The sequence below is a fragment of the Mobula birostris genome, chromosome 7 (genome assembly GCF_030028105.1).
Source record: "Mobula birostris isolate sMobBir1 chromosome 7, sMobBir1.hap1, whole genome shotgun sequence".
NCBI lineage: Eukaryota > Metazoa > Chordata > Chondrichthyes > Myliobatiformes > Myliobatidae > Mobula > Mobula birostris.
Window position 1 is genome coordinate 178,792,969 of NC_092376.1, and position 72,089 is coordinate 178,865,057.

At 43.6% G+C, this 72,089-nt stretch overlaps 2 protein-coding genes across 5 annotated transcripts in view; both read left to right on the forward strand.

Annotated features, from left to right (window-relative positions):
• Positions 1-30,007: 30,007 nt before the first annotated feature.
• On the forward strand, positions 30,008-45,100 carry LOC140200907 (protocadherin gamma-B1-like). The gene is made up of 2 exons (XM_072264556.1): positions 30,008-32,538; positions 42,721-45,100. The coding sequence occupies exon 1, from the start codon at positions 30,143-30,145 to the stop codon at positions 32,525-32,527; it is 2,385 nt and encodes a 794-aa protein (XP_072120657.1). The 5' UTR covers positions 30,008-30,142; the 3' UTR covers positions 32,528-32,538; positions 42,721-45,100.
• A 20,636-nt stretch (positions 45,101-65,736) lies between these two features.
• LOC140200908 (protocadherin gamma-C5-like) overlaps positions 65,737-72,089 on the forward strand; it is an 18,174-nt gene continuing 11,821 nt past the window's right edge. For 3 of the 4 annotated variants that reach the window (XR_011886754.1, XR_011886755.1, XM_072264557.1), the window contains exon 1: positions 65,737-68,265. Coding sequence is in view for 1 of the 4 variants with exons in the window: in XM_072264557.1 (XP_072120658.1) it covers positions 65,870-68,254 (2,385 nt within the window). In the remaining 3 variants the exon portion in view is untranslated. The remainder of the gene's footprint in view (positions 68,266-72,089) is intronic. The other variant, XR_011886756.1, reaches the window with a different exon arrangement.

The window sequence follows — 72,089 nt, forward strand, 5'->3', positions numbered from 1 at the left end:
GAGGTCCCGGAACAGATCCTTGTGGGACACCACTAGTCACAATCCTCCAATCTGAATTTACTCCCTCCACCACCACCCTCTGCCTTCTGCAGGCAAGCCAATTCTGAATACACCTGGCCAAACTTCCCTGGATCCCATGTCTTCTAACTTTCTGAATAAGCCTACCGTGTGGAACCTTGTCAAATGCCTTACTAAAACCCATATAGGTCACATCCACTGCACTACCCTCATCGATATGCCTGGTCACCTCCTCAAAGAACTCCATCAGGCTTGTTAGACACCATCTGCCCTTCACAAAGCCATGCTGACTGTCCCTGATCAGACCATGATTCTCTAAATGGCTATAGATCCTATCTCTAAAAATCTTTTCCAACGGCTTTCCCACCACAGACGTAAGGCTCACTGGTCGATAATTACCCGGACTATCCCTACTACCTTTTTTGAATAAGGGAACAACATTCGCCTCCCTCCAATCCTCCGGTACCATTCCCGTGGACAACGAGGACATAAAGATCCTAGTCAGAGACTCAGCAATCTCTGCTCTTGCTTCATAGAGCAGCCTGGGGAATATTCCATCAGGCCCTGGGGACTTATCTGTCCTAATGTATTTTAACAACTCCAACACCTCCTCTCCCTTAATATCAACATGCTCCAGAACATCAACCTCACTCATATTGTCCTCACCATCATTAAGTTCCCTCTCATTGGTGAATACCGAAAAGAAGTATTCATTGAGGACCTCGCTCACTTCCACAGCCTCCAGGCACATCTTCCCACCTTTATCTGTAATCGGTCCTCCCTTCACTCCTGTCATGTGTTTTTTCTTCACATAACTGAAGAATGCCTTGGGGTTTTCCTTTACTCTACTCGCCAAGGCCTTCTCATGCCACCTTCTTGCTCTCCTCAGCCCCTTCTTAAGCTCCTTTCTTGCTTCTTTATATTCCTCAATAGACCCATCTGATCCTTGCTTCCTAAACCTCATGTATGCTGCCTTCTTCCACCTGCTAGATTTTCCACCTCACTTGTCACCCATTGTTCCTTCACTCTACTATTCTTTATCTTCCTCAACGGGACAAATTTATCCCTTACATCCCGCAAGAGATCTCTAAACATCGACCACATGTCCATAGTACATTTCCCTGCAAAAACATCATCCCAATTCACACCCGCAAGTTCTAGACTTATAGCCTCTTAATTTGCCCTTCCCCAATTAAAAATTTTCCTGTGCTCTTTGATGCTATCCTTTTCCATGATAATTATAAAGGCCAGGGAGTGGTGGTCACTGCCCCTCAGATGCTCACCCACTGAGAGATCTGTGACCTGACCCGGTTCGTTACCTAGTACTAGATCTAGTATGGCATTCCCCCTAGTCGACCTGTCCATACACTGTGACAGGAATCCATCCAGGACACACTTAACAAATTCTGCCCCATCCAAACCCTTGGAACTAATCAGGTGTCAATCAATACTAGGGAAGTTAAAGTCACCCATGATAACAGCCCTGTTATTTTTGCACCTTTCCAAAATCTGCCTCCCAATCTGCTCCTCTGTATCTCTGCTACTACCAGGGGGCCTATAGAATACCCCCAGTAGAGTAACTGCTCCCTTCCTGTTCCTGACTTCCACCCATATTGACTCAAAAGAGGATCCTGCTGCATTACTCACCCTTTCTCTAGCGGTAATAGTATCACTGACCAGTAATGCCACCCCTCCTCCCCTTTTTCCGCCCTCTTTATCCCCTTTAAAGCACTGAATTCCAGGAATATCGAGAATCCATTCCTGCCCTGGTGCCGGCCAAGTCTCTGTAATGGCCACTACATCATAATTCCATGTATGTATCCAAGCTCTCAGTTCAACACCTTTATTTCTGTTGCTTCTTGCATTGAGGTACACACATTTCAGTCTTTCTCCCTTACTGTCTTTACACCGTTTATTCTGCTTCTCTTTCCTCAAAGCCTCTCTGTATGTTGGATCTGGCTTTATTCCATGCACTTCCTTCACTGCTCTATCGCTCTGGGTCCCATTCCCCTCGCAAATTAGTTTAAACCCTCCCGAACCATGCTAGCAAATCTCCTGGACTAACTTCACAAAGAGTTCATGGTGTATTCAATTTGGTCCCAGGTACTGCGGAGATTCTCGTCGAAAGGCCGTTAGATTTGGAAGAAAGAAACAGCTATTCACTCGATATTGAAGCTGTTGATCACGGGTCACCTACGATTACAGGATACTCGAAAGCGCTGATCCAGGTCATTGACGAGAAAGACAACGCACAAAAATTCATAAGTGACGTCAGCCACCAACCAAGTCCCGTAAAGTTCTCCGCCGGGATGTTAAATCCTTTGATTGATGTTATTGATCGTGATTCTGTACAGAAAAGTCAGGTGCGCTGTGAGATAACAAAGAATGTCCCATGTATGCTGCAAACATCATCCAAACATTATAAATTAATTACAAGTGAAATGTTGGACCGTGAAACGGTGTCTGGCTATAAACTACCAGTTTCAGCCTGGAATCTTGGATCACTTTCACGGTCAACAAATGAAACTATCGTATTGTAGTTGCTGAAATAAACAATAACGCTGCACCCTTTGTTGAAACCGCCATTCAACATAGATCGGATTGAAAATAACACTGCTAGCGTATCTATCTTCGCAGTAACTTCAACCGATTCTGAACCGGGTCAGAATCCCCCTGTTTGGTATTTCGTTCTGGACAATCTTATCCAAAACATGCCAGTGCACACTTACCTCAGCATTAACTCCATAAAGAGCAGTATTTATGCAATGGGATATTTTGACCATGAGGAACTCAAGAACTACCAGATCTATGTTTAAACTCATCATGCTGGAATGCCCCCGATTTGCAGCAAGGCGGCTGTGGATCAAATATACTGGATCAAAGTGACAACGCTCAGGGAATTGTTTCACTTTCAGCTCAGAGTGGATCATCAGCATTTGAGATCCTTCAGCAGTCCGCGGGTCCAAGGTAATTAGTCACCAAAATCATGTCAACAGATGCAGAGTTTGGTCTGACGCGCGACTACTTTAACAAATATTGAAAGCTACTGAAACAAGCTTGTTTATCATCCGGCAAACTACAGGTGAAATCTAAACAACACTAAAACTCTTGTAGGCAAATCTATTGACACAGGCTTTGGTCATTTTGGTGCCAATCCAGTACGGTTACAACTCACATTACGGTTTTGTGGAGAATATCCCGGAAACAAGGTTCCACATGATAGGCTTATTCACAAAGTCAGAAGACATGTGATCCAAGGAAGTTTGGCCAGGTGGATTCACAATTGGCTTGCCTGCAGAAAGCAGAGGGTCGTGCTGGAGGGAGTACATTCAGATTGGAGGATTGTGACTAGTGGTGTCCCACAAGGATCCGGTCTGGGTCCTCTACTTCTCGTGATTTTTTTTAACGACCTAGATGTGGGGGTAGAAGGGTGGGTTGTCAAGTTTGAAACGACACAAAGGTTAGTGGTTTTGTTGATGGTGTAGAGGATTGTCAAAGATTGCAGAGAGACATTGATAGGATGCAGAAGTGGGCTGAGAAGTGGCAGATGGAGTTCAACCTGGAGAAGTGTGAGGTGGTACACTTTGGAAGGACAAACTCCAAGGCAGAGTACAAAGTAAATGGTAGGATACATGGTAGTGTGGAGGAGCAGAGGGATCTGGGGGTACATGTCCACAGATCCCTGAAAGTTGCCTCACAGGTGGATACGGTAGTTAAGAAAGCTTATGGGGTGTTAGCTTTCATAAGTCGAGGGATAGAGTTTAAGAGTCACGATGAAATGATGCAGCTCTATAGAACTCTGGTTAAGCCACACTTGGAGTACTGTGTCCAGTTCTGGTCGCCTCACTATAGGAAGGATGTGGAAGCATTGGAAAGGGTAGAGAGGAGATTTACCACAATGCTGCCTGGTTTAGAGAGTATGCATTACGATCAGAGATTAAGGGAGCTAGGGTTTTACTCTTTGGAAAGAAAGAGGAGGAGAAGAGACATGACAGAGGTGTACAAGATAATAAGAGGAATAGTTAGAGTGGATAGCGAGCGCCTCTTCCCCCTGGGCACCGCTGCTCAATACAAGAGGGTATGACTTTAAGGTAAGGGGTGGGAAGTTCATGGGGGATATTAGAGGAAGGTTTTGTACTCAGAGAGTGGCTTGTGCGTGGAAAGCATTGCCTGAGTCAGTGGTGGAGGCAGATACACTAATGAAGTTTAAGAGACTATTAGACAGGTATATGGAGGAATTTAAGATGGGGGCTTATATGGGAGGCAGGGTTTGAGGGTCGGCACAACATTGTGGGCCGACGAGCCTGTACTGTGCTGGACTTTTCTATTTTCTATGCTCTATCGGGTACTCGTAGTCGATCGACTCGGGACTTTGAGAACTTTTTTTTACTGTACCTAAGGTCTGTTCTTTACCAAATCATGGTATTGCTTTGCACTGCTGTAGCTATATGTTATAATTATGTGGTTCTGTCAGTGTTGGTCTTTGGTCTGTCTTCTTATCTGTGATTTCACTCTGGAGAACATTATATCATTTCTTAATGCATGTGTGCATTTATAAATGACAATAAATGATGACTGAGTGTTCTCATAATCTAAAAAATGTTCCCTTTGAATGTTTATGTTTAGAAGTTATCTGACTGTTGTATAGATCTTTAATGTCTGTTCTTCTTCCCCATTCTGTCCTAAGTAGTGTCATTTCTGTTCTTATTTTCCTTTGCAAATTTTCCAGATCGGTTTCAAACCAAGAGATTATGCCAAAAGAATATGTGAATACAGATTTAGTGAAAGTTTTGATTGCCTTTGCTATATTTTCACTTTTGAGCTCTCTTTGGTAGATTTTCATAAGCCTTGAAGTAAATTCTCCCAAAGGTTTTGCTTTGTCGCATATGATCTATTTTCTTTCCATTTTCATATCCTAGATACATACATGCTTCAGATTTATACATCGGATGTATGGGATACTGGAGCTCTGTATGTATTCTACTAATTCTATTCTTCCTTTCCGTATGTTTAATTTTCTGCTTTTATCCACTGCGTAATTCATGTTTATATCTTTCGAAAATAATTCTATTATTTGAATTAATTGTTTTGCTTCACTAATGATGTTGTATAAGACCATAAGACCGAAAGATATAGGAGCACAAGTAGGCCATTCGGCCCATCGAGCCTGCTCCCCCATTCAATCATGGGCTGATCCAATTCTTCCAGTCATCCCACTCTCCTGCCTTCTCCCATACCCTCTGAGGCCCTGGCTAATCGAGAGCTCTCTGCCTTAAATGCACCCAATGACTTGGCCTCCACAGCCTGTCAGGTCAACAAATTCAACAGATTTACCACCTTCCGACTAAAGTAATTTCTCCACATCTCTCCTCTAAATTTACGTCTTTCAATCCTGAAGACGTGCCTTCTTGTTCTAGAGTCCCCTGCAATGGGAAATAACGTTACCATATCTAATCTGGCCATGCCTTTTAACATTCTCTAAAACTCGAGGGTATGCAGACCAAAAGCTGCCAGACGTTCCTCATATGGTAACCCTTTCATTCCTTGAATCATTCTCGTAAATCTTCTCTGAACCCTCTCCAATGTCAGTATGTCCCTTCTAAAATAGGGAGCCCAAAACTGCACACGATACTCCAAGTGTGGTCTCATGAGTGTTTTATAGAACCTCAACATCACATGCTTTTCTTACATTATATACCTCTTGAAATGAATGCCAACATTGCATTCGCCATCTGCACCAGCAATTCCCAAAATGTCTTTTGGGTATTCTGCACAAGGACTCCTAACGCAAACACTACGACATCTGCAGATGCTGGAATTTCAGGCAACACACATAAAAGTTGCTGGTGAACGCAGCAGGCCCGGCAGCATCTCTAGGAAGAGGTACAGTCGACGTTTCGGGCCGAGACCCTTCGTCACGACTAACTAAAGGAAGAGCTAATAAGAGATTTGAAAGTGGGAGGGGGAGGGGGAGATCCAAAATGATAGGAGAAGACAGGAGGGGGAGGGATGGAGCCAAGAGCTGGACAGTTGATTGGCAAAAGGGATATGAGAGGATTATGGGACAGGAGGCCTAGCGAGAAAGAAAGGGGGAGGGGGAAACCCAGTGGGTGAGCAAGGAGTATAGTGAGAGGGACAGAGGGAGAAAAAGGAGAGAGAGAAGAAGAATATATATATAATAAAGAAATAAATAACGGATGGGATACGAGGTGGAGGTGGGGTATTAACGGAAGTCAGAGAAGTCAATGTTCATGCCATCAGGTTGGAGGCTACCCAGACGGAATATAAGGTGTTGTTCCTCCAACCTGAGTGTGGCTTCATCTTGACAGTAGAGGAGGGCGTGGATAGACATATCAGAGTGGGAATGGGACGTGAGATTAAAATGTGCGGCGACTTGGAGATCCTGCTTTCTCTGGCGGACAGAGCGTAGGTGTTCAGCGAAACGGTCTCCCAGTCTGCGTCGGGTCTCGACAATATATAGACGGCCGTATCGGGAGCACCAGACGCAGTATATCACCCTAGCCGACTCACACGTGACTACCTTGTCCATTCGTTCCCGCGCCCCATCCCTCCCCACCGATCTCCTTCCCGGCACTTATCCTTGTAAGCGGAACAAGTGCTACACGTGCCCTGACACTTCATCCCTCACTACCATTCAGGGTCCCAGACAGTCCTTCCAGCTGAGGCAACACTTCACCTGTGAGTCGGCTACTGCATGGAAGGTCAGGTTTTAGTAATAATTATTGGGTTCAGGACTGTAAAATGGAATTTGCTATCACCAGGCACAAAAATTTCTATAAAGGATTTTGGTATTTGAGACAGATGCTTCCCAGAATAACTGATGCCAAGATTAAGAAAAACATTTTTGTTGATCCACAAATCAAACAGGTCATAAATGACAGGCAATTTGAAGAATTTCTCGTGGGATCAGCGAAAATCACATGGAAGGCATTCAAGGAAGTTGTTGAAATTTTTCTAGGCTTTCGCAGGGCACCAAACTACATGCAGCTGGTTGAAAGCATGCTTCAAGCATATAAAACCATGAAATGTAACATGTCGGTAAGATTCATTTTCTGCATTCAAATTTAGACTTTTTTCCCGCAAATCTTGATGCTGTTAGTGACGAGCGTGGTGAAAGGTTTCACCAGGATATTGCAATCATGGAGAAAAGATACCAGGACAACTGGAATCTATCAATGCTGGCGAATTATTGTTGGACACTTAAGAGAGAAGCCTCAGACACTGAATACAAATGAAATTCATTAACAAAATATTTTTAACTTAGCTGAACTATTGCAAAGCATCAGCACCATTATAAATTAAACACATAATATTCAATAAAAGTTAATCTGTTGTTTCTACAAATTCCTACGTGATACAAGTATTCTGAAATTATATTTGTGTTCATCTTCAAGCAGTCATAAACAAAATAAACATTCTGCGGAAGCAAACTTCTGCAAAAATTTGTTGTCCAGTGTAATCTAACCATCAAAGAGTGGCATCTGTTGAGTCAGAGGAGAATTACGCCAATTGTCACTGATTCACGCACAAAAATGTGTTGCTATAGCGTCATTTACATAAAGAGGTTTATTTCTCAATCTAGTCACGGGATTTAATTATCTTTACTTGAAAATTGTGAGAAAAATATTCGTCAACGGATTGAAATGCATGCTGACAGTTCATAAGTAATAAAAAATGAATTCAACCACCTAGATGCCGGATCTAAACTAAGAAAAATCTATATATTATATATTTTTGTTAATGTACAGTATGTGTATATGCACTATATATACATTATATATGCACAGTATAGATACTATATATGGTGCTATATTTCTGTCAGTTATTTATAACACCAACACGATTATTTCACCAAACGCAGGAATTTCCCTTGCATCTGTTTCCGCAACATTAGTTCAAATGGATAGAAGAGAAGGCAATTAAGTGTTGAAATGGCAGAGCAGGTGAAAGGGGATTTCATAGAACAAAGGGAATATCTCGGATATGATCAGTACAATTGGGTGAATATAGCAGGTATCAGAAAGGACAGGGCGAAATGCAGATTTATTTTTGTTTTTGATTGTGTGTAATGAACGGCTACGTGCGAGGGTTTGGGATATTCGCAAGTCATGGTGAAAGAATTTGCCTTCATTTTCGTTTTTACCAAATAGAAAACTATTAGTCTCCAAGCGTATTACCTGCCACTCCACCAGATTTGATATACAAAGCAATGTAAACCTGTTCCAACAAGATATCGTCCCTAGTCAACTTAGTTGCCTGCATTCAGATCCTAGCACGTGGAAGCTTTTATCTTGCGGAGTATTGACTCAGATAAAGTACTTTGACAAGCAGTTTGAATACAAGCCAGCACAAGGCTTCCTTCATTCAGTAGCAACTTTATTATATACCTCTTGTACATACTAAAGTGGCCACTGAGTATAGGGAAACATAGAAACAGAGAAAACCTACAGCCCACAAAGTTGTGCTGAACATGTACTGATTTTAGAAATTACCTAGGGTTGCCCATAGCTCTCTATTTTCCTAAGCTCCATGTACCTATGCAGGAGACCCTATCCTACACGCTTCCACCACCGTCGCCGGCAGCCCATTCAACGCACTCACCACTCTGTGCGTAAAAACCGCACTCCTCACATCTCCTCTGTACCTACTTCCAAGCACCTTAAAACTGTGCCCTCTCGTGCAAGCCATTTCAGCCCGGGAAAAAGCCTCTGACTATCCAGATGATCAATGCCTCTCGTCATCTTATAAACTTCCATCAAGTCACCTTTCATCCTCCATCGCTCCAGGGAGAAAAGGCCGAGTTCAGTCAACCTATTCTCATAAGGCATTGCTCCTCAATCCAGGCAAGATCATTATAAATCTCCTCTGCACGCTTTCTATGGTTTCCACATACTTCCTGTGGTGAGGCGAGAAGAAATGAGCACAGTACTCCAAATGAGGTCTGACTAGTGTCCTACAAACCTGCACATTACCTCTCCGCTCCTAAACTCAATCCCACGATTGATGAAGGCCGAAGCACCATTTGCCTTGTTAACTACTGAGTCAAACTTCGCAGCAGCTTTGAGTGTCCTATAAACTCAGACCCCGAAATCCTTCTGATCTACCACACTGCCAAGAGTGTTAGCATTAATACTGTATTCTACCATCATATCTGAACTACAAAAATGAACCATATCATTCTTATCTGGGTTGAACTCCATCTGCTAATTCCCAACCCAGTTTTGCATTCTCTCTATGTCCTACCGTAAATTCCGACAGTCCTCCACGCTATACACAACACCCCCAATCTTTGTGCCAACAGCAATTTTACTAACCTATCCCTCCACTTCCTCATCCAGGTCATTTATAGAAATCACGAAGAGCTGGTGCCCCAGCTCAGATCTCAGAAACACACCGCCGGGCACTGACCTCTATGCAGAATATGATCCGTCTACAACCACTCTTTGCCTTCTGTGGGCAAGCCAATTCTGAATCCACAAAGCAACATCCCCTTGGAGCCCATGCATCATTAATTTCTCAATAAGCCTTGCAAATGCCTTGCTGAAATCCATATACACCACATCTACGGCTCTACCTTCATTAACGTGTTTAGTCACATCCTCAGAAAATTCAATCATGCTCGTAGGGCACGACCTGCCTTTGACAAAGTCATGCTGACAATTCCTAATCATCATGTGCCTCTGCAAATGTTCATAAATCCTGCCTCTCAAGATCTTCTCCATCAAATTACCAACCACTGAAGTAAGGCTCACTCGTCTGTAAATTCCTGGGCTATCTGTACTCTGCAACCCTCTAATCCTGCGGAATCTCTCCCGTCCCCATTGATGATGCAAAGATAATCTCCAGGGTCTCAAGAATGTCCCCCCCCCCCTTGCCTCCCACAGTACCCCGGGGTACTTCTCGTCCGGTCCCAGTGACTTATCCAACTTGTTGTTCTCCAAAAGCTCCAGCATATCCTCTTGAGCATATCTATATGCACAAGTCTTTAAGTCCGCTGGTAGACATCCCTACAATCCGCAAGATGCTTTTCCATAGTGAATATTGAAGAAAAGTACTCATTAAGTACCTCTGCAGTCTCCTCCGGTTCCATACACACTTTTCCACTGTCACACTTGATTGGTCCTATTCTCTCACGTCCTATCCTCTTGTTCTTCACATACTTTTAGAAAGCTTTGAGGTTTTCTTTAATCTTGTCCGGCAAGGCCTTGTAATGGCCCCTTCTGGCTCTCCTAGTTTCATTCTTAAGCTCGTTCATGCTAGCCTCATAATCTTCTAGATCTCTATTTATTACCTGTTATGTTTCAATCTTTCGTAAGCTCTTCTTTTCTTCTTGACTACATTTACAACAGCCTTTGTACACCACGGTTCCTGTACCCTACTGTCCTTTCCCTATCTCATTGGAACATACCTATGCAGAACGCCAGGCAAAGATCCTCTGCACATTTCTTCCGTTTCCCTGACAACCTCTGTTTCCAATTTATGCTTCCAAGTTCCTGCCTGATAGCCTCATATTTCTTCTGACTCCAAATAAACGCTTACCTAACCTGCCTGTTCCTATCGGTCTCCAAGGGCTATGGTAAAGGAGATAGAATTGTGATAACTGCCTCCAAAATGCTCTCCCACTGAGAGATCTAATACCTAACCAGGTTCATTTCCTAATACGAGATCAAGTACAGTCTCTTCTCTTGTAGGATTCTTTACATATTGTGTCAAGGAACGTTCCTGAACACAACTAACAAACTCTACCCCATCCATAGCCCTCGCTCTGCTCCGATATGCCAATCGATGTTTGGGAAATTAAAATCTCCCACCACAACAACCTTGTTGTTATTACACCTTTCCAGAATCTGTCTCCCTGTCTGCTCCTCGACGTCCCTGTTACTATTGGGTGGTCTATAAAAACACGCAGTAGAGTTATTGACACCTTTCTATTCCTAGCTTCCACGCATAGAGACTCCGTAGACAAACCCTCCATGACTCCCTTTCTATAGCCCTGACACTATCTCGGATCAACAGTGCTACACCCCAAACTCTTTTGTTTCCTTCCCTGCCCTTTCTGAAACATCGAATGCCTGGAACTCGAAGTAACTAATTCTGCCCCTGAGCCAGCCAAGTCTCTGTGATGGACACAACATCATAGCACCAAGTACTGATCCACGCTCTAAGCTCATCCGCTTTTTTCATAATACTCCTTGCATTAAAATAGACATATGTCAAACCATTGTTCTGAGGGCGTCCATTCTCTATTAGCTGCCTCTCCTCTCTCTCGCACTGTCTCCAAGCTTTCTCCATTTGCGAGCCAACCGCCTCGTCAGTTCGATTCCCACCCATCCCCAGCAACTCAAGTTTAGACTCTCCCCAATAGCCTTAGCAAACCTCCCCGCCAGGATATTCGTCACCCTAGGATTCAAGTGCAACCCCTTCTTTTTGTACAGGTCACCCCTGCCCCAAAAGAGGTCCCAGTGATCTGGAAATCTGAATCCCTGCCCCCTTTGTTTGAGCTCTCCTGCTGCCGTAGCTCATTCACTACAAGAATCGATGTGATGCCATTTGTAGGTGTCACTTTTGAACCATTCTGACATTCTCATTTGACCTCTTCCATTAACAAGAACTGCCGCTCACTGGATTTTATTTTGCGTATTTTCACTCTCTCCTCTGTAAACTCTACAGCCAGATGAGCCGAACCTACATGTGTGTCATGGTCCGGATCGGGGCCCCTTTAAATTTACCTTGTTTATATTACAATCCTGATCGTTGATTCGCTGTTCTCCCGTGTCCCTCGACTTTGGTGTTTAGAGGCAATTAACGCTCAGCTGAACCGATAGTTTATAGTCTCCGGCTTTCAGCCGTTCGACGTGGGAGCGTCTGCAAAGTCACGGCGTGCCAATGTCATCTGGCCGGAGCAAGCCTAGTCTCTGCCGAAGCGAGTGCCGGTAATTCGCCCTTTCTCACCGGAGCAACCCAGTCCAGTTACCTCGCCGAAGCGAGCATACAAAACTTCCTCATCAAGGCGGGTCTGTCAGTTAACCCGCCGGAGGGAATCAAGAACCGCTGTCTACTGTTCCCGGGTCGAGTCGAGAGCTCGCCACTACCCGAAGGCTCCAAGTCAAGTCCTGGCTCCGGGGGCATTCAAGTTCTAAGTCAAGTCCTGTCCCTGGCGGCATGGAAGCACCAAGTCAAGTCCTGGTCCTGGCGGCATTGAAGCACCAACTCAAGTCCTTACCCTGGCGGCATTGAAGCACCAAGTCAAGTCCTTACCCTGGCGGCATTGAAGCACCAAGTCAAGTCCTGGTCCTGGCGGCATTGAAGCACCCAGTCAAGTCCATCCCTACCGCCATTCAAGCACCAAGTCAAGTCCTGACCCTGGCGGCTTCCCAGCTATGAGTCAAGTCCTGGCCCAGGCGGTCTGTGATACCTGTCCTACCCCCTTGTCTCAATCCCTTCTCTGCCCGTCTCGCCTCCAGCCCTCGTCTGCAGCACCCGCCTGCACTTTGGTCTAGTTCCATCGCTGGAGCTAGATAGGTACTGTCTGGTGTTCATTCGTGTTGGTCTTGTCTTGCCTTGTCCTCGCCTCCGTGGGGTAAGTCAGGCTGTCTTGCCTTGTCCTAGCCTCCGTGGGGTAAGTCAGGCTGTCTTGCCTTGTCCTCGCCTCCGTGGGGTAAGTCAGGCTGTCTTGCCGTTGCCCCACGGGGGGTCATGTGTTCGGCCCTATGTCCTGTACTCAAGGAGGGGTCCCGGCTCTCTGTTCTGTGTGCGAGTCCCGGCCCTATGTCCTGTACCCAAGAAGGGGTCCCGGCTCTCTGTTCTGTGTGTGTGTCCCGGTCCTATACCCTGTACCGAAGGAGGGGTCCTGACTCTGTGTTCTATGTATGTGCTGCTCTCCCGACACCGAAGCTCTGTGTTCCCATGTTCCTCCTCTCCCTGGCCCATGTCATTTCCATGCCTGGTTCTGGGGTCCGAGCCCGAGGCAAGACCCAGGTACTGGGTCCGAGCCCGAGGCAAGACCCAGGTACTGGGTCCTTGCCCAGTCTTGGGCTCGGAGTCCATACCCCAGCCTCTTCATGTCTCCTCTAGTTCTGGGAGCCGATTCCGAGTCCTAGCCCAGACCCTTGGTCCCAGCCTAGTCTTAGTTCTGAGTCCTTGTCCAGTTCGCTACTCCTGCTCATGCCTAGCTCTCCTGATATTCAACAATAAACTAAATTTAATTAATCTGACAAGATGTGTCTTGCATTTGGGTCCATCCTTGCTCCCTATGCCCCCGCAATTGTGACAATGTGCCTCTCAATAACATTTAAACATCTTTCAAATAGCATCTTAGTTTCTGCTGCTCTGGGTGAAAATAAGAGAAGATTTTTCCAACCTTTCTTTATTGAATGCGCCATCTAATCCAGGGCAGCATCCTCTACTGCACCCTTTCCAAAACATCTGCATCCTTCCAATCGGGGGCCGAACTCAAATTAGTGCTATACTCTAGATGGGTCTAAACAGACTTCTAAAACAGCACCATATCTTCCTGAATTTCGAGCTCGATAACTTCTCTGAAAAAGCCAAGGACATCCTCCTTACCGCCTTGCAGCTATGACTTTGACCACAGGATTTTTAATCGTACTACATTAAGGACCCCGTTATCATTATGGATTCTTCTCATCCAAGACATGTCCACTTCTCATTGTTACCATCAGGGAGAAGGTGTAAGAGAATGAAGACACACAATGTTCTCGGAATGTCTTCTGCACCGCCTCCAGATTTCTGAATGGTCCACGGTCTCATCAACACTACCTCTCTGTTTTGTTCCCTTTATGCACTAATTTATTCTTTCATATTTTTATTGTAATTTACAGTAGCGTTTTCATGTTTCATTACAGGACAGATCAGTATGCATAATCTTACATCTGATTCAGTTTCTTACCATCAGGCAAGTCCACAACTGCTATAGGTCGAGCGGCTTCCACTTAGTTTCATAAACCATTATGGATATTCATTTAGCATTATAGATTGTCATTTAGCATGGTGGCAAGCTTGTCTGCGTCTAATGTACAAGGCCTTGGACAAGGTCCCGCATGTTGACTCGTATGGAACGGTACGTCATATGAGATCCAAGGTGAGCTAATCAGACGCACACTAAATTCACCAGGTGAAGGTTTCAGATGGTGGTGTGGGAGGCTCAGTATTCAGATGTTGCCAATGGTCTGTCATAAGCTAAAGTGCTGGGTTCATTGTTGTTTATTATTTCTATTAACGTTTACAGAAGGGTGTTGCTGCGCAGTTTTAAGTTTGCGAAAAACATAAAGAGTTGTTAATTCAGAGGAGGGTGAAGATATTTATCTAAGAATAGCTTAGTAGGTTATAAACATAATGTACCGAGTAGGGCAAGGAAATGCAGATTCTACTTAAGTTATACTTGCGAGGTACTTAAAAACGCAATCACGAGGAAATCTGCAGATGCTGAAAATTCAAGCAACACACATAAACGTTGCTGGTGAACGCAGCAGGCCAGCTAGCATCTGCAGGAAGGGGTACAGTCGACGTTTCGGGCCGAGATCCTTCGTCAGGACTAACTGAAAGAAGAGCTGGTAAGAGATTCGAAAGTAGGAGGTGGAGGGGGAGATCCAAAATGATAGGAGAAGACAGGAGGGGGAGGGATGAACCCAAGAGCTGACAGGTGATTGGCAAAAGGAATATGAGAGTATCATGGGACAGGAGGCCCAGGCAGAAAGGAAAGTGGGAGGAGGGGGGAACCCAGAGGATGGCAAGAGGTATAGTGAGAGGGAAAGAGGGAGAAAAAGGAAAGAGAAAAAGAATGTGTGTATATAAATAAATAACAGATGGGGTACGAGGGGGAGGTGGCATGAACATTGACTTCTCAAACTTCCGCTAATGCCCCATCCGTGAACCGGAACGTGGACTTCACGGACCGGACCATAACACTTTTGCAAATATAGTTGCTGAAAAGGAGATCAAGCCAGATTCCGTCAATCAGTATGGGCAGTCTGAATTCTCTGTTTGGTGTATTTTTTGCTTTTGTCCACAATTTTGAATACGTTTCTTTGTCCGGTAAGTTTTTTATTCAGATTGTTTAGAGTAGAGAGAATGCCAGGCAGGATGTTGGAATGCTCCTCTTGCAGGATGTGGGAAGTCAGGGAGACCTCCGGTGTCCCTGACAACGACACCTGCAAGAAGTGCATCCAGCTGCAGCTCCTAACAAACCGCGTTAGGGAACTGGAGCAGGAGCTGGATGACCTGCGGATGATTCGGGAGAATGAGGAGATTATAGATAGTAGCTACAGGGAGGTAGTTGCACCAAAGGAGCAGAGCACAGGAAATTGGGTCACTGTCAGGCGAGGGAAGAGGAAAGGGCAGGCAGAGCAGGGTTCCCATGTGGCCATTCCCCTCAACAACAAGTATACCACATTGGATACTGTTGGGGGGTGGGGGTGGAATGACTTACCTGGGACAAGCTGCAGTAGCCGGATCTCTCACTGAGTCTGGCTCTGCAGTGCAGAAGGGGGGTGGGGGGGGGGTGGAAAAAGAGGAGAGCGGTAGTGATAGGGGACTCGATAGTTAGAGGTACAGATAGGAAGTTCTGTGGTCATGACAGAGAATCCAGGATGGTTTGTTGCCTCCCGGGTGCCAGGGTCAAGGATGTCTCTGATCGATTGCATGAGAGTCTGAAGTGGGAGGGTGATCAGCCAGATGTCGTGGTGCACAACGGTACCAATGACATAGCAAGGAAGAGTGAGGAGGTCCTGGAGAGTGAGTATAGAGAGCTTTGTAGGAACTTGAAAAGCAGGCCCTCAAGGATGGTAATCTCAGAATTGCTACCTGAGCTACGTGCCAGTGAAGGTAAGAATAGGATGCTCTGGACGATGAACAAATGGCTGAGGAACTGGTGTAGGGGGCAGGGTTTCCGATTTCAGGATCATTTGGACCTCTTCAGGGGCAGGTGGGACCTGTACAAGAGAGACGGGTTACCCTTGAACTACAGGGGGACCAATATCCTTTCAGGGAGTTTTGTTAGTGCTATTGGGGAGGCTTTAAACTAGATTTGCAGGGGGATGGGAACCAGAGTGCCAGAGCTGACAGTGTGGCTGGGGTGAATATAAATGATGTTAAAAGTTCAAGCAAATCCGCTAATAGAAAGGTTGAGTGGTGGTAAAAATATTCTGATGTGTTTATATTTCAATGCTAGGAGTATTGCGGGGAAGGCGGATGAGTTGAAGGCGTGGATTGACACGTGAAATTATGATGTTGTAGCAATTAGTGAAAGTTGGCTACAGGAGGGGCAGGACTGGCAGCTTAATATTCCAGAGTTCCGATGTTTCAGACGTGATCGAGGCAGAGGAATGAAAGGTGGGGGAGTAGCATTGCTTATTAGAGAAAATATTACAGCAGTGCTCAGGCAGGACAGATTAGAGGGCTTGTCTACTGAGTCCTTGTGGGTGGAGATGAGAAACAGGAAAGATATGGCCACATTAGCGGGATTGTATTACAGACGACCCAATAGTCAACGAGAATTGGAAGAGCAAATCTGCAGAGAGACAGCAGGGAACTGCAGGAAACATAAAGTTGTGGTGGTAGGGGATTTTAATTTTCCATATATTGATTGGGACTCCCATACTGTTAGGGGTCTAGATGGTTTAGAGTTTGTAAAATGTGTTCAGGAAAGTTTTTTAAATCAATATATAGAGGGACCAACTAGAGGGGATGCAATATTGGATCTCCTGCTGGAATCGAGTTAGGACAAGTGACAGAAGTCTGCGTAGGGGAGCACTCTGTTTCCAGTGATCGTAACACCATCAGTTGCAACTTGATCATGGACAAGGATAGATCTGGTCATAGGGTTGAGGTTCTGAACCGGCAGAAGCCCAAATTTGAAGAAATGAGAAAGGATCAAAAAAGCGTGGATTCGGACAGATTGTTCTCTGGCAAAGATGTGATCGGTAGGTGGGAAGCCTTCAAAGTAGAAATTTTGAGAGTGCAGAGTTTGTATGTTCCTGTCAGGTTTAAAGGCAAAGTGAATAGGAATAAGGAACATTGGTTCTCAAGGGATATTGCAACTCTGATAAAGAAGAAGTGGGAGTTGTATGACATGTATAGGAAGCAGGGAGTAAATAAGGTGCTTGGGGAGTATACGAAGTGCAAGAAAATACTTAAGAAAGAAATCAGGAGGGCTAAAAGAAGACATGAGGTTGCCTTGGCAGTCAAAGTGAAGGATAATCCAAAGAGCTTTTACAGGTATATGAAGAGCAAAAGGATTGTAAGGGATAAAATTGGTCCTCTTGATGATCAGAGTGGTCGGCTATGTGCGGAACCAAAGGAAATGGGGGAGATCTGAAATAGGTTTTTTGCGTCTGTATTTACTAAGGAAACTGGCATGAAGTCTATGGAATTAAGGGAAACAAGTAGTGAGATCATGGAAACTGTACAGATCGAGAAGGAGGAGGTGCTTACTGTCTTGAGGAAAATTAAAGTGGATAAATCCCCGGGACCTGACAGGGTGTTCTCTCGGACCTTGAAGGAGACTAGTGTTGAAATTGCAGGGGCCCTGGCAGAAATATTTAAAATGTCGTTGTCTACAGATGAGTTTCCGGAGGATTGGAGAGTGGCTCATGTTGTTCCCTTGTTTAAAGAAGGATCGAAAAGTAATCCGGGAAATTATAGGCCGGTGAGTTTAATGTCGGTAGTAGGTAAGGTATTGGAGGAAGTACTAAGAGACACAATCTACAAGCATTTGGATAGACAGGGACTTATTAGGGAGAGTCAACGTGGCTTTGTGCGTGGTAGGATATATTTGACTAATCTACTGCAGTTTTTCGAGGATGTTACCAGGAAAGTGGATGAAGGGAAGGCAGTGGATATTGTCTACATGGACTTCAGTAAGGCCTTTAACAAGGTCCCGTATGGGAGGTTCGTTAGGAAATTTCAGTCGCTAGGTATACATGGAGAGGTGGTAAATTGGATTAGACATTGGCTCAATGAAAGAAGCCAAAGAGTGGTAGTAGAGAATTGCTTCTCCTAGTGGAGGCCTGTGACTAGTGGTGTGCCACATGGATTAGTGCTGGGTCCATTGTTATTTGTCATCTATATCAATGATCTGGATGATAATGTGGTAAATTGGATCAGCAAACTTGCTGATGATACAAAGATTGGAAGTGTAGTAGACAATGAGGAAGGTTTTCAGAGCCTGCACAGGGACTTGAACCAGCTGGAAAAATGAGCTGAAAAATGGCAGATGGAGTTTAATACAGACGAGTGTGAGGTATTGCACGTTGGAAGGACAAACGAAGGTAGGACATACAGGGTCAATGGTAAAGCACAGAGGAGTGCAGTGGAACAGAGGGATCTGGGAATACATATACAAAATTCCCTAAAAGTGGTGTCACAGGTAGATAGGGTCGTAAAGAGAGCGTTTGGTACATTGGCCTTTATTAATCAAAGTATTGAGTATAAGAGCTGGAATGTTATGATGAGGTTGTATAAGGCATTGGTGAGGCCGAATCTGGAGTACTGTGTTCAGTTTTGGTCAGCAAATTACAGGAAGCATATAAATAAGGTTGAAAGAGTGCAGAGAAGATTTATAAGGATGTTGCCAGGACTTGACAAACTCAGTTACTGAGAAAGGTTGAATAGGTTAGGACTTTATTCCCTGGAGCGCAGAAGAATGAGGGGAGATTTGATAGAGGTATATAAAATTCTGATGGGTATAGATAGAGTGAATGCAAGCAGGCTTTTTCCACTGAGGCAAGGGCATAAAAAAAAACAGAGGACATGGGTTAACGGTGAGGGGGGAAAAGTTTACAGGGAATATTAAGGGGGGCTTCTTCACACAAAGAGTGGTGGGAGTATGGAATGAGCTGCCAGACGAGGTGGTAAATACTGGTTCTTTTTTAACATGTAAGAATAAACTGGACAGATACATGGATGGGAGGTGTATGGAGGGATATGGTCCGTGTGCAGGTCAGTGGGACTGGGCAGAAAATGGTTCGGCACAGCCAAGAAGGGCCAAAAGGCCTGTTTCTGTGCTGTAGTTTTCTATGGTTCTATGGTTCTAACTCAGTTCAAACCATTTTCACCATTTTCAATTCACTCTACGAGTTTATTTTACATAACTGAATAATTCGTCATCCATTCTTAGAATACCTTCATTTAATATAAACATTACATGCAAATATCATTGATTTTGAAAGTGGATTTTGAAAGTGTTGTCCCAGTGCAATAGGACTTGAATAATCATTTAGCTCACGTTACAAATGTGCAACAAAGAAGTTGAATTCCTTTGCTGAGCTGATTTGGAAGGCTTGTGATCTCCAGCAGTTATTTGACCTGGTTAGATGCCGTGGAAATTATCAGTTTGCGTGAAGGCCGCGTGAGATCTTCGTATGAACGCAAGCACACATTGGGGTCGTGTGTGAACAAATAATTGTGGATAGAAACTTAGCCTTAGCACCGTTGCCACCGCGCAAACAGTATGCAGAAAAGCATGCGCAGAATTAGTTATATATGTAAGCAAGGCATTTACACTTTAATATTTTTGGAAAATAATTTCATGCCAGTTCATGTCCCAGTGCCAAGAGGTATCGTCTCCTGAAGGAAGAAGAGAGACCAAACTTGCTTTAAGTTCCTGTGAAATAATTAGCACTCTTTTCAGTGTCCAGATCACATTTTTGAAGACACTGCATTCAGAAACATTTAAGTAGAAGGGGAAGAAGATCAACTTTCAATGTTCAAAATAATTTTTTATCGATAGTATGTATACCATATACAACCTTGAGATTCATTTTCCTGCCGGCATCCACGAAAATCCAATAGAGCGATGATCGACAAGCATCCAATATACAAAAGAGGACAAACCGTACATAAAATAATATGAGTAATTATATAATACTGAGTATATGGGCTGAAGGTTAACATAAATCCTCAAAGGGTGCATTTGCTATCATTTGAATTTCTGGATGTGCCTGTAATATTCGGTCCCTCTGCAAACACAGAGAAGATGGCAAATGCAAAAGGAATTGAACTTCCGATATGGTGAAAATTTTACAATCAGCATAAAGAGAAAACATTCTGCCCACGTTCCTAACGACACAGCAGCACATATTCTCTTTGCGGCATGCCCTGTTTGATAAAACTAAATTGAATACTATACTGATATGATAGCGAAGCGTTCCGACATAAACGCCATGGGTATGCTATACGCACATAAGTTTAAGGAACCCTTTGACAAATTACCATTCAGAGGGCCAATTGACAAAATTCTAATGCAGTAGATCACTATATTGGACGCTTTGTTAAATGATTATCATCTTCTATATTTCTTATATCGCCCAAAGAGCGTCCTCTTACAGTTCATCCTGTAGGACAATATAGAGACTATGTCAATGTATCCATCAAAATAATTTTGATATAGAACGGGCAATAATAATGTCTGTTTCTGTTATAGACTGGAGGTCCGGAGACGCTAATGTCACCGGCACTGAGGTCTGTTTGTGTGTGTGTATGTGTGTGTGTTTTTGTGTCTCTTTCCGGGTGTACATGAGGAAGGGTGACAGTGCGGGGTACAATTTCTGATATCTAAGAATGACTTAGGAATGGTCGCACAGGATAAAATTCCTGTTTTCATTCTGGTTGACACGAAGTTCAACACGGGTAGCATCTTTGACAACCAGGATATTCGGCTATTCGGGCCGAGACCATTGATCAGGACTGGAGTAAAAAGCATGAGGAATCAGTGTTGGAAGGTGGAGCGGGGTGGATGTAGAAACCCAAGATGATAGGTGAAACCGGGAGGAGCGGAAGGGGTGAAGTAAAGAGCTGGGAAGTTGATTGGTGAAAGAGATACAGAGCTGGACAAGGGAGAAATTAATTGGATAGGGCAGTAAGCCATACTCTTTGGTATCTGGCTTTATATAGGATAACAACTTATATAAGCTAGAACAACTTACTTACTAGATATAGCCATTTTAAACACATAGCGAACAGGAATTACAAAGTGAAGAACCCAACATTTATTCTAAATTAAAAGAAGAAATTGAAACATTATGGAACATGAATAGTGTACACATTGTCCCAATAAGTGATCTCCCAATACTGCTCTCCTCCCAAAGTCACTACACAATAGTATTAAACAGTTAGACCTACACAGCATTATTTATATAAACACCGCTATGGTCGTCCGAAAGTTTCTAGCAATTGAGAAATGATTGTGTTTGGCTATGGTTGTACATAGGTTTTACGAGCTTGAGCTGAGACAAATATATATTAATACAAATTCTGAAAAAGTCTCCGAATTTTTGACAGACAGTAAATATATACCTCTTAGCTAAAGGAGAAATCAGAAACGGCCGATCAAAATATCTTCCTATCACTTGTACATATGGAATTATACCATCATGCATCTCGCAGCTATTCAGCACAATATACTGATAGGAGAGCAGAAAAATATGCCCTAACGGTATGAACGGATGTAGAAAAAACTGAAAATGCGCTGTGTAATTCTAAATCTACCCTACAGGAAAAGCAGACGTCTTCCATGTTGCTACATTGACTACCAATTTGCATTCGAACCTGTCCCACACATGGTTAATAGAAGCTCCTAATAAATATAAACTACACCAACTACACCCAATACTTGAAAAATTCCTACAACATGTGATGAAGTATTGGCGTACTATTGTCACGCTATCGAGGAACTACCGAAAAAAAAGAACCACCACCGCTATCAAAATAAAACAAAGCGTTTTCTTCAGGTCGACAGCTAAGATTTTGTCTAGCCTTAAACTCACTTCCAAATTTATAGAATCGGGAGAAAATAGTTCAGGATCAGATCAGGTAACAACGAAAGGAATTATGCCTTGAAGTACCTTCTATACTTGGGCAATTAATATACACCTTTCATCAGTAGAAAAATAAAGCAATTAATTCAAATATTAGAACTCTACTACTTAGATATAAACATGAACTTTGGACTTTACACATAAGGAAAAGTGTAACAGAGCTTGTATATTGTAAAGCGAACCAGCAGGATACTATAGAACTAATGGATGAAAAAAAAACATGTAAGTATTTGGGATATCAATTTTCAAAGGAAAATATATCATACTGCGAAAAAGGGGAAAAAAACTTTCGACAGAATTTACTTTAGGGTTAAGAGAAGATTACCAAAGAGAGCTGAATAGCAAAAGTGACAATGAAAAATAAACAACTTCGCTATTCCCATAATAAGTTATCCTTTTGTCGTAATATCTTGGTCCGAAACCGATCTGAGAATTTTACAAAGAAAAGTAACCCAATGACAAAAACACTAAGTACACTCGATTGCACTTAGATTAATGATACCTAGGAGAAAAGGAGGAAGAGGAATAACAGCCGTGATGCCCTGGTTAAGATTTTTTTTGTGCTATGCTGTAGCTATTTCATTTTAGCAGTTTTGTAAGAGTAGTCTGCACTGCCTTCAGCTTGTTTGCGTTCGAGCTGAGATAAGAAGCTTTGTTATTCAACTTGATGTGCTATCAGCCTTGAGAGGAGGTTTCAGAAAACGCGGGCGGAGAGCTCTGTTAGCGGGAACTGGAAAATTACTGGTGAAAAGATAGCTGAGAATGCCGTCCCTGTTGCACAAGCTGCTTTGTGCAGATGAATGGCATCAAGGTGTAGGAAACTAATACTCTATTGAGAGACCCGTTATTTCGAGATGGATTTCGAGCGACTTTCGGAAGTTTGCTTGTCGTTTCACGCAGACAGAAGGTCCAGCGCGTAAGTGACGACAAGTTCAAGATGAGCTCCAACTTAAATGCACAGTTGACTGTTTTAAGAGTATTGGGCATTTATTTTTCATTTAATAACTGTTGGCTTAAATTAACATTCTTAAATACACTTCTTTATAATTGTATGCAGTGTACCATCTGTTATTGTTTGCATGGGGCAGTAATTCACACAACTCTCACACAAACCGGTGTTTGGCTGGGCGAAGCATCACACACTCACGGATTTGGCGGGAACAAATTCGTGTACACCCTAGACTAACGAAGCCGGAGAAAGGTGGGTTCATTGCCGTGGAATCTAATGTCTGATAGCGAGGGTTAAACGAGCCGATTTTCCAGAGACGCTAAGAGAACAAAGGGTTTCACACACATCAGCATTGACACAACAGTTAGATAAAAAACAACTAAGGATATATTTTCATGAAACAAATGAATATTCAGCACCCACACGAGCATATGACAAGAAGTAAACACCACTAAATTTAAATGAAGAAACTTTCACAATAAAAGAGAAACAAAAAATAACCAGTGTATGAGCATGACCCTCCATGGAAGATATCCCCAAGATCAAAGCAGACTAGGTACAGAGAAGATGGCGTCGAATGCCTGCTTCAGAATAGGAGACTTCTTCCCAGAAACAGAGGTTCCTCGTGGCAATACAGGACCAGATGATTAACGCATTTTTTGGGGGAAAAAAAAATAGAAAATTAATTAGCAAGAAATTAAAGACAATAAATCCAGTAAACTATTCTTGAACCTAGTGCTGCGAGTCCTGAGGTTCTTGCTGTTCCTTTCTGATAGCAGCTGAGAGAAGCGACCATTGTCATGGTCCGGTCCGTGAAGTCGGCATTCCGGTTCAGGGTCCGGTCTGTGAAGTACACATTCCGGTTCACAGTCTAGTCCGTGGACTCAGGACTCCGGGTCTTCCAGCTGTCCTTTGTTTGAGTTAATCATAGGCACCTGATTCCCATCTTTAGGCTTGCAATATAAGTAGCCTTGGAATTGGGTGTGGGCTGCTGCTTTGTCATGTCAGTCCCCCTTGGATCAACCTGCTGACGTAAGGCTAGTGAAACCATTTGTGATCTCTAGGCCTGGTTGGAGGACCACTGCTTCATGGAGCCTTGTTGCCACTTGTTGGAGTAGCCTTTGTGGTATGGATTCGGCTGTTTCCTGCGCCAGCTGAGTGGCTGCCAGCCACTCTGAGAGGGCTAGGTATCCGGCTGTTTCTGTAGCCAGCTGAGGTTGCTGGCTGAACTGAGACTTTTTGTTCGGTCTACGACAGCGGTGTCTTCAAATATTTGAATACGGTATTGGATCTATGTGGATCCACACAGTCAAAAATATATGTGTAGAGCAGGGGGATAAGCATACAGTCTTGTGATCCACCTGTGTTGATGGAGATCGTGGAGATGATGTTGTTGCTAATTCGAACTCTCTGGGGTCTGCAAGTGAGGAAGTCGATGAACAAGAAGGTATTGAGGCTAAGGTCTTGGAACTCATTGCTCAGTTCTGAAAGGATAACGGTAATGAATACTGATCTGTATTCGATAAAGAGCATCCTGATATATGCATCTTTTCTGTTCTGATGTTGCAAGTTTGAGTGAAGAGCCAATGAGATGGATTTAAGTAGTCTCTCAGGCAGAAGTTGATACGATTTATCTTCAACATCTCAAAGCACTTCACTGTGGTTGTAAGTGCTATACCATAGTCATCGAGGCACGTTGTCACGCTCTTCTTTGCCACAGGTTTAGTTAAAGCCTTCTGGAAGCAGATGGGTACGTCATGTTACCGAGGAACTAGTTAGAGATCTCAGTCAACACTCCAGCCAGTTACCCCGTCTGTGCTGGATGTTTTTTGAGGGTTTGACTTCGAAATAAACTATTAGGCCTATACAGCAGTAGTTATGTAAAGCTCCAGAAAGCCACAATACTGAACACCAACCGAATATTCTGAAGCTTCAAAGCATTTGAGAAATGAATGTGCTTGGCTATGCTCGTACTTTAAGTTTAACCATTTTGAACTAGAGAAAAAATAAAAAAAATATATTAATTAGACAAACTCCAGTTTCACATTTGTAGAATTTATTGTGTTACTACCTTTAACTGTGGTTGTTAATCCAACATAAATGCCATTGTCACCAAGTAGTCTTTTTCTATATAACACTGGACAGCAGATTTTTCGATAGTGTTGCTTCTTCAGCATTTTTTGTTCATGTTAGACGGCTTGAAGCTGAACACAAATATGATTTTATACTCCTTGCATCACGTAAGCATTTATAGAAATAGGAAATTAACTTTTATGGAATGGACCGTCTTTAATTGCAGAACGGTGCTGACGCTTTGCCATAGTTCATCTGAGCTAAATTTCATAAGGTACACCCCAAAATATTAGAAGCAAAATTTTGTTAACCAGTGCAATATATTGAAAGATATTATTAGGTCAGGAGAATGGAATGACCCAAATGCAATGGGATTCCGCTTTAAAATAAAACCCTCTTCTGCATAGTTTTTTTTCTGCACAACTGCACAAATCTAACTATTATGGTCGGATACAAGGGTCAATATAACCGTTGATCTCATTGGATCACAGAAATGCTGGTGCATCTTATCTCTTTTCCGTTGCATTCTGTGTGGATTCATGCATTTTGCTAAGTTTAAGTCCAAAATGTCATCTTAAAAATGATGCCGTGACTTACGGAGACTCAAACAGCATCGTGAGCAGAGCACTTCGAAGAGGTTACTCACAAGTCGACGAAGCTTGTATAACAGTAAAGCTTCGCGGGCGTTCGGACATTCCGGAGGCCCCATAAGCGTCAGGAGCAGAGCACTGCGAAATAAAGAAGCTGCAGGCGAGGAGGCCATTATTGGGAGTAGGCTAGCGGTGAGAGTAGAAGCGTTAGGCTTTGACGAAAGAGGCTTCGTCAAGAAGAGGCTCAGGCCAAAGACACAGGATTGAAGATTTAGTCTAGGAGGCCCATTGCATAGTGCAGGCAGGATGGCTAATATGGCAGTGGAAATGTAGGATGTGGTAATTCATGGAACATGATAGTCTCCCTGATGACTACACCTGCGGGAAGTGCAGCCAACCCCAGCTCATAAAAGCCGGCTTTAAGGAGCTAGAGCTGGAGTTGGAGGAATTTAGGATCATGGGGGAGGCAGAGCAATTGATAGATACGACTTTTAAGCAGGTGGTAATATCCAATGTGCAGAATTCGGGGAGTGGATGGGTGAACACCGAGAGAGGTAAAGGCAGAAGGGAGAAGGAAGTCAGTGCGAGGTTCCCATGTGGCCATTCCCTTCAGCAACTGCTATACCTCTTTAGATACTGCTGAGGGTTTCGACCTATCTGGGCAAGGCAGCAGTAGCCGGACCAATAGCACTGTGGTCGGCTCTGAGCCTCAGAAGGATAGGGTTAAATTAGGCAGAGAAGTAGTCATAGGGGACTCGATAGTTAGGGGGGAAAGAAAGGAGATTCTGCGGCAGCAAAAGAGACACCAGGATAGCGTGTTGCCCCCCAGGTGCTTTGTTCCAGGATGTCTCTGAGCGGTTGCAGAATACTCTTGAAGGGGTGGGTCAGCGCCGCATTTCGTGGTGCATGCTAGTACAAGTGACATAGGTAGAACAGCGGTACATGCCCTGCACAGTAAGTTTAGGGAGCTAGGAAGGAGGCTGAACAGAAGGTCCTCCAAGGGGCTAATCTCCGGATTATGCTCGGTGCCATGATCTCGTGAAGTTCAGAACAGGAAGATAGCGTAGATGCAGGAGTGGCTGAGGAGATGGTACAGGGGCAGGGTTTCAAATTATTACATCATTGGAAATGATTGTGGGGCAGTCGTGACCTGTAGAAGTGGGACTGGTTACACCTGAACTGGAGGGGAACCAATAATCTGTGAGGGAGGTTTGCTGATGCTGTTGGGGAAGGTTTAAACTAGATTATCAGGGTATGGTAACCGAAGTGAAACAGCAGAGGATAGGGCGGTTGGCACCAAGTAGAGACAGCTTGTAGGGAGTTTGTGAGAAAGAATAGGCAGATGATAGAGCAAAGAGACACTCAGCCAGATGGTTTGAGTTGTGTCTATTTTAATGCAAGGAACATCATAAGAAAGGCAGGTGACCGTGGAGCGTGGGTCAATACGTGGAACTACGATGTTGTGGCCATTACAGAAACTTGGATGTCTCAGGGGTAGGAATGGCTGCTGACTGTGCCGTTCTTTAGATATTTCAAAAAGAACAGGGAAGGAGGCAAACGAGGTGGGGGAGTAGCATTGCTAATCAGGGATTGTATCACGGCTGCAGAAAGGGAGGAAGTCATGGAAGGATTGTCTTATGAGTAATGGGGTGTGGAAGTCAGAAACAGGAAGGGGGCAATAGCTCTACAGTTTTTTATAGATCCCCCAGTAGTTACAGAGATATCGAGAGGCATGTTCTGGAACGGTGCCATAATAATTATAGGGTTGTTGTGATGGGTGATGTGAACTTTCGTAATATTGACTGGCATCTCCTTAGAGCAAGGGGTTTAGATGGGGTAGAGTTTGTTGAGTGTATTCAGGAAAGGTTCCTGGCGCAATATGTAGAAAGTCCAACTGGAGGAGAGGCTGTACTTAATGAACCTGATCAGGAGTCAGAACTCTTGGTGGGAGAGCAATAAGATAGTGAACAGAACTCTAACACTTTTACCATAGCGCTGGACAGGGATGGGAGCAGACAATTCGGGAAAACATTTAATTGAGGTAGTGAGCAATATGATGCTACTTTGCAGGAAGTTGGGATCATAAATTCGGAGCAGATATTTTCAGGGAAATGCACGGCAGAAATATGGCAAACGTTCAGTGAAAATTTGCATGGAGCTCTCTATTGCGGCACGGAAAGGATGGTGGGGTAAAAGAATCATTATGTACAAACGATGTAGAACATCTAGTTAAGAAAAAAAGAAAAGCTTATGAAATATTCAGGAAACTAGGCAACGTTAGAGCTCTAGAAAATTACGAGGATGCCAGGAAAGAGCTCAAGAATGAAATTAGAGGAGGAAAAAGGGACCATGAGAAGGCCTGGCCGAGCAGGATTAAGGAAAACCACAAGTCATTCTTCAAGTATGTCAAGAGCAAGAGGATGAGCCGTGTGTGAATATGACCAATCAGCAGCATTAGTGGAAACATGTCCATGCAGCCGGTGGAGGACGCAAAGGTACCTAATGAACGTTTTGCTTCAGCATTCACCAGTGAAAAGGACCTTGGCAATTTTGGGGTTTTTACATCGGACTGAAACGCTTGGGTGTATAGACACTAAGAAAGAGGTTGCTCGGAAGTCGGCGAAGCTTGTATAACAGTAAAGCTTCGTGGGTGTTCGAACATTCCGGAGGTCCCATAACCGTCGGCAGCAGAGCACTGCGCATTAAATAAAAGTACAGTAGCGGCAAGCCAGAGCTTTTGAAAGGTATTGAGTTAGGTAAGTCGCCGGGACCGAACAAGATATACCCCAGGTTACTGCAGGAATCGAGGGAGGAGATTGCTGAGCCTCTGGCAATGATTTTTGATTCGTTAATCGCGCCGGGATCAGTACCGGAGGGTTAGAAGGTTGCAAACGTTGTTCCCCTTTTCAAGGAATGGAGTAAAGATAACCCAAGAAATTATAGACCAGTGACTTACTTCAGTGGTGGGCAAGTTGTTGAAGATCCTGAGAGGCAGGATTTATGAGCATTTGGAGAGACGTAATCTGATTAGGGATACTCAGCATGGCTTTGTCAAGGGCAGATCATGCCATATGGACCTGATTGAATTATATGAAGATTTTACAAAGCACACTAAAGAAGGCAGAGCAGTGGATGTAGTGTACATGGATATAGGTAAGGCATTTGATAAGGTTTTCCCTGAGAAATTCTTTCAGAAAGTAATGACGTATGGGATCAAGACGACCTTGCTTTGAGTATCCAGAATTGGCACTGAAGTTGGTTGTAGATGGTTCATATTCTTTACTGGAAGGTAATGGTTTTCTGCGGGGATCTGTTCTGGGATCCCTCCATTTTGTGACTTTTATAAATGACCTGAGTAAGGATGTTGAAGAATGAGTTAGCAAGTTTGCTAATGACACAAACGTTCGGGTGATGTTGACAGTTTGGAGGGTTGTCAGAGGTTACAGCGCAACATCGATTGGACACAGAACTAGGCTGAGGAGTGGCAGATGAAGCTCAACGCAGATAAGTGTAAGTGGTTCATTTCTGTAGGTCAAATTTGAAGACAAGGTAAAATATTAATGACAAGACCCTTGGTAGTGTGGAGGAACAACGAGATCTTGGGTTCCGTGTCCATAGGACAGTCAGAGCTGCTGAGCAGGTTGATAGTGTTGTTAAGAAGGCACATGGTTTGTTGGCCTTGAACATCCATGGGATTGAGTTCAAGAGCCACGAGATAATATTGCACCTATGTAAGGCCTTGGTTAGACCCTACTTGGGGTACTGTGCTCAGTTCTTGTCACTGCACTATAGGAACGATATGGTTAACATAGAGAGAGTGCAGAGGAGATTTAGAAGGATACTGCCTGTATTGGAGAGCATGATTTATGAGAATAGGTTCAGTGAACGTGGTATTTTCTTCTTGTAACAAGGGAAAGAGAGAGTTGACCTGATAGAGGTGTATAAGATGACGAGAAGCATTGATCGTGTATCTAGCCAGAAGCTTTTTCCCAGGACTGAAATGGCTAACACAAGGGGTAGTTTTGAAGGTGCTTGGGAGAGGGATGTCAGAGGTACGTATTCAACACATAGCTTGGTGGGTGCGTAGAATACATTGTTAATGACGGATACAATAGAGTCTTTTAAGATACTATTCGAAGGTACATGGAGCAACGAAAAAGAGAGATCTCTGCAGTAGGGAGATTCTTGGCAACTTCTGGAGTAGTTTACATGGCCAGCACACCGTTGCGGGCCGAAAGGCCTGTAATGTGCTGTAGATTTCTATGTTCTATGTCCCATGTAATTGCTGAAAATAATACTGAAAGGATTTTTTTAACAACTACATTTTATGGTTGCACACCCTTAAATATTTCGGATATTACGGCTTTAAGAACTGCAGTTGTAATTGTCAAAAAGAACTGGCTGTGTCGCTGTCTACCAATGAGAAGCTCAAGTACACTGATAGATCCATTGCCCCTCCTTCAGTCGAAATAAAAGGACAGAGTCGACTAAAAAGACCATCGTTACGTGCGTTTCCACTTTGGAGTCAGGATGATGCCGGAAAATCTCCTGTAGGTGTAGATTCGATCTTTATATCTGCACGTGTCTGTATTTTGTAGTTCGGATGATCGAATGGATGAATCCAGGCCTGGTTTTGCAAATTAACTGCATACGGAACAATGGCGTGTGTATGGAGGTTAAACCTCACTCTAATTGCTTCTATTTTTATCGTGTGTGCCCTGGAGAAAATTTCTGGACAAATTAGTTACCCCATTCCCGAGGAAATGGAAGAAGGGTCGTTTGTAGGGAACATCGCTCAAGATTTGGGAGTGAATGCACGGCAATTAGCAACCCGTAAATGCCGACTGAGCTCTGATGACGGAGGGCGGTATATGAAGGTCAGTTTGGATAATGGGGTTTTGTCCATTCGTGAAAGAATCGACCGGGAACGTCTTTGTGGGCAAACAGATATGTGTACGATGCCCTTTGAAATAATACTGGAAAATCCGTTGGAGGTGCTTCACGGAGAACTGGTGATTCTTGATGTGAATGACAATTCACCCACTTTCCGGGAGAATAGTATTCGGTTGCAGATATCCGAAGCCATTCCTTCTGGGGTACGTTTCCGTCTCGAGAGAGCGGCAGACCCCGATATCGGAATAAATACTGTCGTGGACTACGCAATCAGTTCCAGTGAGTACTTTAGTCTAAAATCACGGAGAACCGAGGCGGGTACTGTAATTGCCGAATTGCTGTTAGAGAAATCTTTAGACCGAGAACTGCAGTCATCTTTTCAGCTTGTGCTTACGGCGATGGACGGTGGGACCCCTCAGAGATCTGGAACAGCTCAGATTTTCATTAATGTGATGGATATCAATGACAATCCACCTGTATTTGAAAATGATGTTTACCGGATTAGCATAAGGGAAAATACACCCCGAGGGACATTAGTGCTGAAAGTTAAAGCAAATGATTTGGATGAGGGGCTGAACGCACAGCTGACATATTCCTTCAGTGGACTTGCTTCACAAATAATGCATGGTGTGTTCAGTTTGATCCCAGAAACTGGAGAGGTTATAATTGAAGGGCCTCTAGATTTTGAAGAAACAAACAGCTATTCACTTGATATCGAAGCTGTTGATCACGGGTCTCCTGCCATTACAGGGCACTCCAATGTGCAGATTAAAGTTATTGACGTGAATGACAACGCACCCGAAATAAAAGTGACGTCACTGACTAACCAAATTCCGGAAAATGCCCCGCCCGGAACTTTCATAACACTGATCAATGTTATCGATCGTGATTCTGGAGAAAACGGTCAAGTGCGCTGCGAGATACAAAAGAACATACCTTTTATGCTGCAAGCATCATCAACTCATTATAAGATGGTTACACAGGAACGATTGGACCGTGAAACGGTGTCTGAGTATAAAATATTTGTTTCAGCCTCGGATTTGGGGTCACCTTCCCTGTCAACGAACACCATCATCCATATTGTAGTTACTGATGTAAATGATAACGCCCCACGCTTTTCTGAACTATCCTACAACGTATATGTGGCTGAAAATAATGCCCCTGGCGCATCCATTTTCACAGTATCTGCGTCCGATCCTGATCTGGGGCAGAATTCATCTGTTTCCTATTCCATTCTGGACGATCATTTCCAAAATCTACCAGTGTCCACATACCTCAGCGTTAACGCCAGAAACGGCACCCTTTACGCCTTGCGCACTTTTGACTATGAGGAATTCAAAACATTTCAGATCCATGTTGAAGCCCGTGACGCTGGGGTTCCCTCGATGAGCAGCAGCGCTACAGTGCATGTGATTATTCTGGATCAAAATGACAACGCTCCGGTAATCATTTCACATTCAGCAGAGAGTGGATCAGCAGCCGCGGAGATCATTCCTCAGTCAGCGGGTCAGGGGTATTTCGTCACCAAAATTACGGCTACAGATGCAGATTCCGGTCAGAACGCCAGGCTCTTTTACCAAATGGTGAAAGCTACTGATCCAAATTTGTTTATGATAGGTCAAACGTCCGGGGAAATCAGAACAACGCGCAAAATCTTGGAGGCGGATCTTACCAGACAGACTTTGCTCATCTTGGTGAAAGACAATGGGCTGCCAGAGCTATCCAGTACGGTTACGGTTCACATCGCAATTTTGCAGAATAGCACCGAAACTCTCGCCGAAAGTATTAATTCAGTGAATACTTCCGAAAATGTATCTGATCTCAATCTTTATTTACTGGTTATTTTTAGTTGCACTACCATTGTCTTTCTTCTAATTATCATTTTATTGATCGGGATCAAGTGTAAACGGGACAGAAATAACACCCAAGATTATACTTCTCCCAGTTATTGTTACAGACGTGGAGATATGCAGGATACGTGTAATCGAAGATCTGCAATGGAAGAAACTTTACGCTATCCCGGTACTGAGCAGTTAGTCCGTATGCCTGGACTGCCACAGTACTCGGTCCGTCTGTCTCCAGAATCAGCGAAAAGCGACTTCCTTTTCTTGAAGCCATGCGGCCTTTCCAGCTCTCAGGCTCAGTCCTAAATTATAAATGGGTAAGATCAACATTCCCAAGCTTAATGTGATTTGTTTTTAATATACTATGTTGGTGTATAGAGGAATATGGAACTTCAGAAAGTATTCCCTTTGTGAAATTACGTTTGCATCCTTTTGAAGAGGAATATATTTGTTATGGTTGTTAAAATTAAAATACCCATCACTTGAGGGTGGCATCTGTTCCCCCGGAAGAGAGTCTTATTATCTGTCTCCGAATGGCGTTCACAAATGGGTTGCTATAGAATATATTGCATATAAAGGATCATAAGTGTTTGTTTTGTATGTGTACCTAAAGTTATTATATTTGAAAAATAAGGTTTTAAAATTCGTTGACGCATTAAAATTAATACCTGATTAGGTTCTATAAAACCGGAAAATAATAACGGAAGCAGAATAGAGATGTGGGCTCTCAGGTGGAAGCAATATACTGTAAGCACTCAGTATGTCAGTCTGCCCCTGTGGAAAATGCAACATTGTTCTTCGTTTCACATCCGGATAGTTTGTCAGAACAGGTAAATAGAATAAAGAATTCCCTGTTGAATTGACAGAGCGGGAGACTGAGGAATGGATGAAACAAAGCACAGCTTTCCCAATTTTTTTTATGCCATAAATCCCTACCGTTAAGCTGCGATCTGTGGATTCCAGGTTAGAAACAAAGGAATTTCACCGCTATGGTCAGTGCATGGTAGGAATCTGAATAGTTAAGTAGATATAGATTGTTTTCTCTTCTGTATAACGTGCTGCTAATAACAACAGGGATTTAGAATATGCCAAGCAATCGCGCATCAATCGGTCCTTAATCTACTCTGATATCTTCTTCTCAAAGAAAGATGAAGAACACTCTCGCTGCTTGTTACTTTCCGATTCATCAGGTTTGAATGAGAATGCCATTATGCCAGTGGCAACAAGATTTCGTTCCCTCCCCCTTATTTTGTTCTTAAAAGCAGCGCTCCCTCAAGACTTCCTGTTTATATCTTTGTCTCCAGCAAAGATTCTGCATCTTTCACATGAATAAAAGAACGGAAAGGGATGCAAAGCAGAACTCCTTTTTTTAACCACCTACCTTGCAACAGTTCAATGATCTGTCCTCACAGGAAGAACTGACATAGATGAACTCTTCTAACGTAATCCGGCGAGCCGAACATCACTGGTGGTAATGTTACTGGAGGGTCTTCTGAGTACCAGGGTATACCAGTATTTTGTAATGGAAAGGATTTAAAGTTCCGTCTGTGGGATTGCATGTCAAAAGTTTGTCATGAGGTTTTTGAACTGACGACGAAGTCAGGAGATTATCTCATGAGGAGTAATAAGGGTTTCGGCAAAGCTCTACTGATTGTCTAGACTAAGTGTTCTCAAACATTTTTAAGCCATGGACCTCTACCATTAGACGAAGCGTTCGTAGACCCCAGGTTGGAAACAACTGGTCTTGACTGAGATTTAAATCACATTAATTAGATAGAGACCAAGAGAAGCCATATTACAAATGATGGACTAAAGGCCGAGACAAACCTTATTTGCAGACAAATGGTCTGCAGGATATATAAGTATAAGGACGAGAATAAGCTCATAATAGAGAGAAGTCGTGTAAATTAAAACAATGAGTTACAGAATGGTACTGTGACGAAAAGTATAAATGAAAGAGAATACTGAATTTTCTGCGGAAGGGAATGAATGGCTTTCTGACAAAGTTTGTAAACGATATGTGGAGGGAAGAGTAGTTTCGGCAAACCAGAGAATCTGCAGAAGGAATTAGGCAGATGGTAAGAATGGGCAAATATGTGGGAAATAGAAAATCGTGTAGGCATGTGCATGGTCATGCATTTTGACAGAAGGAATAAAGACATAGACTATTAATACCATAAGATATAGGAGCAGAATTAAGCCATTTTGGCCAATCGAGTCTGCTCTCCCATTCCATCATGGCTGATCCAATTATCTTCTCAGATCCAATCTCCTGTCTAGTCCCCATATCCCTTCATGCCCTGTCCAAAAAGAAGCTATCAAAATCTGCCTTAATTGTACATAAAGACCTTGTCGCCACAGCTGCATCTGCAAATAAATCCGCAGATTCACCACTCTCTGGCTAAATACATTCCTCTTCATCTCCGATCTGAAATAATGGCCATCTATTCTGAGCTGTGTCCTCTGGTCTTGGACTCTCACACCACAGAAAAATATCCTCTCCACATCCACTCTATCAAGGCCTTTAACTATTCGACAGGTTTTTAATGAGGTCACTCCTCAATCTTCTGAATTCCAGTGAATGCAGTCCCAGGGCCATCAAGCGCTCTTCAAATGGCAAATCATTCAAGCCTGGAATATTTTCCAGAACCGCTTTTGAAAACTCTCCAGTTTCAGCACATCTTTTCTAAGATAAAGGGTACAAACCTGCTCACAGTACTCCAAAAGATGCCTCACCAGTGCTTTATAAAGTTTCAACATTACGTCCTTGCTTTTATACTTTAGTCCTTTAAAATGAATGCTAAAGTTGCATTTGCCTTTCCCACCACAGACACAACGTGCAAGTTAATCTTTAGGGAATCCTGCACATATTCTCTCCAATTAGAAAATCAGCAACCGTGTAAGTTCTTCCAACAACCTGAATTAATATATACTTCTTGATTTTGTATTTTATCTGCAAATTTTTGTTATTCTCCCAATCTGTCTAATTATTTCTGTAGCCCCTCTACTTGCACACAACTACTTGCCCTCCACCTATGTTCATGTTGTCAGCAAACTTTCTCACACCGAAATCAATTCCATTATCCAAATCATTAACATATAACATAAAAGATCGATCCCAACACATACTCCAGTAGAGTACCACTGGTCACCGGAAGCCAGTCAGAAAAGCTTCCCTTTATTGCCACTCTTTGCCTCCTGACAATCAACCGCTACTTTCTCCATGATTGAATCTTTCCTGTAATATCACGAGCTCGTAGTTTGTCAAGCAGACTCGTGTGTGGCAAGTTGTCAAAGGCCTGCTGAAATCCATGTACACTACACATAACCGATTCTCCTTTGTCTATCCTGATTGTTATTTCTTCCAATAATTTCAACACATTTGTCGGGCAAGATTTTCCTTTGAGTAAATCATGCTGACGACGCCCTGTCTTATGATGTGCCTCTAAGTGCGCTAAGACCTCATGCTTCAAAATCGATTCCAACATCTTCCCAACGACTGAGCTCAGACTTAATGACCTATAGTTTCCTTTCTTGAAGAGTGGAATGACCTTTGTAATTTTCCAGTCTTATGGAACAATGTCAGAATCTAATGATTTTTGAAACAACATTATTAATGCCTGCACCATCTCTTCAGCCACCTGTTCCTAAACATTGTGGTGTTCACCATCTGGCCAGGTAACTTACCTACCTTCTGCTCTTTCAGTGGCCCTAGAAACTTACCTCTATTCATGGTAACTTCACACACTGCATGCCCCTGACACCTAGAACATTTACCATATTGCTAGAGTATTCCACAGTGAAGACTGATGCAAAATACCTATTCACTTCTTCCGCTATCTCGTTGGCCCCTATTGCTACCTCTCCAGCATCCTTTTCCAGTCGTCCGATATCCAATCTCACTTCTCTTTTACCTGCTGCATATTCTCTTTAAAATTATTGGTTTTCTCAGTTTGGTATACCATCTTAATGACAGTTTATGGTGCCTTCTGTTGGTTTTTAAAAGCTTGCCAATCCTGTAACTACCCATTATTTTTTGCTCTATTGAATTCTCTCTCAGGCATTATATTGTCTTTGATTTCTCTTGTTATCCACGGTTGTGTAATTTTCTCTTTAGAATACTTCACCCTCTTTAGGATCTACATATCCTGTGCCTTCCGAATTGTTTCCAGTAATTCCAGCCATTGCTGCTCTGCCGTCATCCCTGGCAATGCTCTTTTCCAGTCCATTTCTGACCAGCTCCTCTCAAGCCTTTGCAATTCCCTTTACTCCACTATAATGCTGATGCATCTGACTTTAGCATTTCCCTCTCAATTATGATCACTTTCCCCAAAAACTTCTTTTCCCTTGAACTCTAAAAAAAATTGCGGTTCATTGCAGAACACCCAATCGAAAATACTTGATCCTGTATTGAGCCCAATCAAGTGCTTCTCTAAAAATCCACTCTGGAAGATTCCCCTTCTGTAATCGTGCTGGACCTAGTTTTCCCTATTCTGCCTGCTTACTGAAGTCCCCCATGACTATTGTATCATTGACATTTTGGTATGCATTTTCTATCTCCCGTTGTAATTCATAGGCCAAATCCTTACTACTCTTTGGGTCTATATATACAGCTCCCATCAGGATCCTTTCACCCTTCTAGTTCCTTAGCACTATCCACAATAATTCAACTCCTTCTGACCCTATGCTATCTCTTTCTAATGATTTCATTTTATTTTTACCAACTGGCCACGGCGCCCCTCTGCCTTTCAGCCTATCCTTTCGACATTAAGCTCCCAGCTATAATGTTTGTGCTATCATTCAGTAATTTCCTAATCTGTAACTGTGTTGCAAGTTCATCTACCCTTTTCAGTGTACAAAACTTTCAATCCTGTATTTATCCTTCTTGATTTTGTTATCCTGTCGACTGCAATTTTGCCATATCAGCAGCTTCTCCTCACTACACATTGCCCATGTGTGTAAACCAGATACCTCATCTTCAGCACGATTATCCGGCCTTTCCTGCATTTTAATATAGGCATCATAGGACACTAATCGCACCATGCTCAACCATTTGATTCCTAATTTTGTCTGAGGTATTTCTAACATCTGACTCCACAACAGCTCAACTGACGGATTTGAAACTCTGCCTCCTACCTTGCAGTATTAACAAGCCATTATGTTTTCATCATGTTAGTACCCCTCCAGTACAGCTGTTTCTCGAAGCCATGCAGCCCGGTTCAATGCGTAACGAGAAGAATTGCCCATTCACCTGCAGTTATTTTGATATACTCAGAAGTGCGGTATATTCCGAGTCGATTATATCAGGAGATATTCCTTTGTGCAACGTTCTTTCTTTCAGTTAAGGAGAAGAATATTGACTGTAATATTTAACATTAAATATCAATATTAAAATTGCCAGCCACTGTAACCAGCTGAGAGTGGCATCTGTGGTGTTAGAGGTGAGTTCTACTATTCCAGGCTGAATGAAGTAAAGAAATAAAATGTTATTATGTCGGTTCCACAAATGAACCTGATAGCGGAACTTGGTGATGCGCTTGGAGTATTAATATTTGAGAATTAATATCAAAATTATTTGTTAACGCATTGAAATATATACCACATGAAGCGCTGAAAATTCATGGAGAAAAAATAAAAAAAAAAGTTTAGTCGACAGTGAAAAGGGTTATCTAATAGGTGAAGTACGGAATTAACAAAGTGGGAAAAGAGGCGAAAGAAATGCATTTTGGATTCAAGTTGTACAAATGTGAGGTATTGCATTTTTCTCAGTTACACTAGGGCAGCAGTTGCACAGTAAGTGCTGGTGCTCTGCAGGGAGCTGCATTCACCTTATCTATTCCCCGCATAATTTTGTTTACCTCTATGAATTTTTCTCTCCATCTTCTTCGTTCGAAGGAATAACGTCCTAACCTATTCAATCGTTCTTTATAACTCAGGATTCCCAGTCCATGCAATATACCTGTAAATTTTCTCTGTACCTTTTCAAACTTATTTAAATCTTTCCTTTGAGTAGGTGAGCAAAGCTGTACACAGTACTCCAAATGATGGCTCACAGATGTCTTACACAACTTCAAAACGTCATGCCGTCTCTGGTACTCAATTGATGAAGGCCAATGTACCAAAAGCTTTCTTAATAACCCTATCTATATGTGACGCCAAATTATTCCCAGATCCCTTTGTTCCACCACACTCCTCACTTCCCTACGTTTACTATGTAAGATCTACACTGACTGGTCCTACAGAACTGCAAAACCTGGCACTTGCCGGTATTAAATTTCATTTGCCATTCTCAGCCCATATTTCCTACTGGTCCAGATCCCGCTGAAAGCCATGGTAGCCTTCCTCGCTGTCCCCTACACCCCAGATTTTGGTGTCATCCGCAAATTTGATGATCCCGTTAACCACATCATTAACCGGATCGTTAATATAGATAACAAACAACAGCGGACGTAGCACCGAGCCTTGCAGCATTCCAGTCCGAGAGGCAACCAGCTACTATCACTCTCTCGCCTCTCCCACCATGCCACTGTCTAAACCTTCGAATAAACTTCCTGCTACTGATGTCAGGCTCACCCGCCGGTAATTTTCTGGTTTATTTTTTCAACCTCTTTTGAACAAAGGAACACCTTTTGGTATCCTCCAATTCTCTGGCACCTCACCTGCCGCTAAGGATCATATAAATATATCTGCTTGGACCACGGCAATCTCTGCACTTGCCTACTGCAGGCTCCGAGAGGACACATTATCAGTCCTTGGGAATTTATCCATCCTAATTTGCCTGCGAACCTTTCCATTGTAATCTGTATGCAATCCATGAACATGACGTCGCCTTGCGTCACTTCTATAGACTCTGTGTCCTGCTGAGTAAATAAAGATGCAAATATAAATATCATTTACAATATCCTCCATCTCTTTCGGCTCCACAGATGGATTGCCATTCTGATCTGCTAGAAGTCTAATCTTGTCCCTTGTAATCCTTTTTCTCTTAACATATCAGCAGAATCCCTTTGGATTCTCCTTCCCTCTGTCTGCTGTGGCATCCTCATGCGTTCTTCTAGTTCTTCTGTTTTATTTATTTCTGTGTTCTCCTGAATTTCTTATACTCTATTAGCCTCACAGGTTGATGAGGTAGTTAAGAAAGTTTATGGAGTGTTAGCTTTCATAAGTCGAGGGATAGATTTTAAGAGTCGCGGGGTAATGATGCAGCTCTATAAAACTCTGATTAGGCCACACTTGGAGTACTGTATCCAGTTCCGGTCATCTCACTATAGGAAGGATGTGGAAGCATTGGAAAGGGTATAGAGGAGATTTACCAGGAAGCTGCCTGGTTTAAAGAGTATGCAGTATGATCAGAGATTAAGGGAGCTAGGGCTTTACTCTCTGGAGTGAAGGAGGATGAGAGGAGACACGATAGAGGTACACAGATATTAAGAGGAATAGATAGAGTGGACAGCCATCGCCTCTTCTCCAGGGCACCACTCCTAATACAAGAGGACATGGCTTTAAGGTAAGCGGTGGGAAGTTCAAGGGGGATATTAGGACAACTTTTTTTACCTAGAGTGGTTGGTACGTATAATGCACTGCCCGAGTCAGTGGCGGAAGCAGATACACTAGCGAAATTTAAGAGACTACTAGACAGGAAAATGGAGGAATTTAAGGTGGGTGGGGGTCATATGGGAGGCAGGGTTTAAGGGTCGGCACAACATTTGTGGGCCGAGAGGCCTGTACTGTGCTGTACTCTTCTATGTTCTATGTTCTGTCACATTTGTGTCTCCCTGACTATACCTGCAATGAACGTCCTTTGTTTTTCAGTAACCAGGGCCTCAATATCTCTTAAAAACCAAGGTTACGCTCATCTGTTATCTTTTTTTTTTCTTTTATTCTGATAGGCAGATAAAAGATTTCTGTTTTCAAAGTTTCACTTATGATGTCCACTCACTTTCCATGTACAATTTTGCCAGGAAGCAGCATGCCAAATTCACAACTGTCAAATCCTTTCTGATACCATTAAACTGGAACATTCTCCAATTTAGAATCTAAACCCGAACGCCAGACCTATCTGTTTGCATATTTTACTTTGAAACTATTGGCATTATGATCACTAGATACACCGTGTTCCCGTACACAAAATTCTGTCACTAGTCCTGTCTCATTCCCTAACAGCAGATCAAGTTCACACTCTCTCTTCTTGGGAGGTCTATGTACTGATTAATCAAACCTTCATTAACACAGTTGACAAGCTCTGTCTCATCTATTCCTTCCTCAACAATGGAGACCAGTCAGTATGAGGAAATTTCAAATCACCAACAGCAACAACTTTATGCTTCTTGCAATAGTTTGCCATCTCTGCAAATTTGTTCCTCTAAATCCCCCGGACTGTTGGGTGGTCTGGAATATAGCTCCATCATGTGGTCATATAATCCTTATTTCTCATTTCCACCTGTAATCCCTAACTAGTTCAGTTCTCCAGTCTGTCCTGACTGAACACTGCCGTGATGTTTCCTTGAATAGTAACGCCAGCTCTTCTCAGTTAATCCCTCCCGCTCTGTCGCGTCTACAACAGAGGAACTCTGGAAGGCTGAGTTGAGAGCCCTGCCCTCCTGCATCATGATTCCAGCTGCTGGTTCATGTCCTCAACTCTTCTGCCCTTCCTACAATACTTCTTGTATTAAAATATATACGTAGCCCAGGACGTCTGTCCACCTTGCTTAACCGTTTTGTTCGTGCCTTTGTATGAGGTCTCAATAGCATCTGTCATCGGAATCTCTCCATTATCTGTTCAGACATTCTGATTCCCGTGTCTGCAACTTTATTTTATACTCCACACTGCAGAACTATCAAACCTTCCCGCTAGGAAATTAGTCTTCTTCCACTTCAGGTGCACACCATCTTTTATGTGCAGGACCCAAATTCACTGGAAGAGAGTCCAATGATCCAAAAATCGTATGTCCTGTCTTCTACGCTAACACCTTAGTCACATGCTAAACTGCATATTCTTCCGATTTTTGTCTCCCTAGCATGTGGCACGGGTAGCAATCCTAAGGTCACAACCATGGAGGTCCTGCCCTTTAACTTATCAGCTAAAACCCTGATCTCACTTTGCAGAACCTTGTCACCCTTCCTACGAATCTCATCTGTATCTACATGGACCATAGCCTCTGGCTGTTCAGTCTCCTACTTAAGAATGTTGAGGACTCTATCTTAGATGTCGCGGACTCTAGTTCTCTTGCGGTATCATACCATCCGCGATCGCTTTCCTGTCCACAGAAGCTCCTTTCTCTTTCCCTAACTAACGAAACTCAAATCACCATAGCTCGCCTCTTCGACCCCGTTGTTAGTTGCAGAGACAGACAGTGACAGAAACCTGACCGCCATATATTTCCTCTGCTAGGTCATCACCCATACAATACACAAAGCAGTATACCTGCTGTTGAGGGGGATGGCCACAGGGGTACAGCTGTTGTTCAACCCCTTCCTCGTCTCCATCGTGACTGTCACGCAGTTTCCTGTATCTTGCACCTTGGGTGTAGCTAACTCTCCAGACCTCCTATCTATCTATCACCCCTTCAGGCTTCGGATTGATTTATAGTTCATCCCACTCCAGCTCCAATTCCTGAACGCGAAGCTGTATAAGCTGCGGGTGAATGCACATTGTAAATGTCGTTAGAGAAAGTGGAGGTGCCCCTGCCTTCCCACACCTCGCAAGAGGAGCATTGCCTGGTATCTCTAGTGTTCTTACTGTGCCAACATGAAGAAGGAAGAACAATAAACTATGGGGAATGGGCGGGAGCAGGGGCAGGATCTCTACCTACATCTTTTTTGTCTTCTCTCGCTCAAGCCTCACCTCGCCGAAGCCTCGAAGAACTAAATCCTTGGAATTACCATTCTGACTCTGTCCCCTAGAAAAATATCCGACAATGGGCCCTTCTCTTGCCCCCGCCTTACTTTAATGTGTTCTTTCCAATCAATCAAACCCGCTAACTGCCCGCTGGTTAAAGCTCCGAACTGCCGCGTATCGCCGCCATTTCTACTCAGTTATAACTCTGAATGAAATGCGTCTGCGCAGGCTCCCGATTTCAGATGTTACGCAAGTTACAAAATGTGCCTTAGAGAAGGTGAATTCCTTTAGGAGGTGGGAATGAACATCGCTGACCCTCAGCTGTTATTTGCCCAGCTGAGACGCCCGGGGACTGTTAGATTTCAGAAACTCCGGGTGTAGACGTGCGCCCGCGTGAGCATTGCGATCGTTCCTGAGCGAATAATAGAATCTGAGGCTTAGCACATGGCCAACGGAATGCTCCGTCCGCGCAAATAAATGCTGGGAATGGGATGTAAGCAAGACAATTAAAGTTTAATATGTATTGGTTTTTGTGAATTAATTTTTCAGCAGATCATGTTCCAGCACAAAGAGAAATATTTTCTTAAAGAAAGAAGGGATAGCATACCTGTTTTCAGTCCTCATGAATTCGGAAATAATCGCCTGTCTTTTATGTTTTCAGATCAGGTTTTCGGAGACACAGCATTCAACAAAATGTTCTGTCGATGGATAATGAGCAAATAGGAAGAAGGCTGTATAGGCCTCCCGCATGGGGGCCGTATTCGAGTACATTTGGAGTTGTAGATGTGGCTGTGATAATCTATTACTCTCCAGTCACCGTGGAGACGAGAGACGCCAAAGAAATTTAATTTGGCATATGGGAAGTTTTACAAAGAACATATCGGAGAAATCATTTCCACCTGGGTTCTCAAAGACAAGAACAGTACAGATTTTCTTCAACAGCATACGATGTTTAACAAAACGAATTGAATGCCTTAGTGCCATGATTGTGAAGTTTTACAAAGAAAGCGTCGTATGTAATATGTGCATAGTATTTCAGAAAACCTTTGAACCTGTAGTCAAAAGGCGGATGAGAAAATGCCAAATGCATTGATTCACTTTACTCGATAAGTTCTTCTTGGAGAATCATTCTGAATCATTCCTTTATCATGCAGAGATTCCCATGTCTGTCTTTACTTCCTCTTACATTCCGTCTCTCAGAAGAATATAGAAATCAGACCGATGCATCATATTGGTTTAAATATAGAATGAGGAACAATTATGACTATTTCACACACTAATGCTCAACAGACATTGACGAAACATAGAACATAGGCTGATGAGGGGTGTGTGTGTGTGTGTGTGTGTGTGTGTGTGTGTGTGTGTGTGTGTGTGTGTACACGTACAAGACACAAGGCCCAGGAAGGCAGTGCAATTAATTATTGCGTCCACTGTTTGATATCTATTATTGTCCTACAGGTCGGTGTTCAGGGAAAGATTTGCTTGGGAGCATGACAAATGGCAAGGGCAAGCATAAGGTCAAAATGGAGAGAAATAGGGCAGGCTGAAACATTGATTTACAGTATATTTCACTGGCATCTGAAATGAAAGGGAATGTAAGGATTCCTGTGGATGGTAACGGATGTATATTTAATGCGTTAGGCTGCTGATTTTATTCAGATTTTGCCAATATTGGTACAAATAAGAAAGTTGAATTAAATGATATTCAGACGGCTGTAACATGACCGCTAAATGGATTTGCTAGAGTAAGACCATAATTTGACTTTAAATGGATCAAAAGGCAAAGTCAGAGAACGTGTATTTGGAGTGGAATAGACAATATAGATGTGAGAGACGGAAATCTGCAAGATTAGGTCACTTTTGTTGACTGTGCAGATATTTTTTTGAAAATATATTAATCCAATCAGCATTTAGTTTCTGCAGTGCAAAAAGTGATTTTATTTAAAACATTGAATTGCACGAGTCTCACTGGGGCTGGAGATGAACACATTATCACAACATATGATAAAGTTAAACAGCGGAAGAGTATGGCCCTCCATAGAATACAAGATGTTACAAAGGAATCATCGAACGGCTGGAGCAGGGCTGCAGGCCTCTTCCCAGAAACAGATGAGTTCTTTGTGCAATGACGGATCATGTAGATAACGCAAAGACCTATTCGAAATTTCATAATAAAAGACCTAGAAATCCAGGACGATAAATTCAGAAAATGCTAAGAGAAAACAGAAACATTCAACATATTACAGGATCCAGCACGGGACAACTCAGTCTGATCACTTACACAGGAAAATTCCTGTGGCAAATTTCATTCAATAAGTACAGACTTACAGAAGACATTATCCCTTAGCACTATCCCTTACTATAAATAGAAGTCTGATCCAGTTTTAGAGTCAGAGACCTACACATTGTATTACACTAATCCATTGTTAGAGACAGGAAAATTCCTAATAGCTATCCATGTATAATATTGCAGAATAAACAAGCAACAACAGAAATAAATACGTGCAAAACACCGGACATATGTAGAATTTAAGTGAATATTGTACGACCACGAAACATGAATAGAGTATATGCTGTCCTAATATTTACAACTGGTATCATCCCAAGGTCACTACACAACAGCTTTAAACAATTAGGCCTACACAGAAGTATTATGTAAACCTTCAGAAATCCACAATACTATACACTCCAGAACTGTTGGAGAATTCCTAGCAATTAAGAAATGAGTGTTCCTGGCTATGCCCATATCTCATGTTTTCCCAACTTGAACTAAGAAAACAAACAAAAAACAAAAGAGTAAATTAAGTACAAAATAGTAATCTCCAGCTGCAAGGAAATATATCTTGAGAAGCAATATAACTTGCTTTGTTACTCCCCTTACAGGCAAGTCTTATTCTCCAAAATTGGTGCCATTGTCAGTAAGTAGTTCTTTCTTGTATAACTGATGTGTCATTGAAATACTAATGCAGCTTATGTATTTGCAGTTACATTCTGAGTGAATGTGTAGTGTGTGCTAAATTCAAGGCCAAAATGCAATTTAAACGCTGGTTTTATGACTTTGGAAAATAAATGCTGAAAATAATCTTGCATGGATCATTTTATCAACACCTATATTGTATGGATGTACACAATTAAACATTTAGGATAGCAGTATTGCTTTAAAACTACAGTTGTAATCGTCGAAAAGAACTTGATCTGCCGATACCTACCAATGAAAAGATGAATTCTACAGATGGATACATCGCTCCTCCCATTTCCAGAATAAAAGGACAGTGTCGACGAAAGATCCGATCACTGCATTGTTTTAGATTATAGTCAGCTTGAGGCTGTAACAGTCTCCTGTGTGTTTAAATTCGGTATTAATCTGCATGAGTTTACATTTTGTGTAAGGACAGTGTTACTGATTAATCGTTGTGTCACAATGGGGGCGCTGGTAACGACCCAAATGCAAGACACAGACACTGAAATACAAGGAACAGGACTTGACTACACTAGAGACGTGACAGGATACAGACAACGAGCAGAGACAAGAACGCAGACTTGGGCTAGGACATGGAGTAGACAGGGAAGCCCGAAAAGGAAATATGAACTAGGAGCCTGGGCTTGGGAAAACGGGACCAGACTGGGAACCATGAACTAGGAGCCTGTGCTTGGACTCCGAGCCAGAGACTAGGCAAGGACCCGGAACCTAGGTCTTGCCTCGTGCTCGGACCCAAGAACTAGGCAAGGACATGACATGGATACAGAAACACAAAATAATCTGCAGATGCTGTGGATCAAAGCAACACTACAGTACCCTGACTTACCCCATGGAGGCGAGTTGACGACAAGATAGATCCCCCTGCAGGGTAACGGCAGAATGGCCCGACTTACCCCACAGAGGCAAGGACAAGACAAAACAGATTCCCCCACAGGGCAACCGCAGAACGGTCTGACTTACCCCACGGAGTCGAGTACAAGAAGAGACAAACACCGAAGAAGGACAGACAGTTCCATCTCCGCATCGGGGCACCCACTCTGCTGGCCCGGGAAACGGCCGAATCTATACCGCAAAGACAGCTCCGACTACTGACAGCAAGGTTCCATGAGACGATGTTTCACCAACGCAGCCTATAGATGGCAAATGGCCACTGTAGCCTTCCACTGGCAGGTTGCTCCCAGGGAATCCTGACAAGACAAACCAGCAACCCAAATTCGACCCCAAGGGCCTTATATTCTAAGCCCCAAGATGGGAATGAGGCGCCTATGATTAACTCAACCAAAACAAGGAACAGTTGGAAGACCCGGAGTTCTGAGTCCACGAACCGGACCGTGAACCGGAATGCAGACTTCACTGACAGGACCATGACGCGTTGATTTTTTTTAAATTTATGGATGCAGGAAAAAGTAGTTCGCACCCAGGACAAACTTCACTGTAATTTCGTTAAATTCTATCATATGTGCCGAGGATCGAATATCGGGTCAGATTAATAACTCTATTCCCAACGAAATGGAAGAAGGGACACTTGCTGGGAATATCCGTGAAGAATTGAAAATGAATGCAGGGAAATTATCAGCTCGGAATTCTCGACGGAAGTCTGCTGACTGAGGATGTTAAATGAAGGCTAGTTCATATAATGTTTTTGCATGTTTATTCGTGAAAGAATCGACCACGAATTTATGTATGGACAAGCAGTTAAGTGTACTATACCCTTCGAAATAGTACTGCAATATCCATTCGAGGTGTTTCGCGAGGAAGTGGATATCCTGGATATGAATGAAATTCGCCCATTTTCCGGGAGAAAATAACTGTTTTGCAAATCTCTAAAGCCATTCCAACTGGCGTACGTTTAAGTCTCAAAAGAGACATTGTTCGACTGAAAAAATGGAGAACAGAGGAGGGTATTATAATTGCCGACCTGCTGTTAGAGAAATCTTTGGACCAAGAGCTGCAGACATTCTTTCAACTAGTGTTTACGGCTACAGATGAAGACAATCCTCGGAAATCACAGCACGGATCTTCATTATAGTACTGAACTTCTACAATCGTCTACACATATTCGAGCATGATGTCCACACGGACAGTGTAAACGAGAACGCACGGAACATCACCGTGATGAAGAAAGTTAAATCAAATGATGTGGATGAAGTGTGGAATGCTGAGCTGACATATTCCTTTTAATGCACTAATTCACAAAAATGTGCATGGCGTGTTCATTTGGGATCCAGAAACTGGAATGTTTGGAGTCGAAGGGTCTCCAGATTTTGAAGAAGTAAACCGCTATTCACTTGATATGCAAGCTGTTGATCACGGGATTACCGGACAATTCAAAGGGCTGATCGAAATCACTGACATCAATGACAAACCGAGTTAAAAGTGACATCAGCCACATTGCCAATCCCAGAAATGTTTCACCGGAAACTTTAATCACCTTGATTGATATTTTCGATCTTGATTTTGGAGAGACGGTCAAGTGATCTGCGAGATACCGAAGAACGTCACCTTTATGTTGCAAACATCATCCAATTACAAGTGACCCGTTGATCAGTGTAATTTTGCTCGCAAATTCAATATCTTTTTCAACCAAAAATTTCGTGTCACCTTCACTGTCAACAATAAAACCATCCATAAAGCAATTACTGATGTAAACGACAGAACCCACGCGTTGCTTAGCCATCCTACGACGCTTATGTGGCAGAAAACAACACTCTTTCCCATTCCAAAATCACAGTATCTGCAACTTAACTTTATAATGTTGCAGAATTCCTATATTTTCACTTAATTCTGGATAAACATATACAAAACTTGCCATTATCCACTTACCTCAGCATTAAATCAATGAACTGCATTATTTACGCATGGGGCTCTGTTGACTATGAGTAAGTCAAAATCTTCCAGATCAATGCTAGTGCCCGTGACTTGGGAGCTCCCCGCTGAAAGGTAGTGCTACAGTGAAAGTGATCATCCTGGATCAAAATAACGACGCTCCGCTGAGTATTACACTTTCAGGATAGGGTGTATCAGATGCAGCGCTCAGTTTGCGGATCAGGGGTAACTGGTAAACAAGACAATAAAATCTGAGGCACTTTCTTTTCAGAGCACGCGCCTTTATACCAAATGGTGAAAGCTACCAATCTTAGTTGTTAAATTATTAGGCAAACGTCTGGAGAAATCGGAAGAGCGCAACTTCTTGGAGTCGGATCCAGCCACACAAACTTTAGTCATCTTGTTGAAAGATAACGAACAGGCAAGGTTATCGAGCACGTTTCCAATTCACATTATAGATTTGCAGAATGGAACTGGTACAGTCACCGGAATCGGTCATTTAGTGACAAATGCTGAATGTGTGTGTGTGTGTGTGTGTGTGTGTGTGTGCGTGTGTGTGTGTGTGTGTGTGTGTGTGTGTGTGTGTGTGTGTGTGTGTGTTTGTTTGTCTGTGTATGTGTTCTATTTAATTTTGAAATGGCAGAGAAGGTGTGAGCGGATTGGGTGGATCAACGGGAATATCTCGGATATCATCAGTTCAGTTACGTGCATATAGCAGGAATCAGAAGAGTTGGGGTTAAAGAGAGATTTATTCTTGCTTTTGATGCTGTGTAATGAACGGCTGTATGGAAGGGTTTGGGATATTCGCAGTTATGGTGAAGGGATCTGCTCTTATCTTTGATTTTACCGCATAGAAAAAAGAACACTCTCCAAGCGGATTACGTCCCACTTGACCGGATTTTACATTCAAGACAATTTAAGCATGTTCCATCAAGATTTCGCCTCCACGTCAATTTAATTGCCTGTATTCAGAACGTGGAACTGCTTACATAGAAACATAGAAACACAGAAAGCCTACAGCACAATACAGGCCATTCGGCCCACAAATTTGTGTCTAACATGTCCCTACCTTAGAAATTGCTAGACTTACCCATAGCCCTCTAGTTTTCTAAACTCCATGTACCTATTAAAAAGTCTCTTAAAAGACCCTATCGTATCCGCCTCCACCATCGTTGCCGGCACCACATCCCACGCACTCACCACTCTCTGAGTAAGAAATTTACCGCTGACATCTCTGTACCTACTCCCCAGCACCTTAAAACTGTGTACTCTTGTGGCAACCATTTCAGCCCTGAGAAAAAGCCACACGATCAATGCATCTCATCAGCTTATACACCTCAGCGGGTCATCTCACATCCTCTGTCGCTCTAAGGAGAAATGGCCGAGTTCACTAAACCAACTCTCATAAGGCATGTTCCCCAATCCAGGCAATATCCTTGCAAATCTCCTCTGCACCCTTTCTATGGTTTCCACATCCTTCCTGTAGTAAGGCCACCAGAACTGAGCACAGTACTCCAAGTGGGGTCTGACCAGGGTCCTATATTGCTGCAACATTACCTCTCGGCTCCTGAATTCAGTTCCACGATTGATGAAGGCCAAAGCATCGTTTGCCGCCTTAACCACAGAGTCAACCTGCGCAGCAGCTTTGTTCGTCCTATGGACTTAGACCCCAAGATCCCTCTGAACCTCCACACTGCCAAGAGTCTTACCATTAATACTATATTCTGCCAACACATTTGACCTACCAAAAAGAACCACTTCACACCTATCCGGGTTGAACAGTATCTGCCACTTCTCAGCCCAGTTTTGCATCCTGCCAATGTCCCGTAAACACAAAATATTCTGCAGATGCTGGGGTCAAAGCAACACGCACAAAATGCTGGAAAACTCAGCATGTCGGGCAGCAGTCAACGTTTCGGGTCGAGACCCTCCGTCACGTCTCAAGCGACCTGCTGAGTTTCTCCAGTGTTTTGTGCGTGTTGCTATCAATGTCCCGCTGTAACCTTTGACAGCCCTCCACACTATTCACAGCACCTCCAATCATTCTGTCATCAGCAAAATTACTAACCCATCCCCCCAGTTCCTCATCTAGGTCGTTTATAAAAATCACGAAGAGTGAGGGTCCCAGAACAGATCCCTGAGGTACACTACTGGTCACCGACCTCCATGCAGAATATGACCCATCTAGAGCCACTCTTTGCCTTGTGTGGGAAAGCTAGTTCGGGATCCACAAAGCAATGTCCCCTTGGATCGCATGCCTCCTTACTTTCGCAATAAGCCTTGCATGGTGTACCTTATCAAATGCCTTGCTGAAGTCCATTGTCACGTGACCGGCAACAATGCATACAGAAATGAGTCAGGTTTTATAAACAAACGAACATTTATTAAACTCTGCTCAATATTTAAAAAAAAATAAAAAAACGAAAACCTTAACTGGAAGTAAACTGCTATTGTGCCATTTAACAAACAGCTGAACTCAGTACAGTACTAGTTCTTAAAGCAGTATCAAAGTGGTAAATTGGAACACAGTTCTTAGGATAGTAAATTTGAAAGTCCAAGAGATTTATACAGTCAATTAGGAGAGGTTTTCCTGAAGTAAAGAATTCCTCGAAGACGCGACGTAACTGTCAATCCCAGCCAGAACCTGCCTTGTCTGCAGGATTGATGACGACGGAACTACAACGGTTTACAGGCACTGACCTTTTTCTCTGTAGAATAGGCTAGATACTGCACAACCTTTTCTGCTTCTTTTAGCAGTGGTTATCTCATGCAGATCACTCCTACTTAAACGAATTCAATAATGGTCGATCCTTCCCAAAACCGCCGAATGACTCCTTCAGGCTCCCGTCTTCAATCTGCAGTACTACTGAAAATGTACATCAACAAACCTGGCAGCGATTGGTGAAACTACCGGCGCAACACTTCTGTACCTTACAATAGGAAGTAAAACTCCGTTTTAAAACGAAACTGCGTCATAAAAAAATACTCAGCAATACGGAGTAACTGAAGAACGAAATATAAAACTCAACTGAGAAAATTAACTGCGTGACCAGGGGTCTACCCTTATATATACCCGTTGAGAACAGGTCGTCACGTGACCTCACATCGGCGGGAAAATTTACATCATGTGACCTCCACAAGACCATACGTCATCCTCGTAAGACAGTCACAAGATATTCATGAAGTATGTAACACCATATACACTGCATCTACTGCTCTTCCCTCATCAATGTGTTTAGTCACATCCTCAAAAAATTCAATCAGGCTCGTAAGGCACCTGCCTGTGACAAAGCCATGCTGACTATTCCTCATCATATTATACTTCTCCAATTGTTCATAAATCCTGCCTCTCAGGTTCTTCTCCATCAATTACTAACCACTGAGGTAAGACTCACTGGTGTATAATTTCTTGGGCTATCTCTACTCCCTTTCTTGAATAAAGGAACAACATTTTCATCCCTCCAATCCTCCGGAACCTCTCCAGTCCCCATTGATGATACAAAGATCATCGTCAGAGGCTAAACCATCGCCTCCCATAGTAGCCTGGGAAACAGCTCATCCGGTCCCGGCGACTTGTCCAACTTCATGCTTTCCAAAAATTCCAGCACATCCTCTTTCTTAATATCTACATGCTCGTCCTTTTCAGTCTGCTGCAAGTCATCACTACAATCACCAAAATCCTTTTCCATAGTGAATACTGAAGTAAAGTATTCATTAAGAACCTCTGCTATCTCCTCCAGTTACATAAATACTTTCCCACTTTCACACTTGATAGGTCCTATTCTTTCACGTCGTATCCTCCTGCACGTCACATACCTGCAGAATGCCTTGTGGTTTTCTTTAATCCTGCCCGCCAAGGCCTTCTCATTTACCCTTCTGGCTCTCCTAATTTCCTTCTTAAGCTCCTTCCTGTTAGCCTTATAATCTTCTAGATCTCTAACAATACCTAGCACTCTGAATCTTTTGTAAGCTTTTCTTTTCTTCTTGACTAGATTTATTATGGCCTCTTTACTCTATGGTTCCTGTACCCGACCTTAACTTCCCTGTCTCATCGGCACGTACCTATGCGGAACTCCATACAAATATGCCCTGAAAATTTGCCACATTTCTCCCGTACTTTTCCCTGAGAACATCTGTTTCCAATTAAAGCTTCCAATTTCCTGTCTGATAGCCTTATAATTCCCCTTACTCCAATTTAACGCTTTTCTAAGTTGTCTGTTCCTATCTATCTCCAATGCTATTGTAAAGGAGATAGAATTATGTTCACTATGCCCAAAATGCTCTCCCACTGAGAGATCTGACACCTGACCAGGATCATTTCCCAATGCCAAATTAAGTACAGTCTCTTTTTTTTTGTAGGTTTATCTACATATTATGTAAGAAACCCTCCTGAACACACTTAACAAACACACCCCGTCTAGACCCCTTGCTCCAGGGAGATGCCAATTTATATTTGGGAAATTAGAATCTCCCATCACGACAACTCTGTTAATATTACACCTTATTATTACCCGAAGCCTTCTTGTTCAGAATCAAAACCGCTGAAGATTTCTTGCCTTTTTAAACCTTTCCCGCACTACCGGCTGACATCACGTGCCTGCGCACTCTTGCCTCTCTATTACCCTGAGTAGTAAAACTGCCTTCAGTCCGGAAATCCTTAGCCGTTTACGCGCAGTCTTCTTTCTCCGAAGAGCAAGAAGTATTTTCTCCGGAGTATTGACTCAGATGAAGTAATTTGACAAGCAGTTGGTGTACAGGACGGCACAAAGCTTCATACACTCAGCCACATTATTATGTACCTCCTTTAAATTCTGTTGCTGAAACTTATACACTTCAAGGTTTGATGTGCTGTGCATTTAAAGATTGTCTTTAGCACACCGCTATTGAATCAGTTTGTCTTTCTCCTTTAACCTCTGACATAAACTATGCGTTTTTCCTCAGGGAACTGCCGCTCAGTGGATTATATTGCGTTTTGACACCCTTTTCCGTAAATTCTAGAACCAGAAGAGCCTAATCTATCTACGCCTCTCAATATCTTATAAATATCTGTCAAGTGCCCCCGTAATTTCTGCTGCTCTGGAGAAAATAACATAAATTTGTCCAAGATCTCTTTACAGAATATACCATCTAGTAGTGGCAGCATCCTCTTCCACATCCTCTCCAAGGCATCTGTCTCCTTCCAATAATAGGACCACCTGCAATTACTGAAGTATTCTAGATGCAGTCCAAGCACAGACTTTTAAAGCAGCAACATATCATTCTGATTTTGAGCTCTAATACTGGTCCAATAAAGCCAAACACATCAACCTTAACGTCTTGCAAATATGGACTTTGACCACAAGATCTTTATTAACTCACTATTAACGACCCCGTCATCCATGTAGTGTCCTTCCCTGCACTAAGCCTTAAGGATTTTTCACCATCCAAGTCATGCCCGCTTATCATTACTACCAACCAGGAAAAGGTAAACGAGCCGAAAGGAGCTATAAAGGAGCTATAGGCAGATCGTCACAGCGGGGCCTGCGGAGACAGAAGAGTGATTAACAGTCAGGAGAGGAAAGAGCAGGAGTCAAAGGCAAGATAGCAACCCTCTCAGTTAATCCCTTGACAATAAATACTCCTGCTTGAATACTGTTGAGAGAGACGGCCTACCTGGGAGAAGCAACAATGGTCGCAACTCTAGCAAAGAGCGTTGCCCTGTGGCTCAGAAGAGCAAGAAAGGAAGAAGATGGCAGTAGTGATAGGGGAATCTATACTCAGGGGGTCAGACGGGCAATTCTGTGGACGCAGAAAAGAAACGCGGATGATAGTTTGTCTCCCAGGTGCCAGCGTCTGCGAAGATTCTGATCGTGTCAACGATATCTGGAAGTGGGAACGTGAATAGCCGGATGTCGTGATACATATTGGTACCAACGACGTAGGCAGGAAAAGGGAAGCAGACTACAGGGAGTTAGGAAGGATATTGAGAAGAATGACCACAAATGTAGTCATCTCGGGATTACCGCCTGTGCTACGTGACAGTGAGCATAGGAATAGAATGAAGTGGAGGATAAATGCGTGGCTGAGAGATTGGTGCAGGGATTGGGGGCAGGGATTCAGATTTTTGGATCATTGGGACCTCTTTTGGGGCAGGTGTGACCTGCACAAAAAGGACGGGTTGTGTTAAATCCCAGGGGAACCAATATCCTGGCGGGGATGTTTGCTAAGACGACTGGGGAGAGTTTAAACTGGAATTGCCTGGGAGTGTGAACCGAACAGATGTGACGGAGGAAAGGGAGGTTGGCTCACAAGTAGGGAAAGCTTGGAGACAGTGCGAAAGGGAGGATAGGTAGGTGATAGAGAAGGGACGCGCACAGACCGTTGGTTTGCGATGTGTCTATTTAAATGCGAAGAGTATTATAAACAAAGCGGATGAGCTTAGAGCGTAGATCAGCGCTTGCATCTGTGATGTTGTGGCCATTAGAGAGACATGGATGGTGCAGGGATAGGAATGGTTACTTCAAGTGCTAGGCTCTAGATATTTCATAAAAGGACAGGTAGGGAGGTAAAATAGGTGGCGCGTGGCATTGTTGATCAGAGATAGTGCCACGGCTGCAGAAAAGGAGGAAGTCATGGAATGATTGAGTACGGAGTCTCTGTGGGTGGAAGTTAGGAATCTGAAGGGGACAATAACCATACTGGGTATTTTTTTTAGACCACCCAATAGTAACAGGGCCATCGAGGAGCAGACAGGGAGACAGATACTGCAAACGTGTAATAATAACAAGGTTATTGTGGTGGGGGATTTTAATTTCCCAGATACTGATTGGCATCTCCCTAGAGTGAGGGGTTTAGATCGGTTGGAGCTTGTTAGGTGTGTTCAGGAAGGTTACTTGACACGATATATAGATAAGCCTACAAGACGAGAGTCTGTACTTGATCTAGTATTTGGAAATGATCCTGGTCAGGTGTCAGGTCGGTCAGTGGGAGAGCATTTTGGAGAAAAGTGATCACAATTCTATCTCCTTTACCATAACATTGGAGAAGGATAGGAACAGAGGAGTTAGGGAAACGTTTAATTGAAGTAAGAAGAAATATGAGGCTATCAGGGAGGAACTTGGATGCATAAATTGGAAACAGATGTTCTCAAGGAAACCTACCGAAGAATTGTGGCAAACGTTCAGGGGATGTTTGCGTGGGGTTCTGCATAGGTACATTCCAATGAAACAAGGAAAGGATGGTAGGGTACAAGAACCGTGGTGTACAAATGCTATTGTAAATCTAGTCAAGATGAAAATACCTTAAGAAAGGTTCAAAAAAATAGGTGATGATAGAGATGTAGAAGAATATAAGGCTAGCAAGAAGGAGCTTAGGAATGAAATTAGGAGAGCCAGAAGGGGCCATGACAAGGCCTTGCCGGACACGAGTAAGGAAAATTCCAAGGTATTCTACAAGTATGTGAACGGTAAGAGGATACAACATGAGAGAATAGGACCATTCAAGTGTGACAGTGGAAAAGTGTGTATGGAACCGGAGGAGATGACAGAGGTACTTAAGTGAATACTTTGCTTCAGTATTCACTACGGAAAAGGATCTTGACGATTGGAAGGATGACTGGCAGCCGACGGAAAAGCTTGAGCATATAGATATGTTCAAGGGGATGCGCTGCAGCGTTTGGAAATCATCAAGTTGGATAAGTCACTGGGACCGGACGGGATGTTCCCCAGGCTACTATGGGAAGCGAGGGAGGAGATCGACGAGCCTCTGGTGATGATCTTTGCATCGTCAATGAGGACGGCAGAGGTTCTGGAGTATTAGAGGGCTGCGGATGTCTTTCCCTTATTCAAGAAAGTGAGTAGAGATAGCCCAGTAAATTGTAGGCCAGTGAGTCCTACTTCAGTGGTTGGTAAGTTGATGGAGAGGATCCTGAGAGACAGGACTTATGAACATTAGGAGAGGCATAACATGATTAGGAATAGTCAGCATGGCTTTGTCAAAGGCAGGTCGTACCTTACGAGCCTGATTGAATTTTTTGAGGATGTGACGAAACACGTTGATGAAGGTAGAACAGTAAATGCACTGTATATGGATTTCAGCAAGGCATTTGATAAGGTACCCCATGCAAGGCTTATTGAGAAAGTAAGGAGGCATGATATCCATCGGGACATTGCTTTGTGGATCCTGAATTGGCTTTCCCACAGAAGGCAAAGAGAGGTTGTAGATGGGACATATTCTGCATGGAGGTTGGTGACCAGTATTTTGCCTCAGGAATCTATTCTGAGACCCCTACTCTTCGTGATTTGTATAAAGGATCTGGATGAAGAAGTGGAGGGATGGGTTAGTAAATTTGCTGATGACACAGAGGTTGGGGTTTTTTTAGATAGTGTGGATGGCTGACAGATGTTACAGCGGGATATTGATAGGATGCAAAACGGGGCGGAGAAGGGGCTGATGGATTTTAACCCAGATAAGTGTGAGCTGGTTCATTTTGGTAGGTCAAATATTATAACACATTATTGCATTAATGGTAAGACTTTTAGCAGTTTGGAGGATCAGAGGGATCTTGGGGTTCGAGTTCACAGGACACTCAAAGCTACTTGCAGGTTGACTCTGTGGTTAAAAATGCATACGGTGCTTTGGCCTTCATCAGTAGTGGGATTGAGTTTAAGAGCCGAGAGGTAATATTGCAGCTATATAGGACCCTGGTGAGACCCCACTTGGAGTACTGTGCTCAGTTATGGTCGCATCACTGCAGGAAGGACGTGAAAACCATAGAAAAGGGTGCCGAGGAGATTTACATGAATGTGACCCGCATTGGGAAGCATGTGTTATGAGAATGAGCTGAGTGAGCTCAGCTTTTTCTCCTTGGAGGGACGAAGGATGAGAGGTGACCTGATAGAGGTGTGCAAGATAATGAGAGGCATTGATCGTGCGGATAGTCAGAGACTTTTTCTCAGGGTTGAGATGGCTAGAACGAGAGGACACAGTTTTAAGGTGCTTGGAAGTAGATACAGGGTCGATGGCATAGAAACATAGAAACACAGAAAACCTACAGCACAATACAGGACCTTTGGCCCATAGTGTTGTGCCGAACATGTTCCTACCTTAGAAATTACTAGGCTTACCTACAGACTTCTATTTTACTAAGCTCCATATACCTATCTAAAAGTCTCTTAAAAGACCCTATTGTATCCGCCACCACCACCGTTGCCGGCAGCCCATTCGACGAACTCACCACTCTCTGAGTAAAGAACTTACCCCTGACATCTCCTCTGTACCTGCTCCCCATCACTACAATTCTGTTATTATTACAACTTCCCTGGATCTGTTTCGCTATCTGCTCCTCGATATCCCTGTGAATATTGGGCAGCGTATATAAAAAAAAAAAAACTGTAAAGTTATAGCCCCCTTCTTGTTCCTAACCTCCGCCAACAGAGGCTCTGTTGACAATCCCTCCGTAGGGTCCACCTTTCCTACAGCCGTGACACTATCTCTGATCAACAGTGCCACGCCCCCTTCTCTTTTGCCTCCTTCCCTGTCCTTTCTGTAATGGCCACCACATCATGTCTCCTAGTACTGATCTACGCTCTAAGCTCATTCGCTTTGCTCACAACACTCCTTTCGTTAAAATAGACGCATCTCAAACCTTCAGTCGGAGCTCGTCCCTTGTCTATCACCTGTCTATCCTCCTTCTCGCACTGTCTGCAAACTTCCTCTATTTGTGAGCCAACCTCCTCTTCCCCAATTGTTTGAGGGAGGGTACCGAACTGAAGAATTTTCAGTTTAAAATCTCCCCAGTTGCCTTAGCAAACCTTCCTTCCAGGATATTGGTCTCCCTGGGATTCAAGTGCAACCCATCCTTTTTGTGTAGGTCACAACTGCCCCAGAAGAGGTCCCAATGATCCAGGAATCTGAATCCTTACCTCCTGCTTCAATCCCGCAGCCACGCATTTATCCTCCACGTCATTCTATTCCTATTCTCACTGTATCATGGTACAGGCAGTAATCCGGAGATTACTACCTTTGCGGTCCTGTTTCTCAACTTCCTTCCTAAATCCCTGTAGTCTTTTTTCAGGACCTCTTCCCTTTTCCTACCTATGTCATTTGTACCAATATGTACCACGACATCTGGATGTTCTCTCTCTCTCTCTCTGCAGGATATCTTGGACGCTATCTAAAACATCCCGGACCTTGGCACCTCGGAGGAAACCTACAATCCGCGTTTCTTTCCTGCATCCACAGAATCGTCTGTCTGACCCCCTAACTATAGAGTCCCTTATCACTGCTGCTATCCTCTTCGTTTCCCTACCTTTCTAAGCCACAGGGCCAGACTCTGTGCCAGACAGACGGTCACTTTCGCTTCCCCCAGGTAGGCTGTTCTCTCCAACAGTACTCAAACCAGAGTACTTATTGTCAAGGGGTACAGCCGCAGAGGTACTCTCTAGTACCTGACTCTTCCCCTTTCCCTCCTGACTGTTACCCACTTGTCTGTCTCCTGTGTGACCACCAGCATATAACTCCTTTCTATCACCTCTTCGCTTTCCCTGACCAAGAGAAGGTCTCGAGCTGCAGCTCCAGTTCCCTATCTAGGTCCCTTAGGAACTGCAGCTCGACATACCTGGTGGGGATATGGCCGCCTGGGAGGCAGGGAGACTCCAGGACCTCCCAACTCTGGCACCGAGCACAGAAAACTGGCCTCACACTCATAGTACTTCCTTTCCGCAATTAACACAGGCAAACCTACTTCTCCTCTTCCCGTTACTGCCTAAGCCAGTTGAGCCAAAGCGCTATCACTCTGCCGCCTCTCACGCCGCTGCCCGCGGGATATGGCGGTCTTTTTTTAAACATTTCGCGCTCTACTAGATGACGTCACGCACCTGCGCAGTCTCAGCTCTCTTTTACACCAAGTAGTAAATAATTCCCTACGCTCCGAAAAAATCAGCCGTTTACTCGCAGCCTTCTTGCTCCGAATCAAAAACCGTTGAAGATTCCTTGCCTTTTTAAACCTTTCGCACTCTACTGGCTGACGTCACGCGCCTGCGCAGTCTCGCCTCCCTTTTACCCGAGTAGTGAATAACTCCCTTCGCTCCGAAAAATCAGCTGTGCACTCGCAACCTTCTTGCTCCGAATCAAAATGTCAGGGGTAACTTTTTTTGCGCTGAGAGTGGTGAGTGCGTGGAATGGGCTGCCGGCGGTGGTGGTGGAGGCTCCTCGATAGGTCCATGGAGCTTGGAAAAATAGAGGGCTGTGGTTAAACCTAGATGGTTCGAAGGTAAGGACATGTTCGGCACAGCTCTGTGAGCCGAAAGATCCAGAATTGCGCTGTGGGTGTTCTATGTTCTAAAGACGTACATACAATGTTTTAGTTAAAGATTCGTTCTGCACTGTCATCAGATTTCTGAATGGTCCCAGAACCTATTAACACTACCTCACTAATTTGCTCTTTTTGTAATAATTTATTGTTTTATGTTTCTTATTGTACTTTAGAGTAACATATTCACGTTTTGCACTGTACTGCTGCAACAAAACAAAATAAAAAAGACTTATCAGTGATACTAACTGTGACTGGTGCCCTGTCGCACTCACCTCAAAAATAAACAAATGCTTTGAGAGGCTGGTCAAGGACTACATCTGCAGCTTGATACCATCCACACTGGACCCACTACTATTTTCCTAGCGCACAACTGATCGACAGATGACGCAATATCTACAGCTCTACATACCGTCCTTACACATTTGAAGAAGAGGAATGCTTAAGTAAGAATGCTGTTCCTGGACTACAGCTCAGCATTCAACATCATAATTCCCGTTACGCTCGACAAGTTCAGAGACCTTGGACTTCACCGTGTCTTTTGTATATGGATACTGGACTTCCTGTCAGATCGCCGGCAGATGGTAAGAGCTGGCTCCCTCACCTCTGGCCCTCTGACCCTGAACACAGGTGCCCCCCAGGGCTGTGTACTAAGCCCCTTCTTTTACTCTCTGTATACCCATGACCGTGTCGCCACCCACAGCTTCAATCTGCTAATTCAATTTGCTGACGACACTACGCTGATTGGCCTAATCTCAAATAATAATGAGGCAGCCCTCTGAGAAGAAGTCATCACCGTGGCAACGTGGTGTCAAAAAATCAACCCCTCCCTCAATGTTGCAAAAACAAAGGAGCTGTATGTGGATTACAAGGGGAATGGAGACTGACTAACCGCTATTGACATGGGTGGATCTGGGGTTGAGAGGGTGAACAACTTGATGATCCTCGGCATAAACATCACCGAGGATCTCACGTCGTCTCTACATACCGGCTGTGTGATCAAAAAGGCACAACAGCACCTCTTACACCTCAGACGGTTGAAGAAGTAAGGTATGGGCCCCCAAATTCTAAGTACTCTCTAAGGGGCACAATTGAGAGCATTCTGACTGGCTAAATTACTGCCTGGTATGGGAACTGTATTTCCCTCAATCGCAGGACTCTGCAGAAAGTGATGCAGACACCCCAGCGCATCTGTAGATGTGAACTTCCCACTATTCAGTATATTTATAAACACAGCTGTTTAAGAAGTGCCCGAAGGATCATTAGGGATACGAGTCACCCTAACCACAAACTGCTACAGCTGCTATCTTCCGGGAAACTCTACGGCAGCATAAAAGTCAGGACCAACAGGCTCCGGGACAGCTTCCTTCACCAGGCCATCAGACTGATTAACTCATGCTGACACAACTGTATTTCTGTGTTATATTGACTATCCTGTTGTACATATTATTTATTACAATTTACTATAAAAATTGCACATTACACGTTCAGACTGAGACATAACATAAAGGTTTTTACTCTTCATGTATATGAAGGAAGTGAATAACAAGGTCAATTCAATTAAATTCTATTCAATAATCTTGCATCTGATACTGATTCTTATCATCAGGCAAGTCCACACTGCAATAGGTAGAGGGACTTCCACTTACTTTTACAAACCATTATGGATTTTTATTTCACATGATAAATTTTCAATTTCATTTACCGTGTGGGCAAGAATGCCTGCGTCTACCTTAAAAGGCCTTGGACATGGTCCTGTATGCTAAGCTCGTATGGCAGGTTACATCACATGGGATTCAAGCTGAGCTAATCAGATGTACACTAAATTGACTAGATGAAGGTGTTAGAAAGCGGCAACGAAGGTTCTTTATTCAGACTGAAGACCTATTACAAATGGTCTGCAATAGACTAAAGTACTGGGTTCGTTGTTGTTTGTTATTTATATTAACGGTGTATAGATTAGTGTTGCTAATGCATTTTAAAGTTTCCCGAGAACATAAGAATTGTTAGTGCAGAATGAAGAAGTTTATCTAAGAACAGCTTAGTAGGTATAAGTAGGGCAAGAAAATGCAAATTATAGTACTCAGAGTCATAGTCATAGTCATACTTTATTGATCCGGGGGGAAATTGGTTTTCGTTACAGTTGCACCATAAATAATAAATAGTAATAGAACCATAAGTAGTTAAATAGTAATATGTAAATTATGCCAGTCAATTATGAAATAAGTCCAGGACCAGCCTATTGGCTCAGGGTGTCTGACCCTCCGAAGGAGAAGTTGTAAAGTTTGATGGCCACAGGCAGGAATGACTTCCTATGACTCTCTGTGTTGCATCTCGGTGGAATGAGTCTCTGGCTGAATGTACGCCTGTGCCCACCCAGTGCATTATGTAGTGGATGGGAGACAGTGTCCAAGATGTCATCCAACTTGGACGGCATCCTCTTTTCAGACACCACCGTCAGAGAATCCAGTTCCATCCTCACAACATCACTGGCCTTACGAATGAGTTTGTTGATCCTGTTGGTGTCTGCTACTCTCAGCCTGCTGCCGCAGCACAGAACAGCAAACATGATAGCACTGGCCACCACAGACTCGTAGAACATCTTCAGCATCGTCCGGCAGATGTTAAAGGACCTCGGCCTCCTCAGGAAATAGAGACGGCTCTGACCCTTCTTGCAGACAGCCTTTACACCACGGTTCCTGTACGCTATCATCCTCTCCCTGTCCCATTGGTACGTACCTACGCAGAACGCCACATAAATATCCCCTGAACATTTGCCACATTTCTGCCGTACATTTCCCTGAGAACATCTGCTTCCAATTTATGCTACCAAGTTCCTGCCTGATAGCTCCTTATTTCCCCTTACTCCAAGTAAACGCTGTCCTAACATATCTGTCCCTGTTCCTCTCTAATGCTATGGTAAAGGAGAAAGAATTGTGATCACTATCTCCAGAATTCTCTCCCACTAAGTGACCTGACAGCTAATCAGGTTCATTTCCCAATACTGGAACAATTACAGCCTCTCCTCTTGGAGGCCTATCTACAAACTGTGTCAGGAAACCTTCCTGAAAATACCTAACAAAGTCTGCCCCATCTAAAGCCCTTGCTCTACGGAGATGCCAATCGATATTTGGGAAATTAAAATCTCCCACCACGACAACCCCGTTATTATTACACCTTTGCACATTTATCTTCTCCTCGATGTCCCTGTTACTACTGAGTAGTCTATAAAAACACCTAGTAGAGTTATTGACTTTTCTGTTTCTAATTTCCACCCACAGAGAATGAGTTGACAATCCCGCCGTGACTTCATCCTTTTATGGAGCCTTGACGTTATCCGTGATCACCAGTGCCACGCCCCACCCCGTTTGCCTCCCTCATTGTCCTTTCTGAAACATCTAAAGCCTGGCACTCGAAGTAATCATTAATGCCCCTGAGCCATCAAGTCTCTGTAATGGCCACAACATCATAGTTCCAAGTACTTATCCACGCTCTAAGCTAATCGGCTTTGTCAATAATACTCCTTGCAGTAAAATAAACACATCTGAAGCCATCGGTGTGAGCGCGTTCCTCTTCTATCACCTGCCTATCCCCCCTCTCGCACTGTCTCCAAGCTTTCTCTTTTTGAGAGCCAACCTTCTCTTCCTTCGTCAGTTCAGTGCCGTTCCCACTTCCCAGCAAGTCCAGTTTAAACCATCCCCAATAGCGCTTGCAAAACTCCCCGCCCGGATATTTCTCCCATTGGGATTCACGTGGAACCCGTCCCTTTTGTGCACGTTACACCTGCCCCAGAAGAGGTCCCGATAATCCAGAAATCTAAATCTGTGTCCTCTGCTCCAATCTCTCGGCCAGGTATTTATCCTCCGCCGCATTCTATTCCTATACTCACTGTCACGTGGGTCAGGCAGAAATCGCGAGGTTACTCCTTTTGTGGTCCTGCTTCTGAACTTCCTCCTAACTCCCTATAGGCTGTTTTCAGGGAGTCATCCATGTACTACCTATGTCATTAGCACCAATATGTACCACGGCCCCTGGCTGTTCTCCTTCTCACTTCAGGATATCGTGGACGCGATCAGAAACATCCTGGACCCTGGCACTTGGGAGGCAAACTGACATCCATGTTTCTTTCCTGCGTCCGGAGAATCTCTTGTCTGACCCCCTAACTACAGAGTCCCCTATCACTGCTGTCATATCTTCCTTTCCCTACTCCTACTGAGCCACAGGGACAGACTCTGTGCCAAAGGCGCGGCCACTGTTGCTTCCCCCAGGTAGGCCATCTCCTCCAACAGTAATCAAACAGGAGCACTTATTGTTAAAAGGGACAGCCACTGGGGTACACGCTAGTATCTGCCTCTTGCCCTTCCCTCTCCTGACTGTTACCCACTTATCTGTCTCCTGAGGCCGCGCTGTGACTATATGTCTATAGCTCATCTCTATCACCTCCACACTTTCCCTTACCAGGCGAAGGTCAACGATCTGCATCTCCTGTTCCCTAACTCAGTCCCTAAGGAGCAGCAGCTCGACGCCCTGGCGCAGGTGTGGCCGTCCGGGATGCTGGAGTCTCCCGAACTTCCCACATCTGACACCGAGTACAGAACACAGGCCTCACACATATACTTCCTGTCTACATTCTACGCAGTTAACCTACCTCGCCTCGACCCGTTATCGCCGAAGCCCCGTTGAGCCAAAGGTTTCCTACTCTGTCTCTCTCTACTCTAGAAGGTTGACTCTATAAGGCTGTCTCCTTTTAAACTCTTCTCGCTTTTCTTAGAGGCTGAAGGCCACGCGCTTACGTTGACGTGCCTCGATCAAACCGCCGAAGAAATAACCATCTCCTTTTAAATTCTTCTTGCTGTTTTCATTGACTGACGTCCATACGCCTGCAGTTGTGCCCCGGTCAAACCGCTGAAGAAATAATGTACAAGGATGCTTCCTGGATTGGTGAGCATGGTGTATGAGAATAGGTTGAGTGAACTTGGCCTTTTCTTCTTGGAGCGACGGAGGATGAGGGATGATGTGATAGAGGTGTATACGACGATGAGAGGCATCGATCAAGTGCATAGTAAGAGGCATTTTCGAAGGGCTGAATTGGCTATCACGAGAGGGCTCAGTTTTAAGGTGCTTGGAAGTACGTACAGAGGAGATGTCAGGGGTAAGACTTTGACGTAGAGAGTGGTGAGTGCGTGGAATGGGCTACCGGCGATGGTGGTGGAGAAGTACACGGTAGGGTCTTTTAAGAGACTTCTGGATAGGTACACGGAGCTTAGAAAAATAGTGGGCTATCGGTAACCCTAGGTGATTTCTATAGTAAGTACTTGTTTGGCACAGCATTGTGGGCTGAAAAACCTGTATTGTGCTTTAGTTTTTCTATGATTCTATGTTTCTATGAAGCAAATGTGTACGTTATACTGCAGAAGCGATAGGTTAACGACCTCATGTACACTCCAGCCAGCTGATCAAAAACACAGGTGCTTAGTACTTTGCCAAGTACCGCGACTAGTCTGGATGCTATTCATGGGTTCGCCCTCGAAGTATACAACTAGGCTTATACAACAGTATTTATGTTTCTCCAGAAAGCCACAATACTGAATAACAACATAACAGTGCGAAGCTTCCAAACATTTGGAAATCAGTGCGCTTGGCTATGCCTGTACCTCATGTTTTACCATCTTGAGCCGAGAAAAGAAATAACGACAAACTCTAGTTGCGCGTATAGGGACTTATATGTAGATTTTATTTTGTTACTCCCGCTAACTATATGATTTTCAGACTCCAACATGCGCCTTTGCCACCAAGTAGTATTTTTCCTATATAACACTGGACAGCATATTTTTCACAACGGGTACTTCTTCAGAATTTATTTGGTTTATGTTAGACTGCTTGATGCTGAACATCATCAAAATGTTCATACTTCTTTTATCACAGAAATAATGCGTATTGCATAACGGTGCTGACGGTTTACGATAGTTCAACTGAGATAAATTCCATAAGGTACGCCCCAAAATATCCAGGAAGAAAATCCTTGTTTTCCAGTGCAATATATATTGAACAATATTATTAGTCTGGGAGAGTGGAATGCTCCAATGCAATGGTTTTCCCTCTTAAAAGAAACACCTTTCTGCGCAGTTTCTTCCTGCAGTTCACATCACAGTGCAATTGCAGCAATCTGTCATGGTGGGACACAAGGGACAACAAACGATTAAACTCACTGGATCATATAAATGCTGATGCGTCTTATCTCTTCCACTTTGCACTCTGAGTGAATGCGAATGTTGTGCTAAATTTAAGACCAAAATGTTATCTTAATGCTGGTGTCATGACTTACGGAGATATCTGCTGAAAATAATACCAAATGAGTCATCTTCTCAACAACTGCATTTTATGGTTGTACAATGTTAAATACTTAGGACGACAATGCAGCTTTAAGAGCAGCAGTTGTAATTGTCGAAAAGAACTGGTTGTGTCGCTGTCTACCAATGAGAAGCTGCAGTATACTGATAGATCCATTGCCCCTCCTTCACTCGGAATAAAAGGACAGAGGCGACTGAAAACACGATCCTTACGTGCGTTTTAACTATGGAGTCAGGATGATGCAGAAAAAATATCCTGCCTGTATAGATTCGGTCCTTATCTGCATGTGTCTGCATTTTGTCGTTCGGAGGGTCTAGCCGATAAATCGAGGCCTGGTTTCGCAAATTAACTGCATACGTAACAATGGCGTGTGTACGGAGGTTAAACCTCATTCTAATTGCTTCCATTTTCATCTTGTGTGCCCTGGAGAAGATTTCCGGGCAAATCAGTTACTCTATTCAGGAGGAAATGGAAGAAACGTCATTTGTTGGGAATATTGCTGAGGATTTGGGATTGAATATACAGCAATTATCAACTCGTAAATTCCGACTGAGCGCTGATGACGGAGGGCGGTATATGAAGGTCAGTTTGAAAAATGGGGTTTTGTCTACTCGTGAAAAAATCGACCGGGAACGTCTTTGTGGACAAACAGATAGGTGTACGATGCCCTTTGAAATAATACTGGAAAATCCGTTGGAGGTACTTCACGGCGAGCTGGTGATTCTTGATGCGAATGACAATTCACCCACTTTCCGGGATAGTAGTATTCCGTTGGAGATATCCGAAGCCGTTTCTACCGGAGCACGCTTCCGTCTCGAGAGTGCCGAAGACCCCGATATTGGAAGAAATACTGTCGTTGACTACGCAATCAGTTCAAGTGAGTACTTTAGTCTAAAATCACGGAGAACCGAGGGGGGTATTGTAATTGCCGAATTGCTGTTAGAGAAATCTTTGGACCGGGAATTGCAGTCATCTTTTCAGCTTGTGCTTACGGCGATGGACGGTGGGACCCCTCAGAGATCCGGAACAGCTCAGATACTCATTACTGTACTAGACTTCAATGATAATTCACCTGTATTCGAGCATGATGTTTACCGGAGTAGCATAAGGGAAAATACACCGCGAGGTACATTAGTGATGAAAGTTAAAGCAAATGATTTGGACGAAGGGCTGAATGCAGAGCTGACATATTCCTTCAGTGGACTTACTTCACAACGGGTGCATGGTGTTTTCAGTTTGATCCCAGAAACTGGAGAGATTGTAACTGAAGGGCCTCTAGATTTTGAAGAAACAAACAGCTACTCACTCGATATTCAAGCTGTTGATCATGGGTCTCCTGCGAATACAGGACACGCCAATGTCCAGATTAAAATTATTGACGTGAATGACAACACACCCGAAATAAAGGTGACGTCAATGACTAACCAAATCCCGGAAAATGCCCCAGCGGGAACTTATATAACATTAATCAATGTTATTGATCGTGATTCTGGAAAAAACGGTCAAGTGCGCTGCGAGATACAAAAGAATCTACCTTTTACGTTACAAGCATCATCAAATCATTATAAGTTAGTTACACGGGAAAGATTGGACCGTGAATCGGTATCTGGGTATGCAATTCATTTTTCAGCCTGGGATTTGGGGTCACCTTCTCTGTCAACAAATACAATCATCCATATTGTAGTTACTGATGTAAACGATAACGCCCCACGCTTTTCTGAACTATCCTATAACGTATATGTGGCTGAAAATAATGCTCCTGGCACATCCATTTTCACAGTGTCTGCGTCCGATCCTGATCTGGGGCAGAATTCATCTGTTTCCTATTCCATTCTGGACGATCATTTCCAAAATCTACCAGTGTCCACATACCTCAGCGTTAACTCCATGAACGGCACCATTTACGCCTTGCGCTCTTTTGACTATGAGGAATTCAAAACATTTCAGATCCATGTTCAAGCCCGTGACGCTGGGGTTCCCTCACTGAGCAGCAGCGCTACAGTGCATGTGATTATTCTGGATCAAAATGACAACGCTCCGGTAATAGTTTCACATTCAGCAGAGAGTGGATCAGCAGCCGCGGAGATCATTCCTCTGTCAGCGGGTCAGGGGTATTTCGTCACCAGAATTATGGCTACAGATGTAGATTCTGGTCAGAACGCCAGGTTCTTTTACCAAATAGTGAAAGCTACTGACCCAAACTTGTTTACCATTGGTCAAACTTCCGGGGAAATCAGAACAACGCGCAAAATCATGGAGGGTGATCTTTCCACACAAACGTTGGTCATCATGGTGAAAGACAACGGGCAGCCAAACCTATCCAGCACGGTTACCCTTCACATCACAATTTTGCAGAATAGCACCGAAACACTCCCCGAGAGCAGTAATTCAGTGAATACTTCCGAATATTTGTCAGATCTAAATCTTCATTTATTGATTATTTTCAGCTGCACTTCCATTGTCTTCCTTCTAATTATCATTGTGTTGATCGGGATCAAGTGTAAACAGGACAGAAATAACCCCCAAGAGTACATGTCCCCCAGTTACTGTTACAAACATGGAGATATGCTGGATACGTGTAATCGAAGATCTGCAATGGAGGAAACTTTACGTTATCCCGGTACTGAGCAGTTAGTCCGTATGCCTGGAGTGCCTCAGTACTCAGTCCGTCTTTCTCCAGAATCAGCGCAAAGCGACTTCCTTTTCTTGAAGCCATGCGGCCCTCCCACCTCTCAGAATCAATCCTAAATTAGAGATGGGTAAGATCAACGCATGCCCAGTTTAATGTGATTATTTTTGTTTATATTTTGGGTTGTGGTACAGTGGGGTAAAGTATTTAAGAACATATAAGTCAAATATAATGGCAGAATATAGCAATACTGGTAAGATTCTTGGCAGTGTGGAGGATCAGAGGGATCTTGGGGTCCGAATCCATAGGACACTCAAAGCTTCTACACAGGTTGACTGTGGTTACTACGGTGCATTGGCCTTCATGAATCGTGGATTGAGTTTAAGAGCCGAGAGGTAATGGTGCAGCTGTATAGGATCCTGGTCGGACCCCACTTGGAGTACTGTGCTCAGTTCTGGTAGCCTCACTACAGGAAGGTCGTGGAAACCATAGAAAGGGTGCAGAGGAGATTTGCAAGGATGTTGCCTGGATCGGGGAGCAAGCCTTATGCGAATAGGTTGAGTGAACTTGGCCTTTCCTCCTTGGAGCGACGGAGGGTGACAAGTGACCTGATAGAGGTTTATAAGATGATGAGAGGCATCGATCGTGTGGATAGTCAGAGGCTTTTTTTACAGGGCTGAAATGGTTGCAACAAGAGGACCGAGGTTTAAGGTGCTGGGGAGTAGGTACAGAGGAGATGTCAAGGGTGAATGTCTTACTCAGAGAGTGGTGAGTGCGTGAAATGGGCTGCCGGCAACGGTGCTGGCAGGCGGATATGATAGGGTCTTTTAAAAGACTTTTAGATGGGTACATGGAGCTTAGTAAAATAGAGGGCTATAGGTAAGCCTAGTAATTTCCAAATAGGGACATGTTCGCCACAACTCCGTGGGCCGAAGGCCCTGTATGGTGCTGTACGTTTTCTATGTTTCCATGTTTCTAGCACATGCTGAGTGCCTGCAGAATATTGTTTTCATTTGACAACCCACATCTCTATTCTGTTTCCGTTTTTATTCTGCGATTTGGTATACCTTCATCAGGAATTCATTTCAAAGTACTAACGAATTTTTAGCATCTTATTTTTCCAATACGACCACTTTACGTACACATAACAATCAGATACACCATACATTTTTACGCAACATATTCAATAGCAACCCATTTGTGAGCGCCATTCAGACACAGGTAATACGATCCTCTTCAAGGTTAACATATACCACTCTCAGGTGCTTAGATTGTGGTTACTGGATATTTTATTTTTGACCACCATAACAATTAGATCCCTCTTCACAAGGGTGCAAGCATGATTTCACAAAGGAAATATGTTAGAACATAGAAAACCTACAGCACAATACAGGCCTTCGGCCAACAAAGCTGTGCCGAACACATCCTTATCTTACAACTCTACCTCGGCTTACCCATAACACTTGATTTTGTTAAGCTCCGTGAACCAATCCAATAAGCTCTTAAAAGAGCCTAGCGTTTCTACCTCCAGCACCGCCGCCGGCTGCCTATTCTAACGTACTCACCACTCTCTGCGGAAAAACAATTACCCCTGACATCTCTGTACCTGCTTCCTACCACCTTAAACCTATGCTCTCTCGTGCTAGCCATTTCAGCTCTGGGGGAAAAAAAAAGTTTCTCTACCTAATCACACAATCAATGCCTCTCATTATCTTGGTCTGATCAGGGTTCTATATAGCTGCAACATTACCTCTCCGCTCCTAAACTCAATCCCACGATTGATGAAGTCCAATACACTGGACGCCTTCTTAACCACAGAGTCAACCTGCACAGCTGCTTTGAGTGTCGTATGGACGTGGACCCCAAGATCCCTCTGATCCTCCACACTTCCAAGAGTCTTGCCATTAATCGTATATTCTGCCATCATATTTGACCTATCAAAATGAATAAATTCGCACTTATCTGGTTTGAACTCCATCTGCCACTTCTCAGCCCAGTTTTGCATTCTATCAATGTTCTGCTGTAATATCTGACAGCACTCCACACTATTCACAACACCTCCAACCTTTGTGCCATCAGCAAACTTACTAACCCATCCCTCCAATTCCTCATTCAGGTCATTTGTAAAAATCACTAATAGTAAGTGTCCCAGCACAGATCCCTGAAGCACTCCACTGGTGACCGACTTCCATGTAGAATATGACCCGTCTACTAACACTCTTTGCCTTCTGTAGGCAAGCCAGTTCTGGATCCACAAAGCAATGCTCCCTTGGATCCCATGCCTCCTTACTTACTCACTAAGCCTTGCATGGGGTACCTTATCAAATGCCTTGATGAAATCCACATACACTACATCTAATGCTCTTCCTTCATCAATGTGTTTTGTCACATCCACAAAAAATTCAATCAGGCTCGTAAGGCACGACCTATCCTTTACAAAGCCATGCTGACTATGTCAGTCTTCACTTCTGGAAAACACAAGAGTTCTTCGTTTCATATCCGGAGTGTTTCTCAGAACAAGTATAAAAAATAACGACTACCGTGTTGTATTCACAGAAGAGGAGATTGGGGGATGGATGGAACAAAGCAGGGTTTCCCCAACTTTTTTTATGCCATAGACCCCTACCGTTAAGCAAGTGGTCCATGGACTCCAGTTTGGACTCATGCGAATATCACTGAAATGGTCAGTGCATGGGAGGAATCGGAACAGTTAAGTCGATATTGATTTTTTTTTTCTTCTGGATAACGTGCTGCTAATAACAACAGGAATTTAGAACATGCCAAACAGCCGCGAATCAGTCTGTCTTTAAACTACGTTGATACCTTCTTCTACAAGAAAGATGAAGAACACTCTAACTGCTTGTTACTTTAGAGCTCCTTCACGACTTCATACATGTCCCATTGTCTCCAGCTAAGATTCCACATCTTTCACGTAGACTACAGAACGGCAAGAGATGCAAAATAGACCTTTTTTTTTATCACCTAAGCCGCCAGAGTCCAGTTATCTCTCTTGTCAGGAAGAATTGATGTGCATGCAACTCTTCTAATGTAATTCGAAAGACAAATCGCTGATTTGGATAAATCCCCGTGGTGAGATCCAGCGTTTCCTGGGATATTACGCGAATATGGGGTGGGGGGGGGATGCAAACGTCTGAAGGGCATTTTTCCTTTTTAATCTTTGCCATGGGAAAACTGTCTAATGTTATGCTGATATTTAAGAACGGTTACAAAAGCAATCCAGGGCTCCTCAGGCCTGCGAGCCTCACACCACTGGTGGTAAAATTACAAGAGTGTTCATTGAGGGCCAGAGTCTCTTAGGATTTGTAATGGGAAGGAATTAAAGTTTCGTGAGTAGGATAACATAGAAACATAGAAACATAGAAAACCTATTGCACAATAAAGGCCCATCAGCCCACAAAGCTGTGCGGAACGTGCCCTTACCTTAGGAATTACCTCGGGTTACCCATAGCCATCTATTTTTCTAAACTCCATGTACCTATGCAGGAGTCTCTTAAAAGACCCTATCGTATCCACCTCCACCACCATTGCTGGCAGCCCAGTCCGTGCACTCATCACTCTGTGTGTAAAAAAAAACTTACACCTGCCATGCCCTCTGTACCTTCCTCTAAACACCGTGAAGCTGTGCCGTCTCGTCTTAGCCATTTCAACCCTGCGGGGGGGGGGGGGCACCTCTGACTATCCACACGATCACTGCTTCTCATCATCTTATACACCTCTAACAGGTCACCTCTCATCCTCCACTGCTCCAAGGAAGAAAAGGCCGAGTTCACTCAACCTGTTCTCTTAAGGCATGTTCCCCAATCTAGGCAACATGCTCGTAAATCTCCTGGGCACTATTTCTATAGTTTCTACATCCTTCCTGTAGTGAGGTGACCAGAACTGAGCACAACACTCAAAGTGGGGCCTGACCAGCCGTAACATTACGTCTCGGCT

Excerpts from the sequence above, each read along its gene's own strand:
- LOC140200907 (XM_072264556.1), top strand. The coding sequence starts at position 30,143 with ATGGCGTGTGTATGGAGGTTAAACCTCACTCTAATTGCTTCTATTTTT.